Raw genomic sequence first — 70,260 nt, forward strand, 5'->3', positions numbered from 1 at the left:
ATGTTAATGGAGTAATTACAGATGCTGTTTAATAAACTTGGCTGTGGCCTTTCTCCACACAAAACAAAGTGTTTATGTTTTATTTTACTAAGAACGGTTCCTTATGTTTAAATGTTCATGCCTACTGATCCCATGTATTATAAGGGATAATGTACCCCCTACTGTAAATGATAAGGATATTAGAAGTCACTGAGGGGTTGTTCTGTGACCATATAAAGGCACAAGGCTGAGTTATACAGGGAACTCTGAGTATCACTCATGTATTATAAGGGATAATGTACCCCCTGCTGTAAATGATAAGGATATTAGAAGTCACTGAGGGGTTGTTCTGTGACCATATAAAGGCACAAGGCTGCAGGCTGAGTTATACAGGGAACTCTGAGTATCACTCATGTATTATAAGGATAATGTACCCCCTACTGTAAATGATAAGGATATTAGAAGTCACTGAGGGGTTGTTCTGTGACCATATAAAGGCACAAGGCTGCAGGCTGAGTTATACAGGGAACTCTGAGTATCACTCATGTATTATAAGGGATAATGTACCCCCTACTGTAAATGATAAGGATATTAGAAGTCACTGAGGGGGTTCCAGGTTGTGCCTTTCTGCTACCCCCGTCTGAGAGTCAATATATGCTGTAGCACAGGGGGAGATTCAGAGGTGCATTTGGGTCAGAAGAGGAGACAGGAACGGCAGAAACAAAAAAACATGATGGGGGGGAGGAACATTTTTAAAGAAAAAGACAGAGAAGTGAAAGTTTCTCTGGGGAAGTGGGGGGGGGGTGAGACAAGATCTGAATTAGAGGAGATAGAAGACACAGGGGGGTGAAGGCTCATTTGGGACATCTCCAGACAAGTGGATAACAGGGTGCAGGGAGTTGGACACACAGATATTGCAGTACCACAGGGGGCAGAAAAGATCATGAATTTCTATTCAATACTGAGTTTTTATTGCTGATGTGATCATGTGACCTGACAGTTTGAGCACCAATCAGACTAACTGACCCATCACCCCTGTAACAGCCAATCAGAAGTCTGAAATGAGATTAGATCTTCCCATACACACGCACATCTGGTGGATCACCTGCAAATGAACAGCCAATCAGGCGCTAGTTCAGATGGATAATGCTCCTCCCACAAAGAGACCAATATGGAGAACAAGGGGGGTTCACTTGTGATACCTGTGCTCCAGGTAAATAGATATTGAGAGAGCGGCAGGTGAGGGAGGAGCACAGCCTTTTCAATGGAGGGGGGAGGTCTCTCACAGCCAATAAACCCCTCCCCTGACCAATTTGGCAGCCAATCCAGGATCCAGTTGTGCCGAGCTCAATGCAGCGTCTGATTTCAGGGGGGCCGCACACAAGGGGGTCCCTTCCATTTCACATTTAGTGGAACATAATTACTAATGTCTAATACTATTACATAATAATAATAACGATGATTTCCCTGCGGGGCCCGGGGCCCTTTCATTCACTACAAAAAGTGATGAGTTGCGGAATCTATTGGCAGGAGGGCCCCCAACAAACCCTGTGTCCAAGCTGCACCCCACGTATAAAAACCACTGGAAGATCCCGGCAGCCCCCCAAATGCAGCCGCAGAGAAGGAAGTGGGGGGCCGATGATGGCAGTGGGGGGTCAGAATGGCTCTGTGCCAGGAGACAACTTGTTCTTCTTGCGTCTGATTTTGGCAGAAGGAGTGGGGAGAGACTGCAGTCGATACGGGCGCAGGGGGGGCACATCTGTCCCACGAGGGGGGGAAACGGAGGTTGCGCTGGCACAGGAGACGGGCGCTGATGACACGAGGGGGGCATTACCCACAGGGGAGGAATTGTGCAGAGCTGCTGGGGGAACAACACACAGTGAGATTCATGGCTCCAGTGCAGGGGGGCTCCAACATTCCCATAAATCACCCCCCCCCATACATGATATTTACTAAATCTCTCTCTCTACTCCCTTCCCTGTATCAATATCAGTCTGTCTGTGTATCTATATCAGTCTGTCTGTCTGTCTGTGTATCTATATCAGTCTGTCTGTCTGTGTATCTATATCAGTCTGTCTGTCTGTGTATCAATATCAGTCTGTCTGTCTGTGTATCAATATCAGTCTGTGTCTGTGTATCTGTCTGTGTATCTATATCCATCTATATCAGTCTGTCTGTCTATCTACAGTATATCAGTCTGTCTGTGTATCTGTCTGTGTATCTATATCCATCTATAATCGGTCTGTCTATCTGTGTATCTATATCAGTCTGTCTATCTGTCTGTCTGTGTATCTATATCCATCCATGTGCCCTTGTTATTTCCCTGGGGTACAGGGCTCTGAGTGTAAGTGATTGGACGAGTCCCTTCTCAGATTGGTACAAACACACATACGGGTGACTGGGGTGCCCACACTTATAAAGACCAAAAAACAGTGGCGACTGATTGGAGACTGATAGTTACAAGTAACCACTTTTCACCACAAAGTAAATCAGTTCAGAAAGTGGTAACACAGAAAATGTCTTGTAAGTTAAAACTTAACTTTTACTATTGCTAAAAATATATATAAATATCCCTAGTAAATACAGCGTTAAGTACAGACCTGGTTACACCTTGGGCAGCATCTGATGACATACACTGTGAGCTTTTGTCCATTACGTGAAATGATCAATAGTAGACAAGGTGCATATATAAATATAAAGGTACTAGACAAGGTGCATATATAAATATAAAGGTACTAGACAAGGAGCATATATAAATATAAAGGTACTAGACAAGGGTCAAGATATTACTATGGTCCCCGGTCGCATATGATCATGATGTGTAACCTTCAGAACAGAGACACCGGCGAGAAGCAACGGGAACGCTTGCAACGTTGCTCTGACAACCGTGATGTTATTTGACCAATCCAGAAGTCACGCCCGAAACATCGCAAGAACTCGAGTTCTCAAATTAGCTACTTAAACTCAAAGATGAAACACGCTCGTTACTTATGCCCCTGACGAAGCCGAGTTCATCGGCGAAACGCGTAGGGCGGGCATAGGTGGACGATGGAGTGCCTAGCTCCCACACAGTCCCAACGTAGATAGGCAGGTTAAGCACGGGGGAAACTGCTTGGAAGGGAGCGAGCGGATTTTGTCTCCTGGTATTTGGAGGGTTAAATTGGCAATGAACAAGTAATGTCTCTCAGAGACCCCACCAATCCACCTGTTGTAAAACCATTTTTTAATGATATGTTATTTTTAAGGACAATTTCCAGCACTACCGACATGGTTGGTTAGTGGGTGTGTGTCCCAATGAGTGTGTTTTATTGGTTAACAATAGTAAAAGTTACGTTTTAACTTACAAGGCATTTTCTGTGTTACCGCTTTCTGAACTGGTTTGATTTGTGGTGAAAAGTGGTCACTTGTAACTATTAGGGATGCACCAAATCCACTATTTTGGATTCGGCCGAACCCCCGAATTCTTCACGAAAGATTTGGCCAAATACCGAACCAAATCCGAATCCTAATTAGCATATGCAAATTAGGGGTTGGAAGGAAAAACATTTTTTACTTCCTTGTTTTGTGACAAAAAGTCACGCGATTTCCCTCTCCGCCCCTAATTTGCATATGTAAATTAGGATTCGGATTCAGTTCCGCCGGACAGAAGGATTTGGCCGAATCCGAATCCTGCTGAAAAATGCCGAATCCCGAACCGAATCCTGGATTCGGTGCATCCCTAGTAACTATCAGTGTCCAATCAGTCGCCACTGTTTTTTGGTCTTTATTAGTGTTTTACATACAAGCTTGCAGTATAGTCAATATCAATTATTTTGTTTAGGTGCCCACACTTACCCAGACTCCTCATGGGGTCGGCACTCAGGATCTGACTGGCGCGTTTGGACCTGAAGTAGTTGCTGGCGATGTTCTCGCTGTCGCTTCGGCTGAGCATTAACCTGTAACGATCTTCTTCCTGTGAGAAGCAAATAAAAGCTCAACACCAAACGCTGTGGAACTAGAACTCCCATCAGCCTCTGTCAGACTGTTTAGGTCTCTGCAGCACATAATTACTTTCCCGGGGGGGAGGTTGAGTGACCCCTGGATTTTCAGAATTTCCTTGAGGCTTCCAGCGCCAACACAAACATAACAAGAGACCCCCCACCTTTATGATGAGAGGCAGAAGAGCTCACATACCATCTGGTGGTCCTCAGTCTCTGGCGCTGTCGCTCGCTTTGATTTAACCTGTGGGAGCCCAGGAGCTAAGGAGTCCGGAAGAGAAGAAAGTTTTGCTTCATTAGGGATGTGGGGCGAGATCTGATTGGCTGCTGATACACATACAGTCATGCAGGTAACAGCCAATGAGTGCTCAGTACAGGACTCACCTGAGGGCAGACTGGTTTTCTGCAAGACAAGTTCGGGCAGTTTCCACCTGTAAGAGTCCTCGTCCCACTGCGCCTCCCTCCGGATCCGGTCCAGGTTTCCATAGTTACAGTCTCTCCGTATGAGCGGCTGCACTTGATCAAGGATCTGATGCTGCAGAAGTAGTTCCATCTCCTGGCGGCGGATGGTGGCCAGATAATCGTTTCTCTCGCGCTCAAACTCAGACAGGAGGTCCTCGATTTCCGTCTCGGAGGCGCGAAGCTAAGGGGCGTGGAATGGAAAGGCTTATGTTACAGGGCTAGTGGCAGTAGGGTAAAGTAACCAATCAGCTGAGCTTTTGTTATAAAGACAAATAATCACACTATGAGCTGCTGCCAGGCAAGGAATGGGGTTGTTAGGAGAATATGGGGGGGTCCCATTGACCATTATATGGCTCTTACCTTCTTCTGGAACTTGTCAAGGAGCCGACTCTTGGCTTGCAGCTCATCCTGGATGGACTCGTAGACTCGCAGCAGGACCCGCTCATTGGCGTCTTCGTTCTGCAGTGCGTCCAGCAGCTCCTTCTTGCGTTCGTCTGCGTATTTCTTCCTGCGCTTGCGCTTCTCCTTCAGGTCCTTGTTCTCCGCTTGTTCCCCCCCCACCACCTGCTGCTCCAGCATCTGCAGCCTGAAACATTGGGGGCATCACATGTCAGGGGGCGCTGGGCACACACACTGGCACAATGGGAAGCTTTATTGCTGGTACATACTGGTACCACAAACACTTGCCCCTTATTCATATGGGCCAGGGGTGATAAATTACTGATGATATTGCCCAGAGCAACCAATCAGCAATTAGATTTCAACAGTTCAACAAAAGCAAAGATCTGATTGGTTGTTATGAGCAACATCACCGGTAGTGTTCCAGTAGATGAACAGCTTGTGGGCATTCTCATGTACAAACCAGTAGCTGCCACGACTTGCAAAGAACTATAGAGCCTTGTACCTACTCCCTGCCTATGTATTCTCTACCTGTACCTACTCCCTGCCTCTGTATTCTCTACCTGTACCTACTCGCTGCCTATGTATTCTCTACCTGTAACTACTCCCTGCCTCTGTATTCTCTACCTGTACCTACTCCCTGCCTCTGTATTCTCTACCTGTACCTACTCCCTGCCTATGTATTCTCTACCTGTACCTACTCCTGCCTATGTATTCTCTACCTGTACCTACTCCCTGCCTATGTATTCTCTACCTGTAACTACTCCCTGCCTCTGTATTCTCTACCTGTACCTACTCGCTGCCTCTGTATTCTCTACCTGTACCTACTCCCTGCCTATGTATTCTCTACCTGTACCTACTCCCTGCCTATGTATTCTCTACCTGTAACTACTCCCTGCCTCTGTATTCTCTACCTGTACCTACTCGCTGCCTATGTATTCTCTACCTGTACCTACTCCCTGCCTATGTATTCTCTACCTGTACCTACTCCCTGCCTATGTATTCTCTACCTGTAACTACTCCCTGCCTCTGTATTCTCTACCTGTACCTACTCGCTGCCTCTGTATTCTCTACCTGTACCTACTCGCTGCCTCTGTATTCTCTACCTGTACCTACTCCTGCCTATGTATTCTCTACCTGTACCTACTCCCTGCCTATGTATTCTCTACCTGTACCTACTCGCTGCCTCTGTATTCTCTACCTGTACCTACTCGCTGCCTCTGTATTCTCTACCTGTACCTACTCCCTGCCTCTGTATTCTCTACCTGTACCTACTCCCTGCCTATATTTCTCTACCTGTACCTACTCGCTGCCTATGTATTCTCTACCTGTACCTACTCCCTGCCTATCTATTCTCTACCTGTACCTACTCCCTGCCTCTGTATTCTCTACCTGTACCTACTCCCTGCCTATATTTCTCTACCTGTACCTACTCCCTGCCTATGTATTCTCTACCTGTACCTACTCCCTGCCTATGTATTCTCTACCTGTACCTACTCCCTGCCTCTGTATTCTCTACCTGTACCTACTCCCTGCCTATGTATTCTCAACCTGTACCTACTCGCTGCCTATCTATTCTCTACCTGTACCTACTCCCTGCCTATGTATTCTCTACCTGTAACTACTCCCTGCCTCTGTATTCTCTACCTGTACCTACTCGCTGCCTCTGTATTCTCTACCTGTACCTACTCGCTGCCTCTGTATTCTCTACCTGTACCTACTCCCTGCCTCTGTATTCTCTACCTGTACCTACTCCCTGCCTCTGTATTCTCTACCTGTACCTACTCCCTGCCTATGTATTCTCTACCTGTACCTACTCGCTGCCTATCTATTCTCTACCTGTACCTACTCCCTGCCTATGTATTCTCTACCTGTACCTACTCGCTGCCTCTGTATTCTCTACCTGTACCTACTCGCTGCCTCTGTATTCTCTACCTGTACCTACTCGCTGCCTCTCTATTCTCTACCTGTACCTACTCCCTGCCTATATTTCTCTACCTGTACCTACTCCCTGCCTATGTATTCTCTACCTGTACCTACTCCCTGCCTCTGTATTCTCTACCTGTACCTACTCCCTGCCTATGTATTCTCTACCTGTACCTACTCGCTGCCTCTGTATTCTCTACCTGTACCTACTCCCTGCCTATATTTCTCTACCTGTACCTACTCGCTGCCTCTGTATTCTCTACCTGTACCTACTCCCTGCCTATATTTCTCTACCTGTACCTACTCGCTGCCTCTGTATTCTCTACCTGTACCTACTCCCTGCCTATGTATTCTCTACCTGTACCTACTCCCTGCCTATGTATTCTCTACCTGTACCTACTCGCTGCCTTTGTATTCTCTACCTGTACCTACTCCCTGCCTATGTATTATGTACAGGGTTCCATTGCCGAAGACGCTTGCGCTAGGGATTGCACATGGGCCCTAAGGGGCACCCCTTGGCAGTTGGTAATGACCCCCCGCTGTTGGACTATATAGCACAGTGGGAGGAGGGTACAGACATATAACACACAGCAACTTGTTGCTTACCTGGCGAGTACATTCTGAGGAGTGACATTTCGGGGGGGCTCCTCAGCAGGAAGGGTGGGTGCAAGATGCGTCTCTGCAGTGTCTCTGCTAATGTTATTGAGGTGCTGCTTTGAGGGCTCGATCTATAGTGAAAGTGGAACAGACAATACGGGGAGTGTGTGGAGCTCAGAGATTTCAATTCTCCTCTACATCCTAATGACAAAGTGTCAGATTCTTCTGAATAGATATGGTGGTTAATGAACAATATAGTTACATATAGAAACCAGCCACGCAGCTCTGATTCTCTGTACTTCCTGCTCCAGGGCTGCTCTCCTCCACATGGTCACATGGAGTAAATAAATTAGCGAAGGTGAAAGGCAAATATAAAGAGCTTTTATTTCTTCCTCTCAATATACCTGGTCCGACTGTGAATCCCCCGGAGCCTCATTGTCTGGAACTTCTGTTTCTGATGTTAAAGACAAAAATATTTTCCTTTCAGTGACACGCTGACCAATAACAAATACAGGGCTCATTACAACAAGGGTCCTTCAAGTCCTTCCCTCCCCTACAAGCACTATGTGAGCCAAATCCCAGCCCTTGTGGCCCATACACAGAGCACTCGGGCCTGTAGCATTGGCAGGTATATGACCTGAATTGGGCACAAGTTAGTCCTGTATTTAATGAGTCCATATACAGACCCACTCCTTGCAGATAGTGCCCTGGCTGGTACCATACATGCAGCACAATCTCCTGCATTATATCCGGCCTGTAGGCTGAATCCCACTCAGCACTAAATCACTCACTGGAGATCTATGGAGATAGGGTACGCATGCGCCCCCCTGGTGGGGTACATAAGGCATTGCAGGTGAAATCACCACCCATGTTTTGCCCACTAGTAAATCCGTATGGCAGAAGAAGTAATGACAACAGTGGGCTTCCCAGATGGGACTTGGGCTGAAGCGGATCAGGGCTGAACCATTGCTGTAGAACTATAGAGCAGGGAAGGAAGCAGTAGTGGGGGAGTAGGACACATTTGCACCAGTGCAGGTCAGAGCAACGCCATATTCTGCCCCATCCATAGACCATTAATACCTGATCTCTTCCTCAGATCCTGCTCCATGCTCGCCAGCTGCACATCATACGTGTTCCTCAGGTCACTGATGTCCTTCTCCAGCCGAACCCGTGACTTCTGCTCCGCCTCGTAATCCGCAAGAAGCTGAGCAAATTTCTCCTCGTATTCCTGAACAGGGGGGATCACAAACATGGATTAGAGGGGGAGCAGAATTGGAAGATTGGGTACCAGAGAGGTAGTTACTAAAGCAGCAGCGCCCACAGTACATTGCATGCATGCAGGTGGCTACAGGGAACCTTGCCCTGCCTAGTCCAGTATGCAGCTCCCAGTAGCCACCTGTATGCATGCAAAGCACTGTGGGTGCAGGGAGCCTAGTCCATTATGCAGTGGCCAGCAGGGGGTAAAGCTCAGTGCAGCACAGGTAGCCCATGAGGAGAGTGCGGGTGATACTGACCACTCCTGTGACCGACACGTGGATTTCATGTAAGGGCCCAGCACACACAGCACAAGCACTGGGTGACAATATCCCTGGTTCAGCCCACGTCCAACGTTACAACTGCCCAATAAGGAACAACATTGCTGTGAGAACTTTATTGGAATGGGGGGGACCCAGTGTGACAAACAGACCGTTGTGAGTTGCAGCCAACAATACTTTATGTAGAATGGCTGAACGTTAACTGGGGGGAGAGACTGCCCACCCACACTGGGTACAATTACCTGCCGGATGAGACGCTTCTCCACCTCCATGTCACTTTCAGAACCGCCCACCTGTGCCTTGAGTGCTGCAAACATATCCAGTCCTGAGAGATAAGAGACAGATCCAAGTAAATCACAGGCTCAGCAAGTGGGAACAGTCATTTTTAGAACAGAGCTCTGATTCTCTGTACTTCCTGCTCCTGGGCTGTTCTCTTTCCCATGGTCAGACAGGAACCTCCCCCTGGGTAAGTGAATCCAATCTCCCCCAGTACTTACCCAGGTACAGAGCTCTGATTCTCTGTACTTCCTGCTCCTGGGCTGTTCTCTTTCCCATGGTCAGACAGGAACCTCCCCCTGGGTAAGTGAATCCAATCTCCCCCAGTACTTACCCAGGTACAGAGCTCTGATTCTCTGTACTTCCTGCTCCTGGGCTGTTCTCTTTCCCATGGTCAGACAGGAACCTCCCCCTGGGTAAGTGAATCCAATCTCCCCCAGTACTTACCCAGGTACAGAGCTCTGATTCTCTGTACTTCCTGCTAATGGGCTGCTCTCTTTCCCATGGTCAGACTGGGGGCTTTTCCCTGATAGAAAGGGCTGATTGGGGTTGTGCAGTTGCACTGGAGATAGTGGAGTATTTGGAGCAGGAGCGAGTTCCCTGTTAAAGTGCAGCACATAAGGAACACAAGCAGTTCCCTGTTGGTAGGTTGTTGGTAGGTACCTGGCATCTCTCTGACCCCATTCTCCAGTAACAAGGTCTTGAGCTTCTTGATCTCGTCCTGGTACTCTCTCAGCAGGGCATCCTTGGGGTCCTCATTGATCCGTGGCTTGTTCCTGATGTTCTTGGCACGGTTGGCATAGCGCAGGGTGCTGAGGCTCTCGTCGTAGTTATTGTCGGCAGGGGAGAGACAGGCCACCATGAGGGTCTTGGTATTGCCCCCCAGGGAGTCCTGCAGCAGGCGGGTCAGTTTGGAGTCCCTGTAGGGAATGTGCTTGGATTTTCCGTCCACTAGAGCCGAGATGACGTTGCCCAGGGCGGAGAGGGAGAGGTTAATTTTAGTTGCCTCCTTAAGTCGCTCCCCCGTGGCCCCCGTTTTAGCCTGTCTCTCACTGCCAGCCAGATCCACCAGATTCAACTTCCCTGCCCTCAGGTGATCCTCCCCACTGTCATCTGCACAGACACAGGGTCACATGTCACCTCACTGACACCACAGACCCCCCATTAGATCCCCCCAATAGATCCCCCACCCATCAGCCCATTAATAGCCCTGTTGGCCCCCCATTGTACCAGTGGAGCAGATTTCAATGGTGATGGTGAAGATGGAGTGTGAGCGAGAGGAGTCGCTGTTCATGAGGGTGCTCCCCACTGAGCGGTTCCCCCAGCCGATCTCCATGATCTTCTCACATTCCGTCACGCTGTGCACCGTGTGTAGCGACAGGTCCCGCACGTACACCCCCCGCTCTGGGTGCTCCTTCAGCTGCAACGGGACAAACACAGTGGGTGGGTGTGAGGCCTAGTGGCTTATGGGTGGGGGGCACCCTGTATCCTGGGGCACAATGGGGAGGGTGGGCAGCTGTAGCCTCGGGGGAAGGAGGGACAATTCAGTATATTTAGTGTGTGTATAACAGGGGGGCTCAGTATATGGATGAGAACGTTGGGCATGACCGTGCAGTCACACACATATATATATACATATACAGTCAGTGATTATTACTGGGGTCACTGATTCTGCCTGCACACCCCATGTAATATTACACATGCCCCGCCTCTTCCCCCCCAGCGTCTTTGTATTATTATTACAGCCCAAACCCCACAATCCCATTGGCTGTGAGCAGAGGCAGGAGGTGACAATTGGGAGTCCTGTGTTTGTTACTATAGCAACTGACAGGCATCCCCTGCAACTCACTCCCTGTAACCCTGGAAACCCCCTCACACAATGAATAAGTAGGAGGGGCATCTCCCACCCGCCCCTTCCCTCGGGCAATGCTGTTAAATGCTCCCAGCCAGGGGCCCCGCGGGGCCAGGGATATACAGGGGTCCATACCATTGCTGGGAACATAAAATCAGCCACAGTACAGGCAGGTATTGGGGGCTCTACCCCATCTAAAGTATTAACTCTGAGCTGAAAATCACCTGCACCCCCAGCAGCTTCACACGGGGACTCCTATATAAACTCCCAGAACCTTCATCTCACCCCACAGTAAGAAGGGGAGGAGCCAGTTGGCTGCTGTGGGCTGGACTTTATTTCTCTCAGCCAATAGCAGATTAAAGGGGTTAATATGAATAATATACAAAGAGATATTCATATTTTAATTTTTTTTTTATTTGTGTTTTTTGACTTATTTAGCTTTTTATTCAGCAGCTCTCCTGTTTGTCATTTCAGTCTCTGGTTGCTAGGGTCCAAATTTCCCTAGCAACCATGCACTGATTTGAATAAGAGACTGGAATATGAATAGGAGAGGCCTGAATAGAAAGATGAGGAATGAAAAGTAACAATAACAATACATTTGTAGCCTTACAGAGTATTTTAGATGGGGTCAGTGACCCCCTTATTTCAATTGAAGGGCAAGTACACCTGTCATTAGGGAAGGATTGTATTAGCCAATTTGCAGCAACCAACAGCAATCACTCCCACCTGCAGCTCTACTGCCTAAGGCTACAGAGAATTCTGGGAGTTGTAGTTAAACATCCCCAATCACTCCGGTACCTCAAGCTTTTGTTTTGGGTCGACCCCCAGCAAATCCCTGATCTCCTCGTTGTAGATCTCCAGGTAGGAGGCTCTGACCAGGAACTTCGTCTTCTCAGCGCACTGGAACCAGAGAGAGACGTCAGATTTGCCCCGGGATTCCCTGCACCCCAATCCCACAGGAACATACGGACCCCCATATCAGCTCACCTGAATACTCTCAAATATGTGCTCAAATGCCCGGGGGATGATGCCCCTCTGGGAAGGCGGATCTGGGACTCCCTGCATGCTGAATGACTTGCCACTGCCCGTCTGTCCATAAGCAAAGATGGTTCCATTGTAGCCCTCAGTCACCCCCTGAAACACAAACACATGTGAGAGAACCCCAACATTCCACTCATTCACTGCCCCTCCCCCCACGATCAAACCCAGGGACACACCCCTTTCACTTACCCAAAATTCCACTATTCTACCCATGGGAAAGAGAACAGCCCAGGAGCAGGAAGTACAGAGAATCAGAGCTCTGTACCTGGGTAAGTACTGGGGGAGATTGGATTCACTTACCCAGGGGGAGGTTCCTGTCTGACCATGGGAAAGAGAACAGCCCAGGAGCAGGAAGTACAGAGAATCAGAGCTCTGTACCTGGGTAAGTACTGGGGGAGATTCACTTACCCAGCGGGAGGTTCCTGTCTGACCATGGGAAAGAGAACAGCCCAGGAGCAGGAAGTACAGAGAATCAGAGCTCTGTACCTGGGTAAGTACTGGGGGAGATTGGATTCACTTACCCAGGGGGAGGTTCCTGTCTGACCATGGGAAAGAGAACAGCCCAGGAGCAGGAAGTACAGAGAATCAGAGCTCTGTACCTGGGTAAGTACTGGGGGAGATTGGATTCACTTACCCAGGGGAGGTTCCTGTCTGACCATGGGAAAGAGAACAGCCCAGGAGCAGGAAGTACAGAGAATCAGAGCTCTGTACCTGGGTAAGTACTGGGGGAGATTGGATTCACTTACCCAGGGGAGGTTCCTGTCTGACCATGGGAAAGAGAACAGCCCAGGAGCAGGAAGTACAGAGAATCAGAGCTCTGTACCTGGGTAAGTACTGGGGGAGATTGTATTCACTTACCATGGGGGAGGTTCCTGTCTGACCATGGGAAAGAGAACAGCCCAGGATCAGGAAGTACAGAGAATCAGAGCTCTGTATCTGGGTAAGTACTGGGGGAGATTGGATTCACTTACCCAGGGGGAGGTTCCTGTCTGACCATGGGAAAGAGAACAGCCCAGGAGCAGGAAGTACAGAGAATCAGAGCTCTGTACCTGGGTAAGTACTGGGGGAGATTGGATTCACTTACCCAGGGAGAAGTTCCTGTCTGACCATGGGAAAGAGAGCAGCCCAGGAGCAGGAAGTACAGAGAATCAGAGCTCTGTACCTGGGTAAGTACTGGGGGAGATTGGATTCACTTACCCAGGGGGAGGTTCCTGTCTGACCATGGGAAAGAGAACAGCCCAGGAGCAGGAAGTACAGAGAATCAGAGCTCTGTACCTGGGTAAGTACTGGGGGAGATTGGATTCACTTTCCCAGGGGGAGGTTCCTGTCTGACCATGGGAAAGAGAACAGCCCAGGAGCAGGAAGTACAGAGAATCAGAGCTCTGTACCTGGGTAAGTACTGGGGGAGATTGGATTCACTTACCCAGGGGGAGGTTCCTGTCTGACCATGGGAAAGAGAACAGCCCAGGAGCAGGAAGTACACAGAATCAGAGCTCTGTACATGGGTAAGTACTGGGGGAGATTGGATTCACTTACCCAGGGGGGGGTTCCTGTCTGACCATGGGAAAGAGAACAGCCCAAGAGCAGGCAGTACAGAGAATCAGAGCTCTGTACCTGGGTAAGTACTGGGGGAGATTGGATTCACTTACCCAGGGGGAGGTTCCTGTCTGACCATGGGAAAGAGAACAGCCCAGGAGCAGGAAGTACAGAGAATTAGAGCTCTGTACATGGGTAAGTACTGGGGAGATTGGATTCACTTACCCAGGGGGGGTTCCTGTCTGACCATGGGAAAGAGAACAGCCCAAGAGCAGGCAGTACAGAGAATCAGAGCTCTGTACCTGGGTAAGTACTGGGGGAGATTGGATTCACTTACCCAGGGGGAGGTTCCTGTCTGACCATGGGAAAGAGAACAGCCCAGGAGCAGGAAGTACAGAGAATCAGAGCTCTGTACCTGGGTAAGTACTGGGGGAGATTGGATTCACTTACCCAGGGGGAGGTTCCTGTCTGACCATGGGAAAGAGAACAGCCCAGGAGCAGGAAGTACAGAGAATCAGAGCTCTGTACATGGGTAAGTACTGGGGGAGATTGGATTCACTTACCCAGGGGGAGGTTCCTGTCTGACCATGGGAAAGAGAACAGCCCAGGAGCAGGAAGTACAGAGAATCAGAGCTCTGTACATGGGTAAGTACTGGGGGAGATTGGATTCACTTACCCAGGGGGGGGTTCCTGTCTGACCATGGGAAAGAGAACAGCCCAAGAGCAGGCAGTACAGAGAATCAGAGCTCTGTACCTGGGTAAGTACTGGGGGAGATTGGATTCACTTACCCAGGGGGAGGTTCCTGTCTGACCATGGGAAAGAGAACAGCCCAGGAGCAGGAAGTACAGAGAATCAGAGCTCTGTACATGGGTAAGTACTGGGGGAGATTGGATTCACTTACCCAGGGGGAGGTTCCTGTCTGACCATGGGAAAGAGAACAGCCCAGGAGCAGGAAGTACAGAGAATCAGAGCTCTGTACCTGGGTAAGTACTGGGGGAGATTGGATTCACTTACCCAGGGGGAGGTTCCTGTCTGACCATGGGAAAGAGAACAGCCCAGGAGCAGGAAGTACAGAGAATCAGAGCTCTGTACCTGGGTAAGTACTGGGGGAGATTGGATTCACTTACCCAGGGGGAGGTTCCTGTCTGACCATGGGAAAGAGAACAGCCCAGGAGCAGGAAGTAGATAAGAGAGCAGTAGCTAAGGGGAGGAGACAATGTAGGACACACAGAGGCTACAGGACTCACCTCCACTAAGGGATAGGCGATCTGATTGTAGATGATCTCAGTACAATGCTCAGTATAATAAGCTCCATCGAAGGTGAATTGTTTGGGGGTCTGCTCGCCCCCCTGAGGTTTGCTGATAAAACACTGGCCCCGGGTACTGTCCATAGAGATGACAGACTGACACTTGAGCTGCAGCTCCCGGGGATTCATTGGGCGACATCTCACCAGAACCTTCACACACTCACTGGCCATCACTGAACTGAGAGTCACAGGGACATTGTGTGTCTAATGCGCATGTGCAGCTCCGGCCTCAGTCTCTGTATTAATATCAGTGTCAGTATATTAGTATTAATGTCAGTATATTAGTATTAATGTCAGAGTCTCTGCTGGAAGTAACGGCACCGGCTATTTCTGTCTCTCCCCTCAGGTCTCTCACTCCCCCGGATGTATCTGTGTCTCTCTCCCCCGCACAGCGTGCCCTGTTACCTAGCAACCGCCACCGACGCAGCGCGATGACGTCACCAGAACAAGGGACCGTCGCCAAAAACCAGCCACGATCAGCGCAGAAAGTGCCGGTCCCTTACTCATTGTTACTGGGTGTCTCTTACAATCCACCTGACTCCCTCCCCCCACCAGGGGCGCACAGTTTCCCCTCCTCCGCAGGTAACACTATCCCAGGCCACACACAGGCGCTACTTCCCCGCGGGACAGGGATTGTATCAGTCAGCCCGTTACTAAGAGCGCGCCCCATAGCAACAGCTACAGGAAGGAGGAGCCAGAGGCGGCAGGGGAGGAGCTTATACCCACACGTGTCTGTTCAGGAAACCTTAACCCACAGAATGTTCTTATTGTGATTCTATTACCCCTGTGTCCTCTCTCTCTCTCTCTCTCTGGCTCCAACACTGGGAATATTGGGAGGAGTCTGATCCCCCACCCCCACTTGTCTCCCCAATTTCAGGCCCAAGCGCTGCTGAACTGCACATCACTGCTGAGTATCACCTACATAATGATTTCACTAAAGTGTAAGCCTTTGGGCCCAGTTGTATTTAGTGCAACGTCAGCACAAGTTCATACAAAAGCCACAAACACACACAAGTCTGAAATGAGGAGGGAAATACATTTTTGGAATTGAGAAGAAATGAGACATTTGCTCAGTGTCCTATTGCCCCACCCTGGGGTGACATTATACCCCCCCTCACTGTATCTGCCCCACACATACCCCACCCCCCCCCCGGCAAACTGCCCTATGATCCAGGGGTCTCACCCCAATCTTATACTCTGCAGCCTGACACCTCCACTGGGTAATTAGGGTACAGTTTATGAATAATGGGGGGTACTGTGTATTAATATTGGGGGGGTACAGTGTATGAATACCAGGGGGGTGCAGTGTATGAATATTGGGGGGGTGCAGTGTATGAAGGTCACTGTATAGTGAGGAATTGAGAGGCTAAAGCAGAGGGCCAGGCTGATATTTGGGGCTGGAGGGGCCCTTTTGTATCTGCAGATAAAATGTGAGTTTAGGGGACACAAAGAGGAATAAGGGGAGTTGGTTGGATATATAGTAACAACTACTGGAATTACTGCTCTAATCTGTGAAAGACCCCGATATCAGCAGCATTACTGTGCCCCCCAGCACCATACAAACATCACCTTTTTACTGACAGGGAGTTTTGAGTGATGCCACAATGCGGGTGCTGCACTGACTGACATACAGGAAATATCTGCCCCGAGTACGGTCACCATGGTAACACCCACAGTGCCCAACCTAGAAGTTGTTTCTCCCCCATAAGTGATATCACAATGCCACTGCCTAAATGAACTGCAACACAGGGAGTATCTGCCCCGAGTGATGTCACAATAGTCACCCCTATACTGACTGAGCCACCCCACAAGGTGCTACACAATCAGTCACTTCTATAGAACATTAAGTCCCAACATGAGTTTGTGGGTTTTCCTCAGGTCACGGGGGGCTGTTCTGTTCACAGAATCCTTGTGGGGAACCCCGGGAGACATCTGAGGGGTGCTGGGGGCTGCAGCTGGGCTCCTGGAGTTCATAGCAAGGGTTAACCCGGCCGTGGGCTAGCGGATAGAAGAGGCTACTGTCGGCTCCTGACTGATGCTCCACCAGCGCTGCCAGACCCCCAAATTCCTCCGGGAGGTGCTGAGAGAAATAAAGGCAAAGTAACTTCAGTCTCACTGCCAATTCCCCTCCCCAACCCCCCCCCCCTGGAGCTCCTTTATTTGTATCCCCCCCCCCCCCCCGTCACTGTCCAAAATAATCAGTGAGATCAGTCACTGGGGGACATACTCACTCCTGGCAATGCCCCCCATTTAGTGAAGTGACCCCTATAGCCCCAGCTGGGCCCCATCCCCATTACTGAACCCCCCCATAATGAACACGGGGCTCCACACTATAAAAACTCTTTCTAAACCCAAACAAGTCCCCACAGGGGGAGCCAGTGCCACTTACATATGCCCCTGTATAACCCTATATCCCCCTATATACACCCATATGTCCCTATATACCGCCATGTGTCCCTATATGCCCCTATACTAACTGACTGCCAGTCCATCAACATCGGGTGCTGGGCCCCCAAACCATACGGACCCCATACCCACGGCTCTAGAGACCCCCCCCCCGTTTTAGTAAATGTGCCCTATGGTGATTATGGGGGGCTGTACAGATCCACTGGGCCCAACACAGACAATTGGGACCCACCCAAGAGGAGAACCCCCTTCATTCAGAGAATCACCTACATCCAAGCGGTAAGTGCCCTTCTGCCCCCGGCACACTCTGTAAGGAATGAGCCCACACTGAGTCTTTGTGAAGAGGGTCCAGCGGCCGATACTGTCGGGGTCTGCGCGGAGCAAATACGCCCCCAGTCTGTCTTGTTGCAGGAGTGACATGGCTGCCTCCCTGGAGAAAGAACAGACACATGAATGTAGGTAAGTGTGTATATAAGTGTGTGTAGGTAGGTAGGTGGGTATATGTGTGTGTAGGTAGGTAGGTGGGTATATGTGTGTGTAGGTAGGTAGGTGGGTATATAAGTGTGTGTGTGTAGGTAGGTGGGTATATAAGTGTGTGTAGGTAGGTAGGTGGGTATATGTGTGTGTAGGTAGGTAGGTGGGTATATAAGTGTGTGTAGGTAGGTATGTATATAAGTGTGTGTAGGTAGGTGTGTATATAAGTGTGTGTAGGTAGGTAGGTGGGTATATGTGTGTGTAGGTAGGTAGGTGGGTATATAAGTGTGTGTAGGTAGGTATGTATATAAGTGTGTGTAGGTAGGTAGGTGGGTATATAAGTGTGTGTAGGTAGGTATGTATATAAGTGTGTGTAGGTAGGTAGGTGGGTATATAAGTGTGTGTAGGTAGAAGTGTATAAGTGTGTGTAGGTGGGTATATAAGTGTGTGTAGGTATGTAGGTGGGTATATAAGTGTGTATAGGTATGTATGTATATAAGTGTGTGTAGGTAGGTGGGTATATACTGTAAGTGTGTGTAGGTAGGTGGGTATATAAGCGTGTGTAGGCAGGTGGGTATATAAGTGTGTGTAGGTAGGTAGGTGTGTATATAAGTGTGTAGGTAGGTAGGTGTGTATATAAGTGTGTAGGTAGGTAGGTGGATATATAAGTGTGTGTAGGTAGGTAGGTGGGTATATAAGTGTGTGTAGGTAGGTGTGTATATAAGTGTGTAGGTAGGTAGGTGGGTAGAGTATACAGGGTTCAGAGGACACAACATACTGACAATAAAGTAACAATATAAAGTGGGGGGAAAAGATGGTGCAATGCAGGAGGGAGTTCCCTGGCACACAGAGCTTACAATTAAAGGGCTGGTCTGGCTCTGGCGCATCAATATCAGCTCTCTGGGGAGTTGGGGTACAGTCAGTACAGAAGAGACAGATATGGGGGTTCCCTACCAGTTCATTCCCCAACAGAACCAGACGCCCTCCTGCAGCCTCTCAATCTTCTCAGAAAGTTCTGGCAAATTCCATCTCTGTGGGTCTGAAAAAAACAGAGACACAACATTACAGCTCCTGATATATACCCAGCTCCTGATATATACCCAGCTCCTAATATATATACCCAGCTCCTAATATATATACCCAGCTCCTAATATATACCCAGCTCCTAATATATATACCCAGCTCCTAATATATACCCAGCTCCTAATATATACCCAGCTCCTGATATATACCCAGCTCCTGATATATACCCAGCTCCTAATATATATACCCAGCTCCTAATATATATACCCAGCTCCTAATATATACCCAGCTCCTAATATATATACCCAGCTCCTAATATATACCCAGCTCCTGATATATACCCAGCTCCTAATATATATACCCAGCTCCTAATATATACCCAGCTCCTGATATATATACCCAGCTCCTAATATATACCCAGCTCCTGATATATACCCAGCTCCTGATATATACCCAGCTCCTGATATATACCCAGCTCCTAATATATACCCAGCTCCTAATATATATACCCAGCTCCTAATATATACCCAGCTCCTGATATATACCCAGCTCCTGATATATACCCAGCTCCTAATATATACCCAGCTCCTGATATATACCCAGCTCCTAATATATATACCCAGCTCCTAATATATACCCAGCTCCTAATATATATACCCAGCTCCTAATATATATACCCAGCTCCCGATATGTACCCAGCTCCTGCTACCGATATATACCCAGCTCCCGATATATATTCAGCTCCCGATATATATTCAGCTCCCGATATATACCCAGCTCCCTATATATATCCAGCTCCCGATATATACCCAGCTCCTGCTCCCGATATATATTCAGCTCCTGATATGTACCCAGCTCCTGATATATACCCAGCTCCTGATATATACCCAGCTCCTGATATATACCCAGGTCCCGATACATACCCAGCTCCCGATATATACCCAGCTCCTGATATGTCGCCAGCTCCCGATATATACCCAGCTCCCAATATATACCCAGCTCCCGATATGTACCCAGCTCCTGCTCCCGATATATACCCAGCTCCTGATATGTAGCCAGCTCCTGATATATACCCAGCTCCCGATATGTAGCCAGCTCCCGATATATACGCAGCTCCTAATATATACCCAGCTCCCGATATGTACCCAGCTCCTCCTCCCGATATATACCCAGCTCCTGATATGTAGCCAGCTCCTGATATATACCCAGCTCCTAATATATACCCAGCTCCTGATATATACCCAGCTCCTAATATATACCCAGCTCCTGATATATACCCAGCTCCTAATATATATACCCAGCTCCTAATATATACCCAGCTCCTAATATATATACCCAGCTCCCAATATATACCCAGCTCCTAATATATACCCCGCTCCCAATATATACCCAGCTCCTAATATATACCCAGTTCCCGATACAGTATGTACCCAGCTCCAGCTCCCGATATATATTCAGCACCCGATATATATTCAGCTCCCGATATATATTCAGCTCCCGATATATACCCAGCTCACGATATACTCAGCTTCTGATATGTACGCAGCTCAAGATATGTACCCAGCTTCCAAAATATTCATAGCTCTCGAAATGTACCCAGCTCCTAATATATATTCCCAGCTCCTGGACTGCTCTCTTTCCCATGGTCAGGAAGGAATCTCCCCAGGTAAGTCCATTCCCACCACCTGCTGATACATTTGCCCTCACCTTGTTGCTCTCTGCAGGTCTCTAACACAGATGTCAGCAGCATGTGAGATCCAGGGCTGCGATACGCTCCAGAGCGCAGGACTTTGCTGCGAATGGCTTTCTTCCGTACCAAGGTAGGAGAACAACTGGAATTTCCCAGGGAGGCACTTCTGGTCACTTCTGATCTGGGGGGCAAATCTGTCTGTGGCAGAGAAATACCCCAAAATGTTAACTGTAGGTTACTGCAAGTGCATCACTTACCTAGGGGAGGTTTCTGTCTGACCATGGGAAAGAGAACAGCCCAGGAGCAGGAAGTCCAGAGAATCAGAGCTCTGTACCTGGGTAAGTACTGGGGGAGATTGGATTCACTTACCCAGGGGGAGGTTCCTGTCTGACCATGGGAAAGAGAACAGCCCAGGAGCAGGAAGTACAGAGAATCAGAGCTCTGTACCTGGGTAAGTACTGGGGAAGATTGGATTCACTTACCCAGGGGGAGGTTCCTGTCTGACCATGGGAAAGAGAACAGCCCAGGAGCAGGAAGTACAGAGAATCAGAGCTCTGTACCTGGGTAAGTACTGGGGGAGATTGGATTCACTTACCCAGGGGGAGGTTCCTGACTGACCATGGGAAAGAGAACAGCCCAGGAGCAGGAAGTACAGAGAATCAGAGCTCTGTACCTGGGTAAGTACTGGGGGAGATTGGATTCACTTACCCAGGGGGAGGTTCCTGTCTGACCATGGGAAAGAGAACAGCCCAGGAGCAGGAAGTACAGAGAATCAGAGCTCTGTACCTGGGTAAGTACTGGGGGAGATTGGATTCACTTACCCAGGGGGAGGTTCCTGTCTGACCATGGGAAAGAGAACAGCCCAGGAGCAGGAAGTACAGAGAATCAGAGCTCTGTACCTGGGTAAGTACTGGGGGAGATTGGATTCACTTACCCAGGGGGAGGTTCCTGTCTGACCATGGGAAAGAGAACAGCCCAGGAGCAGGAAGTACAGAGAATCAGAGCTCTGTACCTGGGTAAGTACTGGGGGAGATTGGATTCACTTACCCAGGGGGAGGTTCCTGTCTGACCATGGGAAAGAGAACAGCCCAGGAGCAGGAAGTGCAGAGAATCAGAGCTCTGTACCTGGTAAGTACTGGGGGAGATTGGATTCACTTACCCAGGGGGAGGTTCCTGTCTGACCATGGGAAAGAGAACAGCCCAGGAGCAGGAAGTACAGAGAATCAGAGCTCTGTACCTGGGTAAGTACTGGGGGAGATTGGATTCACTTACCCAGGGGGAGGTTCCTGTCTGACCATGGGAAAGAGAACAGCCCAGGAGCAGGAAGTACAGAGAATCAGAGCTCTGTACCTGGGTAAGTACTGGGGGAGATCTAATTTACTGCATAATGACAGATAATGCCCAATGCTGTGGGATGGTCTTTACTTGCCATTCTGGGTATGGGAGAGATAATATATTTTAATACTCACATATACAGGGGACACTGCCTCCTCCTCTTGGGACAGGGGGACCCGCCTAAATGATATCAGCGCATTGACATTTGGGGAGACCTCTCCAGGGTCCAATGGCTCCCGTACCACCGCAGCTCCAGAACTTTTCCTTTGCTCCTTCTCAGGATTCACTAAGATCTTGGGATCCCGGAGCTCCGGGTGCTGAGCCAAATACTGGAGCTGGAAGGAGCGGCACAACAGGAGGTTCAGCACCTGCGCCTGAGGAACCGGGGCGAGAATTAAGTTACAGAGCTGATGAGTCAGTTGCACATTTGGGGGGCTCATCACACAGGAATAGGGGCACACACTTCACTCGCCCCCCTCACATGAGCAGACAGGGAGTAGCCCAATGCTGAGACTTATTCAGCTTCATACCTCACTTGCCTGGCTACCCACAAACAGATGGCAGAATAGTTGGGCCTGTGGGCAATGTGGGTTATGGGACACGAAAGCAAACTGGGAGTCCTCGGGCCGGCAAGTGCTGTACTGTATCCTCCTCAGAGCATGAGCCATAAGCAGCGTCTGGAATAGGGAGGAAGAGACTAAACAACTTACCCCTACCTACCTACCTACTTACTTACCTACCCCCAGGGTCAGACTGGGCTGGCGGGAATCCGGGAATAAACCTGTTTGGCCCCAGCCCTCATGGAACCCCTCAGTAACTTCTAATATCCTTATCATTTACAGTAGGGGGTACATTATCCCTTATAATACATGAGTGATACTCAGAGTTCCCTGTATAACTCAGCCTGCAGCCTTGTGCCTTTATATGGTCACAGAACAACCCCTCAGTGACTTCTAATATCCTTATCATTTACAGTAGGGGGTACATTATCCCTTATAATACATGAGTGATACTCAGAGTTCCCTGTATAACTCAGCCTGCAGCCTTGTGCCTTTATATGGTCACAGAACAACCCCTCAGTGACTTCTAATATCCTTATCATTTACAGTAGGGGGTACATTATCCCTTATAATACATGAGTGATACTCAGAGTTATTATTAACATGTATTTTTGGATAATTACCTCTCCCTCTGCATCGTACATCTTCACCCCCAGGAGGCAGAATCTCAGGATAACGGGTCTCCTTCTGGGACAGTCCTGTGAGACACAGAAATAGAATGGGACCCCCATGTCTGTAGAAAGACCCCACATCTGATCCCATGTCTCGAGTACAAAGGGAAATTCGTGCCGAGTCAGTACATTGGGTCCATCAGAACTAAGAGTGGCTGCAGCTCTGGAGGGGCCCTTGGAAGGAGCAATTTGGACTCACCTTCAGGAAACTCATTTGCTCTTCAATGATCCAAAGTCTCCGGCGCCAGTTGGACTCCCTGACGGCAAATGACCCGACATACTAACGGGGGGAACAATATTAACAATATTAAGTGGAGGAAATGGTGAGTTGAGCAGCGAATATTTACCCTCCCCAAATAATTATCCCCATAGCGCCCCCCTAGTGGCCAACACTGAGGCTCGGGCCAATCAGCACAGGAGCTGCCATACAGATTGTGCCCGTGACATTTCATTGGGGAACATTTGCCCAGGGAAGAAGCCAGACAATATCCCCTGTGTCACTGGCCCAAATCAACTGAATTTCAGGGCAATAAATCAGTCTGTCCCCTCCCTGTGTGACACTCATTATATTGTATATTATATTGTTCCCTCCTCCTGCCCCTCTGTGCTGGGTAATAACAACTCGCCCATAGGGAGGAGTCGCTGTTTGTGAGTCTAAATATAAATCAGTGACAACTCCGTGTTCCCTCTGGGCCAATATTTCATGTGCACCTGAGACTCACTCTCCCTGTTTGAGAGGAACCAGAAATCCCTCTTGTACCTTTCCCCCAACTGCCCTTATATTCCTCATACATACCCCCCCCCCAGTACTTACCCAGGTACAGAGCTCTGATTCTCTGTACTTCCTGCTCCTGGGCTGTTCTCTTTCCCATGGTCAGACAGGAACCTCCCCCTGGGTAAGTGAATCCAATCTCCCCCAGTACTTACCCAGGTACAGAGCTCTGATTCTCTGTACTTCCTGCTCCTGGGCTGTTCTCTTTCCCATGGTCAGACAGGAACCTCCCCCTGGGTAAGTGAATCCAATCTCCCCCAGTACTTACCCAGGTACAGAGCTCTGATTCTCTGTACTTCCTGCTCCTGGGCTGCTCTCTTTCCCATGGTCAGACAGGAACCTCTCCCTTGGTAAGTGAATCCAATCTCCCCCAGTACTTACCCAGGTACAGAGCTCTGATTCTCTGTACTTCCTGCTCCTGGGCTGTTCTCTTTCCCATGGTCAGACAGGAACCTCCCCCTGGGTAAATGAATCCAATCTCCCCCAGTACTTACCCAGGTACAGAGCTCTGATTCTCTGTACTTCCTGCTCCTGGGCTGTTCTCTTTCCCATGGTCAGACAGGAACCTCCCCCTGGGTAAGTGAATCCAATCTCCCCCAGTACTTACCCAGGTACAGAGCTCTGATTCTCTGTACTTCCTGCTCTTGGGCTGTTCTCTTTCCCATGGTCAGATAGGAACCTCCCCCTGGGTAAGTGAAGCCTGGGCATCAGATATAACTTACCTCAGTAAATTTGGTTATGAGTCGCTCTTCTGGGCAGGAACTCTTCATCTCCTTTTTCATAATAAAACAGAGAATTTGCCCTAAAAATGTGAAATATCTATTTAAAGGGCCAGTAAGATCAAAAAGTGAGAGTATTTTCATTTACATTTTCTGATGCAGAATTGATAGACAAACTGTTTCTGGGCAACACAAGTTTATTTCACATGAGAGACAGACAGACATGATACAGTCTCATAGAGACACAAATGGCATTGGGCCCCTGTTTATATAGAGGCAAGTTGGGCCAGAGTTAGGGCAGCAGCTTTAAGTGGGCGGGGCCCTGTGGTGATTAAAGGGTAATATAAAGTTGTGAATGAAATAAAAGTGCTGACATATATTTTCTGTAAATTCCAGTGCCAGAGCTGGGGGGGGGGCATGAGAATGAGAATATTGTATTGAGCAGAGTGTATATGTGTAAGAAGGAAACCCATTGTATTGAGTAGAGTGTATATGTGTAAGAAGTAAAGCCATTGTATTGTGCAGAGTTTATATGTGTAAGAAGTAAAGCCATTGTATTGAGTAGAGTGAATATGTGTAAGAAGTAAACCCATTGTATTGTGCAGAGTGTATATGTGTAAGAAGTAAAGCCATTGTATTGAGTAGAGTGTATATGTGTAAGAAGTAAAGCCATTGTATTGAGTAGAGTGAATATGTGTAAGAAGTAAAGCCATTGTATTGAGTAGAGTGTATATGTGTAAGAAGTAAACCCATTGTATTGAGTAGAGTGAATATGTGTAAGAAGTAAAGCCATTGTATTGAGTAGAGTGAATATGAGTAAGAAGTAAAGCCATTGTATTGAGTAGAGTGAATATGTGTAAGAAGTAAAGCCATTGTATTGAGTAGAGTGTATATGTGTAAGAAGTAAACCCATTGTATTGTGCAGAGTTTATATGTGTAAGAAGTAAACCCATTGTATTGTGCAGAGTGAATATGTGTAAGAAGTAAACCCATTGTATTGTGCAGAGTTTATATGTGTAAGAAGTAAACCCATTGTATTGTGCAGAGTGAATATGTGTAAGAAGTAAAGCCATTGTATTGAGTAGAGTGAATATGTGTAAGAAGTAAACCCATTGTATTGTGCAGAGCGTATATGTGTAAGAAGTAAAGCAATTGTATTGTGCAGAGTTTATATGTGTAAGAAGTAAAGCCATTGTATTGAGTAGAGTGAATATGTGTAAGAAGTAAAGCCATTGTATTGAGTAGAGTGAATATGAGTAAGAAGTAAAGCCATTGTATTGAGTAGAGTGAATATGTGTAAGAAGTAAAGCCATTGTATTGAGTAGAGTGAATATGAGTAAGAAGTAAAGCCATTGTATTGAGTAGAGTGAATATGTGTAAGAAGTAAACCCATTGTATTGAGTAGAGTGAATATGTGTAAGAAGTAAAGCCATTGTATTGAGTAGAGTGAATATGAGTAAGAAGTAAAGCCATTGTATTGAGTAGAGTGAATATGTGTAAGAAGTAAAGCCATTGTATTGAGCAGAGTGTATATGTGTAAGAAGTAAACCCATTGTATTGAGTAGAGTGAATATGTGTAAGAAGTAAAGCCATTGTATTGAGTAGAGTGAATATGAGTAAGAAGTAAAGCCATTGTATTGAGTAGAGTGAATATGTGTAAGAAGTAAAGCCATTGTATTGAGTAGAGTGTATATGTGTAAGAAGTAAACCCATTGTATTGTGCAGAGTTTATATGTGTAAGAAGTAAACCCATTGTATTGTGCAGAGTGAATATGTGTAAGAAGTAAACCCATTGTATTGTGCAGAGTTTATATGTGTAAGAAGTAAACCCATTGTATTGTGCAGAGTGAATATGTGTAAGAAGTAAAGCCATTGTATTGAGTAGAGTGAATATGTGTAAGAAGTAAACCCATTGTATTGTGCAGAGCGTATATGTGTAAGAAGTAAAGCAATTGTATTGTGCAGAGTTTATATGTGTAAGAAGTAAAGCCATTGTATTGAGTAGAGTGAATATGTGTAAGAAGTAAAGCCATTGTATTGAGTAGAGTGAATATGTGTAAGAAGTAAAGCCATTGTATTGAGTAGAGTGAATATGTGTAAGAAGAAAAGCCATTGTATTGAGTAGAGTTTATATGTGTAAGAAGTAAAGCCATTGTATTGTGCAGAGTGTATATGTGTAAGAAGTAAAGCCATTGTATTGAGTAGAGTGAATATGTGTAAGAAGTAAAGCCATTGTATTGAGTAGAGTGAATATGTGTAAGAAGTAAAGCCATTGTATTGAGTAGAGTGTATATGTGTAAGAAGTAAACCCAATGTATTGAGCAGAGTATATATGTGTAAGAAGTAAACCCATTGTATTGTGCAGAGTGTATATGTGTAAGAAGTAAAGCCATTGTATTGTGCAGAGTTTATATGTGTAAGAAGTAAAGCCATTGTATTGAGCAGAGTGTATATGTGTAAGAAGTAAAGCCATTGTATTGTGCAGAGTTTATATGTGTAAGAAGTAAAGCCATTGTATTGAGTAGAATGTATATGTGTAAGAAGTAAAGCCATTGTATTGAGCAGAGTGTATATGTGTAAGAAGTAAACCCATTGTATTGAGCAGAGTGTATATGTGTAAGAAGTAAAGCCATTGTATTGTGCAGAGTTTATATGTGTAAGAAGTAAAGCCATTGTATTGAGTAGAGTGAATATGTGTAAGAAGTAAAGCCATTGTATTGTGCAGAGTTTATATGTGTAAGAAGTAAAGCCATTGTATTGAGTAGAGTGAATATGTGTAAGAAGTAAAGCCATTGTATTGTGCAGAGTGTATATGTGTAAGAAGTAAAGCCATTGTATTGAGTAGAGTGAATATGTGTAAGAAGTAAAGCCATTGTATTGAGTAGAGTGTATATGTGTAAGAAGTAAACCCATTGTATTGAGCAGAGTATATATGTGTAAGAAGTAAACCCATTGTATTGTGCAGAGTGTATATGTGTAAGAAGTAAAGCCATTGTATTGTGCAGAGTTTATATGTGTAAGAAGTAAAGCCATTGTATTGAGCAGAGTGTATATGTGTAAGAAGTAAAGCCATTGTATTGAGCAGAGTGTATATGTGTAAGAAGTAAAGCCATTGTATTGAGTAGAGTGAATATGTGTAAGAAGTAAAGCCATTGTATTGTGCAGAGTTTATATGTGTAAGAAGTAAAGCCATTGTATTGAGTAGAGTGTATATGTGTAAGAAGTAAAGCCATTGTATTGAGCAGAGTGTATATGTGTAAGAAGTAAAGCCATTGTATTGAGTAGAGTGAATATGTGTAAGAAGTAAAGCCATTGTATTGAGTAGAGTGAATATGTGTAAGAAGTAAAGCCATTGTATTGAGTAGAGTGAATATGTGTAAGAAGTAAAGCCATTGTATTGAGTAGAGTGTATATGTGTAAGAAGTAAACCCATTGTATTGAGCAGAGTATATATGTGTAAGAAGTAAACCCATTGTATTGTGCAGAGTGTATATGTGTAAGAAGTAAAGCCATTGTATGTGGCAGAGTTTATATGTGTAAGAAGTAAGCCATTGTATTGAGCAGAGTGTATATGTGTAAGAAGTAAAGCAATTGTATTGTGCAGAGTTTATATGTGTAAGAAGTAAAGCCATTGTATTGTGCAGAGTGTATATGTGTAAGAAGTAAAGCCATTGTATTGTGCAGAGTTTATATGTGTAAGAAGTAAAGCCATTGTATTGTGCAGAGTTTATATGTGTAAGAAGTAAAGCCATTGTATTGTGCAGAGTGTATATGTGTAAGAGTAAAGCCATTGTATTGTGCAGAGTTTATATGTGTAAGAAGTAAGCATTGTATTGAGCAGAGTGTATATGTGTAAGAAGTAAAGCCATTGTATTGAGTAGAGTGAATATGTGTAAGAAGTAAAGCCATTGTATTGTGCAGAGTTTATATGTGTAAGAAGTAAAGCCATTGTATTGAGCAGAGTGAATATGTGTAAGAAGTAAAGCCATTGTATTGAGTAGAGTGAATATGTGTAAGAAGTAAAGCCATTGTATTGAGTAGAGTGAATATGTGTAAGAAGTAAAGCCATTGTATTGAGTAGAGTGAATATGGTAAGAAGTAAAGCCATTGTATTGAGTTAGAGTGAATATGCGTAAGAAGTAAAGCCATTGTAATTGATTAGAGTGAATATGTGTAAGAAGTAAAGCCATTGTATTGAGTAGAGTGAATATGCTTGTAAGAAGTTAAAGCCATTGTATTGTGCAGAGTATATATGTGTAAGAAGTAAAGCCATTGTATTGTGCAAGTTATAATGTGGTAAGAAGTAAGCCATTGTATTGAGTAGAGTGAATATGTGTAAGAAGTAAAGCCATTGTATTGTGCAGAGTGTATATGTGTAAGAAGTAAAGCATTGTATTGAGTAGAGTGAATATGTGTAAGAAGTAAAGCCATTGTATTGAGTAGAGTGTATATGTGTAAGAAGTAAAGCCATTGTATTGTGCAGAGTTTATATGTGTAAGAAGTAAAGCCATTGTATTGAGCAGAGTTTATATGTGTAAGAAGTAAAGCCATTGTATTGAGTAGAGGGAATATGTGTAAGAAGTAAAGCCATTGTATTGAGTAGAGGGAATATGTGTAAGAAGTAAACCATTGTATTGAGCAGAGTATATATGTGTAAGAAGTAAAGCCATTGTATTGGAGTAGAGGGAATATGTGTAAGAAGTAAAGCCATTGTATTGTGCAGAGTGTATATGTGTAAGAAGTAAAGCCATTGTATTGAGTAGAGGGAATATGTTAAAGTAAACCCATTGTATTGAGTAGAGTTTATATGTGTAAGAAGTAAAGCCATTGTATTGAGTAGAGTTTATATGTGTAAGAAGTAAAGCCATTGTATTGTGCAGAGTGTATATGTGTAAGAAGTAAAGCCATTGTATTGAGTAGAGTGAATATGTGTAAGAAGTAAAGCCATTGTATTGTGCAGAGTGTATATGTGTAAGAAGTAAAGCCATTGTATTGTGCAGAGTGTATATGTGTAAGAAGTAAAGCCATTGTATTGTGCAGAGTTTATATGTGTAAGAAGTAAAGCCATTGTATTGTGCAGAGTTTATATGTGTAAGAAGTAAAGCCATTGTATTGAGTAGAGTGAATATGTGTAAGAAGTAAAGCCATTGTATTGTGCAGAGTGTATATGTGTAAGAAGTAAAGCCATTGTATTGAGTAGAGTGAATATGTGTAAGAAGTAAAGCCATTGTATTGAGTAGAGTGTATATGTGTAAGAAGTAAAGCCATTGTATTGTGCAGAGTTTATATGTGTAAGAAGTAAAGCCATTGTATTGAGCAGAGTTTATATGTGTAAGAAGTAAAGCCATTGTATTGAGTAGAGGGAATATGTGTAAGAAGTAAAGCCATTGTATTGAGTAGAGGGAATATGTGTAAGAAGTAAACCATTGTATTGAGCAGAGTATATATGTGTAAGAAGTAAAGCCATTGTATTGAGTAGAGGGAATATGTGTAAGAAGTAAAGCCATTGTATTGTGCAGAGTGTATATGTGTAAGAAGTAAAGCCATTGTATTGAGTAGAGGGAATATGTGTAAGAAGTAAACCCATTGTATTGAGTAGAGTTTATATGTGTAAGAAGTAAAGCCATTGTATTGAGTAGAGTTTATATGTGTAAGAAGTAAAGCCATTGTATTGTGCAGAGTGTATATGTGTAAGAAGTAAAGCCATTGTATTGAGTAGAGTGAATATGTGTAAGAAGTAAAGCCATTGTATTGTGCAGAGTGTATATGTGTAAGAAGTAAAGCCATTGTATTGTGCAGAGTGTATATGTGTAAGAAGTAAAGCCATTGTATTGTGCAGAGTTTATATGTGTAAGAAGTAAAGCCATTGTATTGTGCAGAGTTTATATGTGTAAGAAGTAAAGCCATTGTATTGAGTAGAGTGAATATGTGTAAGAAGTAAAGCCATTGTATTGTGCAGAGTGTATATGTGTAAGAAGTAAAGCCATTGTATTGAGTAGAGTGAATATGTGTAAGAAGTAAAGCCATTGTATTGAGTAGAGTGTATATGTGTAAGAAGTAAAGCCATTGTATTGTGCAGAGTTTATATGTGTAAGAAGTAAAGCCATTGTATTGAGCAGAGTTTATATGTGTAAGAAGTAAAGCCATTGTATTGAGTAGAGGGAATATGTGTAAGAAGTAAAGCCATTGTATTGAGTAGAGGGAATATGTGTAAGAAGTAAACCATTGTATTGAGCAGAGTATATATGTGTAAGAAGTAAAGCCATTGTATTGAGTAGAGGGAATATGTGTAAGAAGTAAAGCCATTGTATTGTGCAGAGTGTATATGTGTAAGAAGTAAAGCCATTGTATTGAGTAGAGGGAATATGTGTAAGAAGTAAACCCATTGTATTGAGTAGAGTTTATATGTGTAAGAAGTAAAGCCATTGTATTGAGTAGAGTTTATATGTGTAAGAAGTAAAGCCATTGTATTGTGCAGAGTGTATATGTGTAAGAAGTAAAGCCATTGTATTGAGTAGAGTGAATATGTGTAAGAAGTAAAGCCATTGTATTGAGTAGAGTGTATATGTGTAAGAAGTAAAGCCATTGTATTGTGCAGAGTGTATATGTGTAAGAAGTAAAGCCATTGTATTGTGCAGAGTGTATATGTGTAAGAAGTAAAGCCATTGTATTGAGTAGAGTGAATATGAGTAAGAAGTAAAGCCATTGTATTGTGCAGAGTGTATATGTGTAAGAAGTAAAGCCATTGTATTGAGTAGAGTGAATATGAGTAAGAAGTAAAGCCATTGTATTGTGCAGAGTGTATATGTGTAAGAAGTAAAGCCATTGTATTGTGCAGAGTGTATATGTGTAAGAAGTAAAGCCATTGTATTGAGTAGAGGGAATATGTGTAAGAAGTAAAGCCATTGTATTGAGTAGAGTGAATATGTGTAAGAAGTAAAGCCATTGTATTGAGTAGAGTTTATATGTGTAAGAAGTAAAGCCATTGTATTGAGTAGAGGGAATATACTGTGTAGGTGCAGGTAGAGTTGTAGGGTGTGAGTGAGTCACAGGTAAGTAAATAAGTAGAATGACAATAAAGGGGACCCCTTGTTATAAAGAATAAAGTCTCGAGAGCAGCAGAAACTGTAATTAGAATATTCAGTTAGAAATAGGGAAGTGAAATGAAAGTTTTTGCCCCCGGGGGTTATTACACAGGAGACGGGGAGGGGGGTCGCTGACCCCAAACTGCCCCAAAGCTGCACATGACCGAGACCCGGGGCCGAATATACCGAAGTCGCTGCTCCCCTGTCCCCCAAAATCTGTACCTTGTGCCGCCACTACCGGAACCTGCGGGATCTGCGGTCTCCTGCCCCGCCCACGGGACCCGCCCCTCCTGTCTCCTCCTCCTGCCCCGCCCACTGACTCACCTGAGCTGCCCCGCCCCTCTTACCTGCCTCTACAAAGCGTTTTAATTCATCTCCCCCCAGGCAGAAAAGAAGCAGCAAATGAGAAATAGAATTGATTTAATGTTTCTTTTGATTAATCTTCAGCCTTTTATGCACTGCGGGTTGTGACTTGTGACTTAATGTAGGAAAGTCTAAATATTCCTTATATGAGGGAGGGGATTAGGGAGGGGTTTGTCAGGGGTGTGGCCCTCCTGCTCCACATTCATCTCAGGGGCCCAAGGGGGAGAGAACAAGTTCAGACAAATCTCTGGGCCCCACATTCCTCCCTCACATCAGACTCTTCCATTACTTGGGGGGGGGATTGTTGTGTTTGGGGGTCACACAGGACATGCGGCTCCACCCACTTCTGTACCGAAATAGTCTCACCCCAAATATGTCTCTGTCCTACTTGTGAGCTCAGCCCCCACCCACGACATCAAGGGCCCTCCAGCCACAGCCCCTAAACCCTGGGACCCCCATATGTCAGAGATTAATATTACCCAGAAGTCGCTGTTCTTTGCCACATTGACTGCCCCCCACTTTTACATCCCCCCAATGAGGGGCCCTGGGGATGAAGTTGCTGAACGTCATATTTTAAATTTTTCCCAGAATTCCTGTTGTTTCAGTGGCCCCTGAGAGAAGGTACAAGTGGCCTTTAGTGTAAGTCTATGTGCAACCAGTGTGGCAACTTCACGGTTAATTGTATGAGGGGGGGGAGTGTTGATTGTGGGGGTCCTGTGTGAGAGCGAAGCAGTGGGACAGACACACAATATTGTTTAGGTCTCAGACTACTGGGGGGGGGGGTTTGAGGAATCTATTAACCCCTGCCTCCCTGGATTCTCCTGCTGACCTGGGGCAATACATGTGGCCTCACCTCGGACTCCTGAATTAACTCTTTCCTCTTTCCAGGTAACACATTACTGGCAGTGGCTGAAACAGCAGCAGAACCGGGGGGAGGCAGCAAAGAGTTAATGCAAAGGGCCCACTAAGATCACTGGGGGGAAAGCCGTGGCCCCTGTCAGGCTGATGTTATTTGCACTGCACCCCGTCGGCCTGTCTGATTGGCTGGAATTATTCGGTACGACCACAACCCCCACCCCCCCTTTCCCGAGTGGCATTTGCCACAGGGCCACAAACTCACAAGGAATTTCACTGACGTTTCCACTAAACTGGTGTTTTACAGCTTTGCAGTTGGGCGAGGCTCCACCTTGTGGATGAGGGAGAAATAATAACAGAAAGGTGGAGTTTTGCACCACTACTTACCCCCCAACCTGTAACCAACCCCCCCCCACGGCGCTGCCCCTGTAACCCGAGGACTCCCAGTCCCACTGTCACTATATGGGCCACTTGTGTAGTCGGATGTAGAACCAGCAGTGCAGATGATCTGCCCCCATAGCAATGAGTAATAGTGAATAATCCCGCCCTCAATAACCCCCAAGTGTCACTACTGTGAGTATCAATGGGATAAAGCAGAGTCAGACTCTATGGGGAGCAGAGCCGACATCAGGGGGTACAACTGGGCTTGGACCTCACGGGGGGCTTGTTCTGCTGCACTTTTTAATTAGCCAGGCCCCCCTTTACCAGTGAGGAAGTGATGCTAAAAGAGCCAAAGTCCCGAAGCCACGGAAAGACCCGAAGCCTCAGAAAGACCCGAAACCACAGAAAGAGCCGAAGCCACGGAAAAGGCCAAAGCCACAGAAAGACCCGAAACCACAGAAAGACCCGAAACCACAGAAAGACCGAAGCCACAGAAAGAGCCAAAGCCATGGAAAGAGCTGAAGCCACAGAAAGAGTCGAAGCCACAGAAAGACCCGAAACCACAGAAAGACCAAAGCCACAGAAAGAGCCAAAGCCACGGAAAGAGCCAAAGCCATAGAAAGAGCCGAAGCCACAGAAAGACCCGAAACCACAGAAAGACCGAAGCCACAGAAAGAGCCAAAGCCATGGAAAGAGCTGAAGCCACAGAAAGACCCAAAGCCACAGAAAGACCCAAAGCAACGGAAAGAGTCAAAGCCACAGAAAGAACCGAAGCCACGGAAAGACCCGAAGCCACAGAAAGAGTTGAAGCCACAGAAAGACCCAAAGCCACGGAAACAGCCGAAGCCACAGAAAGACCCAAAGCCACAGAAAGAGTCTAAGCCACGTAAAGAGCTGAAGCCACAGAAAGACCCGAAGCCACAGAAAGAGCCAAAGCCACACTTCTATCTGCCTTGCAAGGAGCAGACATGGAGGAGCTTCAGTGTTTTTGCTTCTCATTTCCCCCCTCCACATGGTGCCCCCCATATTTGTGCTCTTGTGGGGAAAGAGGAAATAGAACTTCCAGGAGTAAAGAAATAAATGGACTTGGTGCTGGTCCTGCCACAAATAAACTGGAAGTTCAGAGAGTTCCCAGTGTAACTGTCACTAAAGCTTTTTGTTGTTCTTGTCAGACTCAGTTACTGTCGGATTGGGCTGAGACTTAATGTAAATACTCAGGGGCTGCAGTTGTTCCTGTGGGAAGGGATGAGGGTGCAGTAGCCAGTGAGGGACACTAGGGGGCAATTTGCATCAGTCACATTATTATTATTATCATTATTATTATTATGGGATTCCTGTGGCCTTTGCTGATGTGTCGGTTCTGCCCCAGTAATAAAAGAGACGTCCCCTGTGTGTCCCCCAGTGATGCTGCAAATGTCCTTGTGCTTTACTTGCCCTTTAATCCTCATTCTCTTTCTAATAAAGAGCTGGGGGGAGGGTATATGGGGGCACAGAGGGGCAATTAGGGGAGGGGCAGGTTTATAGCCCCAGAGTCTGTATTTCTTACTGACAATGTCCCCCAGTCACAGCGAGGATGGAGCAGAGAGCGCCTATTGGCTGTTGCTAGGCAACCTGATAATCATGAGGAAACGAGGCTGCTGGGGAGAGAGAGCTCAGGCAACACAGGGAACAAAAGGAGCTGAATGTGATTCTATGAAGGAGTCGCTGCAGCAGGTAAGTGACATTTTCTCTGGATCTGGGGGGGTCTGGCAGGAATATTGGTCCAGTCTGGGGGGGCAGAGATGGAAAAGACCCAGGTGGGGGTTTATTTACTAAGGGAACCTTGTTTATTGGAGCCACTGATTTCCCACAATGCTGCGGGGTTTCCCAGCATGCACCGCCCCCAGACTCTGCTATAGGATTATGGGGGTATGTGGGGGCTCCAGGGGTCCCTCAGTCTGTGGGTAAGAGACACGTTTATTTCTATTGCCTCAGTATCAGAAACAATTGCAATTGGTCTATATATATTTATTTCTCTCCCCAGACAGGACTTTGTATCCATAGGGTCAGCGACCCCACATACTGTATTATTATTATTGTTCTTTTCCCTGTGACATTTCCACCCCTGTCTGGTTGCTAAGAGAAATGGGGTCCTAGCAACCAGCAAACCCTCAGCAACTGGGGCCACCCCCGTACTGGGAATATGGACATTTATTAAGCTGGGGGGGGGCAGTGATTTTAGAACCCAGGGTGGGGGTCTTGAAAGCAACATTTTTGAAGGCTGCGGTATCTGTGCCCCTTACTAGGGACCTGCCGCACACTAACACTTAATTTGGACCCTCCTCAGCCATTCACTAACACTGGGCCTGGAGATTTCAGATGCCGCCCAGTTATACAGTAACCAATCCCAGAGCAGTGGCATGTTAACCCCCAGAATGCCAAGCTGCATTGCTGAACCCAGGCAAGGGTTAAATCCTTCCAGAGCACAGGGCCTGAGTAGGAGGGGCCAATGTGTATGTGACCAATCAGCCGGGACAATGACATTTCCCTAATTACTGTGCCTGCTGGACGTGTGCCGGCCCTGGGGCCCCATTGTGCTGCATCAATCCCATCAGGAACCATTAATTAAGCGCAGGAGCTCGTTAATGAATTCATGATCCTTTATTATCGCCAGCCTGAGTCGTGAGAGGGGGGCACATTCATACAGTAAGGATTTGCTCCTCTCATTAACTAACGACTCATTTCCTCCTCCTCCCAGCAGAGACAAGCCCCGCCCAGTGTGGCCCTGGGGCCCATAATGTGAGATGCCTGAGCAGCAACATGTTCTATTGGAGCATCAGAGTGGCCACAAGTCCAGGTGAGTCCTGGGGAACCAGTTTGTCTGTATGTGGGGGCCCCCCAGTCACTTGCATTCAGCACCAGGGAGAGCAGCCAATCACCTGTCCCGTTTCCTGAGCTGAGCCCCTTTTATATGCGCAGCCCCCCTGTCCCTGGGCACAACAGACAGTACAGGGGCCCTGGGAGGTGCAAGGAATCTGGAACCCACCCACCCTGTCCAATCCATGAGCTTCCTGGATCAACTACAATTCCCAGAATGCTCAGTCAGTTTAGTAAGTGGGAGGATACAGAGCAGTGACAGGCAGAATACACCATGAATACTAAAAGTCCCTCCTGCTGTTTCCCTGTTTAATAACACTGGCACCGACAGACTCACAGCAGCTCAGTCTTGCTTTGCGGCAGAGATTCCTATTAATTCACTCACTAGCAAATTGTGGGATCAGTTACCCTTTATCAAGAAGGACAAATAGAGTTACAGCACCACTGGCTGGCGCAGCCTGTGATTGGTTTAACTAGGCAAGTGGGGGGCGATGGAGGCGGGACATCTGTGATTATGAGGTGACAGGGGCCCCTGAGCTGTGGCCCTGAGAGCTTCATCCATGAGCAGTGCAGGGAGTTGTTATTTAGCCTGGGGGTTGCTGATGAGAGATTTGATTGGATGTGGTGCAGGGGGATCTTCCCATCTCATCCATTGTTCTGTAATATAAAGGGCGGAGCTTCCTCGGCTGCACTTTGGGCATTGGCTCTGGGGCCCAATTAGGCAGAAAAGGGCAATAAAAACATTGCGGGATATTGGGCAACAAATTATTGTTATTGTGGATCCAACGTGTGCCCCCCGGCTGCCATTCAGCTGACACTCGCACTACCTCCAGCTGCAGGTTGTTGAGAGGATTCTGGGAGATGTAGTTCAGCAACAACTTTCCTGCCTTATGTGTAATTTTCCCATTGGGGCTGTGACTAGCAGAGACCTATGGGGGAGGCTCAGGGCAGGATCATGGGGGGCACTGTATGACCAACACCTCTTGGCTCCCCAATATTAGAGATTATTTGGGGAGTTTCTATTGTTACTAATGAGAAATATGTGTGTGTGGGGGGGGGGGGTCCTGGGGGTCCCGGGCCAAATACTGCCCCCCCTTATACCTGTGACTCTTTCTCTTCAGGTGCCGCCAACATGTGACCCGGTTTCCTCCTGTGACTTCTCTGTGACCAATCAGAATGGAGACTGAGCAACAAGCCCCTCCCCCACCAACCCCCAGCAGCACCTCCAGCTCCAGCAGCCGCCCTCCTGCTCCCCCGTTACCTGCCCCAGAGAGGCAAACTGTGCAGGTAAAGTCAGTATTTATTATATGGGCTCATTGTACTGACTGCTCCACCTGAGTCTACTTTATTTCTACTCTTCTTACCCTTCCCTTACCCTGTTCCACCCGCACTCTTACCCTGTTCCACCCGCACTCTTACCCTGTTCCACCCGCACTCTTACCCTGTTCCACCCGCACTCTTACCTTGTTCCACCCGCACTCTTACCTTGCTCCACCCGCACTCTTACCTTGTTCCACCCGCACTCTTACCTTGTTCCACCCGCACTCTTACCTTGCTCCACCCGCACTCTTACCTTGTTCCACCCGCACTCTTACCTTGTTCCACCCGCACTCTTACCTTGTTCCACCCGCACTCTTACCCTGTTCCACCCGCACTCTTACCCTGCTCCACCACCAGTTTGTTCCCAGTAGAAGTGGCAGATAAAGTCAGTTCTTGCCAGTGTCGGACTGGGATCTAAGGGGACCCACTTTCCAAACTATTATTCCTCCTCCCCTCACTCACCTCTTTATTCTCCCAGTCTTTTATCTCTACTTATTATACTTTATTCTTCCATTTTTAAGCCTCTTTTTTGCCATAAAGAAATAGGGAATGACCATGAAATGGGACAAATGTTTAGAAGCCAGAGGGGCCACTGACACCTGAGCCCACTGGGAGTTTTCCTGGTATCCCAATGGGCCAGTCCGACACTGGTTCTTGCCCCAGTTATTGACTGAAGATTTAGACGGGGGCTCTGCCTGTTGTGAATTTGCCCCCCATGGGGCAGCTCAGTGGCAATTGAACAAGACTTGGATTTAGGGGGGAAGTGGTCAGAGTTATTATTTAGTCTGTAGGGGGTGGGGGCAGAGTTGAAGGGGCAGAGATGTCACTGCTGGACCCCCCTCCCTGCCCTCATGTCACTGACAACTCCCTGCCCCCTCTCCAGCCACATCCCACTAACAGTGACTGGGAGTCCCCGGGAGTCACTCGCTGAGCTCAGGACCCCCACACTCTCCTCACTCTGTACATTCAGATTTAGGGCTCCCCCAGGAGCAGAGTTTGGGGTTTGGCCCCTGGAATCCATTCTCACTTGTCCTGATCTGGGGCCCCAAGTGAAGGTAAGTACCAAAATAATTGCCCCGGGGCCACAATTTCTGTATCTGTCTTTGTGTCGGCCCCTGGGGAGACTCTATGGGGGGATTTGTTGGGGTCCGGCGGGTTGGTTCCCTGTGTAATTCACGAGTGAGAACCAGCAGTGATGGGTCAGTTAGTGCATTTCATACACAGCCAGGGTGGGGGTCACACTCTTGCCCCCCCCGTGTCATTCTCACAGGCCTCACTTGCAGGGGGATTTGGGGGGGTCTGACAGTTCAGCACTATCACTTCTCATTCTGGATTACGGGGCAAATAAACTGGGGGTACAGTAGGATTTGGGGGGCACAGCTAATAATGAGGGAAATGGTTGGAATTCTCCCAGAGAGACAGGACCCCCCCCCCATTATCCCACAGGCCCCGGGTCACTGGCTGTGCATTGGGGAGTGTCAGGATCTGTCAGTGGGAGCCCCCCAGTGATGGATAAGGGGTGGGGGAGGGGCACATTCTGTAGGACGGGGGCCTCTATTCATTGTCCTTTCAGTGGTGGAAGCAAATTAACCTTTTCCTCCCCTGAACCCCTGACCTATCCCTGCAATCTCATGCCTTAACCCCTTGTGTGCCGGGATGTTTCCTCTACTGACCGCCCCTCCCCCTCCCCCAGGTTATCCAGCAGCCCCTGCACCGACAGCCCAGCACAGCAGCCCAGTACCTCCAGCAGATGTATGCGGCCCAACAGCAGCACCTCATGCTCCACACTGCAGCCCTCCAGCAGCAGCAGCACCTGAGCAGCGCCCAGATACAGAGCCTGGCAGCAGTGCAGCAGGTGAGGGGCATTCTGGGAAATACATGCATCTGGCTTCAGTGAGTATCCAGCAGTGCCACAGAGCTTGCACTCACATCTGCAACTGACCCACACAGCTTGCACTCACATCTGCAACTGACCCACACAGCTTGCACTTAATCTGCAACTGACCCACAGAGCTTGCACTTACATCTGCAACTAACCCACAGAGCTTGCACTCACATCTGCAACTGACCCACAATTTGCATGCTGGGGAGTTACACATACTGGCAACTGTCAGTACTATTTGGACGAACCAAAGACCCCCAGCTCCTTTATACTGGATATCGGCTGCTGGGGGGCCATGCTCCATCATGAGTTTTGGTTAATTGGGCAGGAGGCAGAGTCAAGTGTCAGTCCTGGTCTCAGAGTTCAGAGAGGAAGTGACCTGTAACCTGGTATGACCCCCACTTCCTGATCCCCCAGGCCTGTCTCTACTACTGCCCCCAGCTCTGTATATGTTTTCACTTAGTTACATGACCCTGCCCTAATATTCCTGAAAGTTGGGTTCCTTTCCCCTCTGTGCCATGTTTTTCCCACGGTGATTAGAGGGTGACACTTAACCCCTTACTTATCAGGACACTATGAGCACAACTCTCTGCTGACGTCCCATATACACAGAGCATAGAAATAAAAGCAATTGCTGTGCTGGCAGTTAGGTGCCTGACAGTGAGTGCTGTAGAATGGAACGTGTGTGTGACAGTTAGGTGTCTGACAGTGAGTGCTGTAGAATGGAACGTGTGTGTGACAGTTAGGTGTCTGACAGTGAGTGCTGTAGAATGGAACGTGTGTGACAGTTAGGTGCCTGACAGTGAGTGCTGTAGAATGTAATGTGTGTGACAGTTAGGTGTCTGACAGTGAGTGCTGTAGAATGTAATGTGTGTGTGACAGTTAGGTGCCTGACAGTGAGTGCTGTAGAATGTAATGTGTGTGACAGTTAGGTGTCTGACAGTGAGTGCTGTAGAATGTAATGTGTGTGTGACAGTTAGGTGCCTGACAGTGAGTGCTGTAGAATATAATGTGTGTGACAGGCAGGTGAGTGACACAATCTAGTGTTTATGAGGAGTCTGTGCTAGTAGCCACTAATAAACAGAATGGCAAGTGCCTATGGCTAGTGGTAAGATGGCTACATGTAGTGCTTATTTCCCTGCACAAACTGTCATCTATCTGCCTTGCAAGGAGCAGACATGGAGGAGCTTCAGTGTTTTTGCTTCTCATTTCCCCCCTCCACATGGTGCCCCCCCCATATTTGTGCTCTTGTGGGGAAAGAGGGAGAGGAAACGTCTCTATGAGCCACAAAGTAAAGTAAAATAATCACGTGCATCGAGGCCACTGGGAAGTGGATAGAAGTGACAATAGTTCAGTACAAATAAGTGAGGAAAGTGCAATGTTTAGATGTTATTTTCCATGGATATTAGACGTCACCTTGGACTTGTGTGACCTTTATAAAAGCCTGTGACACTGTGTCTTTATATGTCATGTCCTTATATACTGTATATATATATTCATATACACTCATATAATATTCCCTGTATGTCTTCCATTATATACATCAATGATATCCAGCTTGTTGTACTACAATTCCCAGCATCCCCTGAAAGCCTCATCCCGTCTCAATTCAGCAGCAGTTCTTTGCTTTAGGAGAAGTAGTTATTCAGTGTAATGATTTGATACAGATATATTGTGTATTGTCACTTTATGGGACACATTTATACTCATTCAATCCCCCAATCTGCTCTGTGTGCAACTTTATATATTTATATTTTATACTTATATTTTGTATTTATATTCTATATATTTATATTTTGTATTTATATTTTACATTTTATATTTATATTTATAATTTATATTTTATACTTATATTTTGTATTTATATTCTATATATTTATATTTTACATTTTATATTTATATTTATAATTTATATTTTATATTTTATATTTATATTTTACATTTTATATTCATATTTATAATTTATATTTTATATTAAATTTCATATTTATATTTTATATTTTATATTTTACATTTTATATTTATATTTTTATATTTATATTTATATTTTACATTTATATTCTGCCCCAGTGCAACTCCCACAATCCCACACAGCAGCCACTTACCTGACGAGGGTCCTACTCAGAGCAGGGAGGGGTGTTGCTATAAGGGAATAATGGGGGATGTACCCCGTGTGTTACAGGTGGGTGTGGCTACCAGCAGGCCAAGAAGCGCCCCAGCAGTGACTGCCCCCCAGCAGAGCTCCTCCCACTCCCCCGCGGTAAGTTACTCCCCTCCATACTGACAACAGCAGGGGGTCACACTCAGTATCCTTAGCAATAAATATTGGGGCATCTCTCTCCCAGGCACCATGATCCCAAACTATCCCAAATGGGGCAACTGCAGAGCTTGCACTCACATACCAACAAACCTCACCTGCTCACAGGAAACTCACCCACAGAGCTTGCAATCAATCCTGATATTATCATTAGCTCCATGATCTGCAGCCCCTCTCCCTATACTGATTGTTATTGCCCCGCACTATAGATGCCCTACTGCCCAAACCCTGTGCCCCCGACTCATTCCACGTGTCTCTCTGACAGATAAACCTGACAAACTCCCCGCAGAGCATCAGCCGCCCACAGACTTCCACCCCTGGTCCAGGTATCACCCAACAGGCCGTTCTTCTGGGCAACGCCCCCTCACCTGCACTGACTGCCAGCCAGGCCCAGATGTATCTCCGAGCCCAGATGGTACGTAACCAACCAATCACCTGTGCACCATGTGATCCAAACCAATAAGTGAGGGCATTACATGGTTAATCAATATGGGATGAAACCTGATCCATTTGCTTTGGAACCTCCATCTGGGTAGAGATCCACTCTGTCCCCAGTACTTACCCAGGGGGAGGTTCCTGTCTGACCATGGGAAAGAGAACAGCCCAGGAACAGGAAGTACAGAGAATCAGAGCTCTGTACCTGGGTAAGTACTGGGGGAGATTGGATTCACTTACCCAGGGGGAGGTTCCTCTCTGACCATGGGAAAGAGAACAGCCCAGGAGCAGGAAGTACAGAGAATCAGAGCTCTGTACCTGGGTAAGTACTGGGAGATTGGATTCACTTACCCAGGGGGAGGTTCCTGTCTGACCATGGGAAAGAGAACAGCCCAGGAGCAGGAAGTACAGAGAATCAGCGCTTGGTACCTGGGTAAGTACTGGGGGAGATTGGATTCACTTACCCAGGGGGAGGTTCCTGTCTGACCATGGGAAAGAGAACAGCCCAGGAGCAGGAAGTACAGAGAATCAGAGCTCTGTACCTGGGTAAGTACTGGGGGAGATTGGATTCACTTACCCAGGGGGAGGTTCCTGTCTGACCATGGGAAAGAGAACAGCCCAGGAGCAGGAAGTACAGAGAATCAGAGCTCTGTACCTGGGTAAGTACTGGGGGAGATTGGATTCACTTACCCAGGGGGAGGTTCCTCTCTGACCATGGGAAAGAGAGCAGCCCAGGAGCAGGAAGTACAGAGAATCAGAGCTCTGTACCTGGGTAAGTACTGGGGAGATTGGATTCACTTACCCAGGGGGAGGTTCCTGTCTGACCATGGGAAAGAGAACAGCCCAGGAGCAGGAAGTACAGAGAATCAGAGCTCTGTACCTGGGTAAGTACTGGGGGAGATTCACTTACCCAGGGGGAGGTTCCTGTCTGACCATGGGAGAGAGAACAGCCCAGGAGCAGGAAGTACAGAGAATCAGAGCTCTGTACCTGGGTAAGTACTGGGGGAGATTGGATTCACTTACCCAGGGGGAGGTTCCTGTCTGACCATGGGAAAGAGAGCAGCCCAGGAGCAGGAAGTACAGAGAATCAGAGCTCTGTACCTGGGTAAGTACTGGGGGAGATTGGATTCACTTACCCAGGGGGAGGTTCCTGTCTGACCATGGGAAAGAGAACAGCCCAGGAGCAGGAAGTACAGAGAATCAGAGCTCTGTACCTGGGTAAGTACTGGGGGGAGATTGGATTCACTTACCCAGGGGGAGGTTCCTGTCTGACCATGGGAAAGAGAACAGCCCAGGAGCAGGAAGTACAGAGAATCAGAGCTCTGTACCTGGGTAAGTACTGGGGGAGATTGGATTCACTTACCCAGGGGGAGGTTCCTGTCTGACCATGGGAAAGAGAACAGTCCAGGAGCAGGAAGTACAGAAAATCTGAGTAAATAAAATAAAATGAGTTAGTACATAACGTGCAGCACAGCAAATACTAATTATTATAGTTGGGGGTGCAGAGAATTAGGGGTGTTTGTCTCCTTGCGATAAGATCACTGTGGGGCCCAGGGGCCCAATCTTTGCCAGAGATATTAGGAAGACAAGGCTTCACAGGATTAGAAGTATAGCCACAGGAGCTAACACTCTAAAACTCTTTCTTTCTTCCGGCAGCTCATTTTCACTCCCACAGCCACAGTGACCAGTGTCCAGTCTGAGGTTAGTTCCGGGGCCCCATCTCCTGCCAGCAGCACTCAGGTAAGGGGGGCTACTGGGTACACAATATAGTGGGGGGCAGATGTTGAGGCTCCCATATTTAGGTATTAGCAAAGCCACTTTAATGTCATCAGGACAAGTAAGGGGTTAATTTCAAGATAAAAATCCTTTTCTTTTTGTTTTGTATTCAAATTTGGAGGGGCCCCGGGATGCAGAGTTAGAGATGGGGGAGCAATTAGAATTCTAATAGCAAATACCTGACTGGTTGCTATGGACTGGTTGCTATGTACTGGTTGCCATGGACTGGTTGCTATGGACTGCTCCCGGGGCAAATATCTCTCCCTGTAGGTGGGGGTTGTGGTGCATTGGTGGGATTATTTAAAGACACAGGGCAGTGGGTGGGGGCACATTATAGCTGTGGGTGGGGGATCCCTATCGTTTGTTGGGGGGCAGTTCCAGTTCATTCTACCCCTTTGTCTTACAGGTTCCCAGTCTGGGGGTGAGACCACAACTCAGTGGCCCCCAGTCCCAGTTGCCCAGTGTGGCTATAAAGTCGGCCAGCAGTGCTCTCCCCCCAGTAGCCAACTCCTCCCAAAGCAAAGCCACCGGCCCCCTGCTTCTTCCCCACCCAGAGCCCCCCGAGAGCCAGAAGAAAAGCGAGAGCCGAGGGGCAAGTTCATGCCGGACGGGGGTCACAGCACATTCCATTATTGCCCCAGGTAACTGACTGTAATGGGGCAGAACTGGGGGGGGGTTAGTGTGGACTGGGGGTGTCGTCTAAAAACTCATTGGTGAATGGTGAATGTTCATGTGATAGAATTGCCCTTCCCTTAGGGCTCGTTAGTTAGAGCCGATACTGCAGGGCATGATGGGAAACAGGAGTGGGGCCCCATTAGGGGTAGGAGAGGATGATTGGGGCAGAGAATAGTTATAGTGGTGCCCGGGGGGCGCCAGAGAATGGGGGGCAGGAATCATGGCATTGATTAGGGGGTGCTATTGACCTCCCCCAAACCTGGAGCTTCAACTCCTTTTTGTCTTTGTAACATCCAAGGAAGGGAATGTAGATGCCCAGTATGTGCCCAGTATGTGCCCAGTATGTGCCCAGTAACCCTCATGCCGTCTCTCTGTGCAGTTTATACCCACCCGCTGATCCAGCAGCAGAAGATCCAGCAGCACCAGTTTGTGATCCAGCCCCGAGCTGCCCTCGCCCACATCAACTGCCCCCTGCAGCCCTTTACCCATCAGCCCCAGCTGTCCCAGAGCCTCAGCACTCCCCCCGTCACATCTCAGGCACAACTGGAACCCCCTTCTACTTGTGGGGAGTCCAATGGCAGACAGAGGCCCAGCCCTGCCCTCCAGCCCCCCTCAACTCCTGGGGCCCCAGTGAGGATCAGCCCAGAGGGGCAGGAACAGAGACTGATCCCACACACGGCCGTCATCCTGCAGCTCCACAGCCCCCCCGCAATGGTGAGTACCCCCAAATATAACCTTCCCCTGCCCCCCCTCATACAGATTAACTCCTCCCAGGAATGGGCAGTACCCCAGTGGGGCAGATAAGTCTCATGTCTGTGGCTGCCCAGAAATCTAGTGTTTCATTTGTCTCCCCCAGACACCGGCCCCCCAGGACGTCTCCCACAAACGCACCTCCACCCCACCAGGAAACAGCCCCCGACTTTTGTACTCTCCAAATGCCCCCCTGACACAAGAGACGGCACCTGGGGGGGCATCTGACCTCCAGCAATGCCAACGTGATGGTGAGTAACTCACGGCTACTTCTATGACTGGAGAGTGAGTGTGAGTGGCCATGAATGTGTGAGTGAGGACAGAAAGGTGAGTGTTTGTGAAGTATTTGACTTCTCTAGGAGCAACTTTATAGAGAGATAAGTTCCCCTTTTCCAACAAGCTCTCACCCATTGTCAGGGGGCGTATTGGCTCCCAGCGGGACTAGTCAGGACCAAGGAGGAAGCTTAAGGGGTTCAAGTCCAAGTTCGCGGTACAAATAGGATCAGGCAAAATCGTAAACAAAGTCCAGGCAAGAAGTCCAAAAGGCAAACAGAAAGTAGCAAAGTCGAGGTTCAGGCAGCGTCAGGAATCAGTAAAATAGGAATTAACAAACATCCAGGAATGTTCCAATAAATCCTACAATCGGGCATCGAACCAACGTCCTTTTATTTTGAATTTCATGTCAGCGTCAACCCAAATGCAGAATGGGTGCCGCCATCTTGGATAGGACGCCAGTGGAGATGGGAGCGCCAATGGGTGCTCCTGACAGTACCCCCTCCCCCAGGGGGGGCCACTGGACCACCACCTCGAGGTTTCTTCGGAAACTGTTTGAAGACTCACCAGTCGAGGAGCAGAACATCAGGACTTGTTTTATCCAAGAGTTTTCTTCTAGACCGAAGCCCTTCCATTGGATAAGGAACTGTAGGGACCCTCTGGAGATTCTTGAGTCTACGAACTTTTCTACTTCATATTCCTGTTGGCCATCCACGGAGACAGAAGCAGGGGGAGATTGTTCTGAAGAGAAGCGATTAAGGATTGTCGGTTTCACGAGGGACACGTGGAGCACATTAGGGATTTGCATCTCAGGGGGAAGCTGAAGTCTAACAGCCACAGGATTAACAATCTCCACAATGGATTATGGACCAACACATTTTGGACCCAACTTGGGGGAAGGAATTTTGAGACTAATGTTCCTCATAGAAAGCCATACCTTGTCTCCCACTTTATATAAAGGAGAAGATTTTCGTCTTTGATCAGCATAATTCTTATGGGACAAGGAACGTTTCTCCAAATTGGCTTTAGTAGTCGACCAAATGGGCGACATGTTGGCTGCAAGATCATCGGCTTCTGGAACATCAGACAAGATCGTCCTGACAGAGGGATTCATGACTTCTCAGGAATTGCTCCAGCGCTTGGTTTACTCTATCAGCTGCCCCATTGGATTGAGGATGATAGGCAGAGGAGAACTGAAGAGCGATACCCAGGTTTTTACACAAAGAGCGCCAGAACTTGGACACAAACTGGGAACCTCTGTCACATACAATCTCCACTGGAAAGCCATGGAGTCAGAAGATATATTGAATAAACAACTGAGAGAGTTCAATGGCAGAGGGAAGCTTGCGGAGAGGAATAAAGTGCTCCATCTTGCTGAAGTGGTCAATAACCAAATCACGGTATTCCCCTTGGAAGGTGGTAATTCAACAATAAAGTCCACAGCCAAATGAGTCCAAGGACGAGAAGGAATGGGCAGGGATTGTAAAAGCCCACTAGGGCGAGAGTTGATGAGAAGTCTTTCACATCCTTCCATAGGGAAGGCCACCAGAGGAGTCGACTGACAAGCTCAAAAGTCTTCTGAGTCTTGCTTGGAACAATGGCTTCGCTGAAGGGTGGGTATGCGGAATTCAGGTGGCACGTAAACTATACCAATGGGGGTGTGAGCCGGAGCAGAGGACTGGACTGATAGGATCTGGCTGGCCAGTTGGGGAAATTGGGAAGCAATGATCTTCGTGGGAGGAACAATTGGCTTGTAATCTTCACTGATGCGCCCTTCAGAGAGAAGCTTCGGGATAGGGCATCCGCCTTACGGTTTCTGGTGCCTGGGTGATGCGTAAGGGCAAAATTGAATCGAGTGAAGAAGAGAGCCCAACGAGCCTGACGGGGATTCAATCTCTTGAGCAATACGGGAGGAGAACCCCTTGATAAATTGACGCTAATAGTTAGTGAAACCGACAAATCTTTGGATGGCCTTGTTACTTGTGGGGAGAGGCCAGTCTTGGATTGCTGAAACTTTGGAAGGGTCGCTCTCGAACCCCTCACGAGAAATAATGTACCCCAGGAACGGAATCTTGGGCACCTCAAAGACACACTTCTCCAACTTGGCAAAAAGGGAGTTTTCTTTCAGACGAGAGAGCACCTCTTTCACCCGGGTTCAGTGAGTTTCCAAGTCTTTGGAGAAGATTAGAATGTTATCCAAATACACCACTATGGATTGTCCCAGCTGATCTCTGAAGACGTCGTTCACAAATTCTTGGAAGAAGACGGGAGCATTGCAGAGGCCGAAGGGCATTACCAGGTACTCATAGTGCCCATCTCTGGTGTTGAATGGCGTCTTCCATTCGTCCCTGTGAGGGCTACCCACCCTGGTGGTCTAGTGGGCCGGTGGGGAAACCCACCACGCCAGTCTTCTCCTTCCAATGCGCTGGTTTCCTATTGCGCGTGTGGCGCTCCTCTGCTAGTTTTATAGGCGCAGTCGCACTGGCGTAATGACACCAGTGCGCAATTGGGCAAAAATTCAAACACTATAAAAGGGATTTTTTGTGTGTAATTCTTTGCCCGTTATAGGTTTTCTCCTAGTGAGTTCCTGGTGCTTCTGTGCTATTTGGCTTCTGTTTCCTGATATCTGATTACCTGTTGTGACCTCTGCCTGTTTTGAGACTATCCTGACTTCTGGAATCCTGACCCTGCCTGGTATCCGACTCTTCTGTATCCGTATCCCTTCTGATTCATCTCCTGGTTTCACCCTTGCCTGTCTGACTCCGCATTTACACTGCCTGCCTCGACCTTGCCTGATTGACTACGGCTTGTACTGTGACTTTCTGCCCAAAGACTTGGCTTTAACATTGTCCAGAACCCTTCGCTTGACACCTCTCTTAATAAGACCGGCAGCATCTGATTAGCCGAGGCTCCTCTCTGTAAGGCAGCTGTTAAAGGCGGAAGCAAGAGCCGAGATCAGGGTGCTTAGCATTGGTTCTGGATTTAGGGTGCCGACCACGACAGTCCCCCTCTCGGATGCGGATTAGGTTGTAAACTCCTTGGAGATCAAACTTAGTGAAAATCTTCGCCCCTCTGAGTTGGTCGAATAGCTCCGAGATGAGAGGCAGCAGATATCGGTTCTTCACCCTGATCTTATTGAGGCCCCTGTAGTCAATACAGGGACGCAACCCGCCATCCTTCTTTTCCACGAAGGAGAATCCCGCCCCAGCAGGAGAAGAGGAAGGTCTGATGAATCCATGCTGGAGGTTATCTCGGATATACTCCTTCATTGTGGAAGTCTCGGCAGGAGACAAGGGGTAGGTAGGTCCTCTGGGAGGCATGGTACTGGGGAGAAGTTCAACGGGAGAGTCGTGAGAGTGATGAGGAGGGAGAGTCTCAGTAGACTTGTTGCAGAAGACGTCAGCGAAATCCCTGTAGACAGTCGGCAAAGACTGAAGTTCAGTTGAGGAGATGGTTACACGGTGGAGGGGAGCAGTAGGTAAACAATGTTCTTGGCAATAAGGACTCCAACGAGAGATCTGACTGGAAGCCCAATCAATGGAGAGGTTGTGTAGATGAAGCCAAGGGAATCCCAAGATGACAGGAACGGAGGGGCAGGAAATAATCAGGACAATAAAAAACCTGCACAGGTAACTCCCCTGTTGTCATGGAGATTATCTCAGAATTAAGCCGCCTGTCGTCAATTGCTGTAACCCACAGGGGAGTAGTGAAGATATAGAGGAACATCCATTTACTTGGCCAAATCTAGGAAGGCAGAGCCGACGATAGTCTTAGAGGGGAGACGAATCTGTAACGGCAGAAGAAACCTGTGAGAGTTCTCTTGGGGTTTAGGAGTAATGCCCCCCACACATCCCAGGTTTACCTTGAAGAAGAGAACTCTTTGGCTTCACAGGAGAGACACAGACCTGCCAAACGTCTCTGAAGTTTCTCCTGCTCAGAGACACGTGGCCCTTCAGACCTGCCGGGTTCTACTGGAGGAGTCACAGGAGGCTGCTGGGAGGGGTCTGTGGAAATGTGGGGCCAAGTTAACTGGAGTCTCTGGCTGAGCTCGGGATCAGGAAAAATCATAAACAAAGTCCAGGCAAGAAGTCCAAAAGGCAAACAGAAAGTAGCAAAGTCGAGGTTCAGGAATGGTCAGGAATCAGTAAAATAGGAATTAACAAACACCCAGGAATGTTCCAATAAATCCTACAATTGGGCATCAAACCGGTGTCCTTGGCCTCCTTTTAGTTTCAATTTTGCATCGGGCGACGATATCACTCCGGCATTGGGTGCTCCTGACACCCTTATACCTACACTCACACTCACACTCACCATATACCTACACTCACACTCACACTCACCATATACCTACACTCACACTCACACTCACCCATATACCTACACTCACACTCACCCATATACCTACACTCACACTCACCCATATACCTAAACTCACACTCACCCATATACCTAAACTCACACTCACCCATATACCTACACTCACACTCACCCATATACCTACACTCACACTCACCATATACCTACACTCATACTCACACTCACCCATATACCTACACTCATACTCACACTCACAGATATAACTACACTCACACTCACTCATTCGTACAAGGGTGCAATACAAAGAGACCCTCCCATTAAAGGGAAAGGTCCCACAGGCAGAAAACACAAAGGGGCTTCAGACCCACCTCACTACTAGGGACCCATCCTCTGAGTTGGAGAAAATCTTCCCATGGGTTTTAATGGAAGACGGAGCCTGATGGGTGCACAGTCCCAGCTCACATAGGGACAGACAGAGGGACAGACAGAGGGACAGACAGAGGGACAGACAGACAGAGGGACAGACAGAGGGACAGACAGACAGAGGGACAGACAGAGGGACAGACAGAGGGACAGACAGACAGAGGGACAGACAGACAGAGGGACAGACAGAGGGACAGACAGACAGAGGGACAGACAGAGGGACAGACAGACAGAGGGACAGACAGACAGAGGGACAGACAGACAGAGGGACAGACAGAGGGACAGACAGACAGAGGGACAGACAGAGGGAGAGGAGCAGCTGCTGTTGAGAGTGGAGTGTAGAGAAGCCCCTCCCTGTGCCTGGGGCTGGTGGGTTGGAGCAGAGGGGCAGGAGGCCAATGAGTGTGAGCTCTGGGACAATACAAAGGGCTGAGCCGCTCATTCATTGTTTGGCAGCTGAGCCGGGGGGGGGGGATGTGTGGGACAATGTTCTCTCCCTAGTTCAGTGGGGGGCTCACCGGCGTCACTCACTCTCTCTCTGGATTCCCAACAACAAAGGACCCCGGGCTCATCCCTCCCTCACTCTGGGCCTGTGAGACTAGAACTGGGGCCCCTGGAGAAGGAACCGCCCCCACTGGCCCCTCACCAGCCCCCCAGCTACAGGTGGAAGCAACTCTCACCCCTGTGTGTAACTGGTACCAGAACTGACAGAAGAACCGGCCCCCCAGCTACAGGTGCCCTGCAATGCTCCAGCTCTATGACAAGTTTCCCCTGGAGGAGTCGCTGACCCTGTCTCTGGATCGGAGGCCTTAGCTCACAGGTGGGTTCTTCTCATTGGGGGGTTTGCAGTAGAACTGGTGCTTGTGGCCTGAACCCAACAAATACTCCCCCTGCTCCTTCCCATCATGCACCTGTTCTTGTGCCCGGCGGGGCCCCTGCTCAGATATTGATGTGGAGACAAAAGGCCCGGGAGACTGACGTGTCGTTGCCCCATTTCTGTGCCAGAGCCCCCCAGTGTGACGTAAAGGGAATATCGACCCAAAAACAACATTTTAACCAATTAAAAGAAAAACTAATTGTGAGTAATAAACATTCATTAAAGTGACGTCTTTTTGTACATTAGAACTTTTACCTCCATTCAACTTCCTGGAGTTGAACCCCAAGATTTTCCTTTTTATTCACCTGTACCCCCAGTAACCCCCCTGTGCTCACACTCACCCCTTATCTCTAAATCCCCTCATTTGTCTGGGGCAGTACACTATTAAATGAACTGTTAGTGTGATGTAGAGAGGGATATTCTGAGACAATTTGTAATTGGTTTTTATTTTTAATTATTTGTGGTTTTTGACTTATTTAGCTTTTTATTCAGCAGCTCTCCAGTTTGTAATTTCAGCTATCTGGTTGCTAGGGTCCAAATTCCCCTAGCAACCATGTACTAATTTGAATAAGAGACCGGAATATGAATAGGAGAGGCCTGAATAGAAAGATGAGGAATAAAAAGCAGCAATAACAATACATTTGTAGCCTTACAGAGCATTTGTTTTTTAGATGGGGTCAGTGACCCCCATTTGAAAAAGGCAAATAATTAAAAAACAATAATGTGATACGCCCCTTTAAACCAGAATAATGTCAAAGTGAATGATACACGTTACAATCCAGTGCAGAGATGATACATAATAACTAAAGTAAAATATGATTGGCTCACAATCTCACTCTCTGCATCATACGAACAGTTAATTTAAAGCTGAACATCTCCTTAATATAAACACCAATAGAAAAGAAAGAAATCCACATTCATTACAATGTTTCTGAGCTGTATATATATATATATATGTGTGTATATATGTGTGTGTATATGTATTGCAATTAAATGGGGGTGTCTGTCCCTTTCTATTCTCTGCACTGGTGGTTGTGACTGTTGAAAGAATGTAAGATAGACTCACAGTCCTGTCAGGGACCATTGGAAGTGGCAGTTAAGTGAATGTCAGTAGCGATGACATTTGTCATAAATTCACATTGGGAAGTTGCTCAGAATCAGGTTTCTCTCTATGAAGCACATTTTATTTTGCAGTTGACTTGCCCTTTGAACACTTGTTTCCCCCCCCTGTAACCCCCCCTCAGCACACAGGCAATCCAACTTGTGGCCCCAGCTGATCCCCAGGGGCCCTATTCAGTTGTACATGGTATTTAACTCTATGACTTTAGCTGCCACTTTCCCTGGGGGAGGGGGAGGTGCCGGTGGCAGTTGCTGGTTACAGTGACAGTTAGTGGCCCCCCAGGCCAGAGAAACAAACAACACAGGGTTAAATGGGATTGTGGCCCCTGGGCTCATTGTAACTTGAGGGGGGAGGGGATGACTTGGGGGGGAGGGGATGACTAGGGAAGTGATTTTCTTCTGCACCATCAGCAGCCGTTCAACAATGAGATCTGATTGGTCAGAGCTGCAGCTTCGTGGCCCCCGGGCCCCAACAACATGAATATTAGTTACTACACTGGATCCTCACCAACTGCTTTTTGCACCAATGCAATGGTCTCCGCCTCTTGCAGGAAACTGCATGGTTGTCTTGTCACATGACCCACCTATTCCCCACGCTGCATGGCTGCTTAGCAAGATAAGTGCATGCGGCATGGCAGCACAGACTCTATTGCAGTCGGCAGCAGGCGCCTAAATTAGTCAGTGAGGAGCCGCCCGGAGAGTGGATTTAATATCAGTGTCCAGTTTGGAAGGAGTGAGGGGCAATTGCAGAGCAGAGGGAAGAGGCTTCATTCACTGGGTGGGATTGGGGGGATTATCCTGCCCCTCTCAGGTTTGTAATGGGGGAGTGGGATCAAATCTTCACTCTCTGTGTATTTCCTAATCCCGGGGCCCCAATGTAACTCTCTGTGTATTTCCTGATCTCGGGGGCCCCAATGTAACTCTCTGTGTGTATTTCCTGATCCCGGGGCCCCAATGTAACTCTCTGTGTGTATTTCATAATCTCGGGGCCCCAATGTAACTCTCTGTGTATTTCCTAATCCCGGGGCCCCAATGTAACTCTCTGTGTGTATTTCCTAATCCCGGGGCCCCAATGTAACTCTCTGTGTATTTCCTAATCCCGGGGCCCCAATGTAACTCTCTGTGTGTATTTCATAATCTCGGGGCCCCAATGTAACTCTCTGTGTGTATTTCCTGATCCCGGGGCCCCAATGTAACTCTCTGTGTGTATTTCCTGATCTCGGGGCCCCAATGTAACTCTCTGTATTTCATAATCTCGTGGGCCCCAATGTAACTCTCTGTGTGTATTTCCTGATCTCGGGGCCCCAATGTCACTCTCTGTTTGTATTTCATAATCTCGGGGGCCCCAATGTAACTCTCTGTGTGTATTTCCTGATCCCGGGGCCCCAATGTAACTCTGTGTGTGTATTTCATAATCTCGGGGGCCCCAATGTAACTCTCTGTGTGTATTTCCTGATCTCGGGGCCCCAATGTAACTCTCTGTGTGTATTTCCTGATTCTGGGGCCACATTGTCACATGGCTTCTCTCCCCTCCCATTAAGACCCCAGGCCGCGGGGGCTGCCGGACCCCAGTGTTCCCCCTGCGTTGGACATGACCTCAGGGAACGGCTCCTCCCCGGTGCCCACAGCGGCCACTGGCAACAGGACCCAGAATGGTGAGAACAAACCCCCCCAAGCTGTGGTCAAACCCCAAATCCTCACCCACTTCATCGAAGGATTCGTAATCCAGGAGGGAGCACAACCCTTCCCGGTATGTTTCATTCTGCACTCATGGGAACAGGGGGAGGGGCCAGTAAGAGGGATTCTGGGAATGGGAGGGATTCTGGGAAAAGGGGGAGGGGCCAGTGAAAGAAGGGTTCTGGGGAAAGGGTGTAGTTAACAAGGGATTGTAGGAGCAAGGGGTGGAGTCAATGAAAGGAATTTTGGGAAAGTAGGAGGAGTTTCTCAGAATGGCTGTTCTTGGGAGCAGTATTATTATGGGTACAAACCATTTTGGTAATGGTGGGGGGCAATGGGGACAGTATTTCGGGGGGTTCTGAGACTTTGGGGGGATGTTGGTACTTTCCTTGTCATTGACATGAATTTTGCTTTTGCAGTCCCACAGGAGCAGAGCGGTCCTAGAGGTGGGTCTGGGTATCTTTATTTAGATTTGTCTGCTGTTACCCCTCCCCTGGGCGTGGCTTTCTGGCTCCTATGCCAGTGGTGTGGGGCACAGGGTAGAAATAGCTGGAGGCTGCTGATTGCACTTGGCAGTGTCCCCTGCATGCGCACATTGGGGGTACGTAGGCTTTGGGGGTGCCTGAGCTCACATGATTCTGCAACCAAATTTTTTACCCCCACACCTAATTACCAACTCTGTAAGGTGAATGTCCCCCCCAACTCTATAATGCTCACATTGGCTGGAATAATTATACAGGTGCAGAACACCCTTTTGTTTGGTTAGTTCATCTCCTTGGGGACTTTAGGAGACAAACCCTAGTGATTGAAGTCCACCCTTAGCACTTGTGCCTGAATCTTAACTTACCCCTGGGTCACTTACTGCAACAACCCTCCAAAATGGTTTTCACCTGAACAAACCCCATTTGATCCCCTGGGCTCCCACTCCCCATGTTTAGTTCTACCACCTGAACCCCACTCTTGCTCTACATTCAGTGGCTGGTCACTATCTGAAGGAATCAGAACCTGACCCAACGTACAGTGGTTATGATTTGGCTTTGAAATTATTACTCCAATAATATGTCTGTATCTACAAGCTCAACCACAAAGCCTCACAAGAAGACCACCATAAATTCCGAGCCTGGGATTTCTTATTTATGAGAAACCGGAATCCCTGGCTTTGGTTCCTCAGATCCCTATGGATAATGTCACAGTGGACATCTCCCTTGGGTTTCTCCTCAGTGAGAAACTGGAATGCCTGGCTTTGGTTCTTCAGAACCCTATGGATAATGTCACAGTTAGTATCTCCCTTTGAGAAACTGGAATCCCTGGCTTTGGTTCCTCAGATCCCTATGGATAATGTCAAAGTGGGTATCTCCCCATAGTTTCTTCTCAGTGCGAAACTGGAATCCCTGGCTTTGGTTCCTCAGATCCCTACTGGAATCCCTGGCTTTGGTTCCTCAGATCCCTATGGATAATGTCACAATGGTCATCTCCCTTTGGTTTCTCCTTGTGAGAAACTGGAATCCCTGGCTTTGGTTCCTCATATTCCTATGGATAATGTCAAAGTGGGTATCTCCCCTGGGTTTCTCCTTGTGAGAAACTGGAATCCATGGCTTTGGTTTATTAGATCCCTATGGATAATGTCAGTGGATATCTACCTGGGGTTTGTTGAGTTCCTGACACTGGATCCTTAGATCCCAATGGCAATTGTAAAGAATCTTCTTTTCAGCACTGACCTGCATGTAAAGAGTGCATGGCATGGGCCCAGTTGTGCATATCTCTGATCCGGCAGAACCAGTTCTTTAGTGCATGACAAAAAAGAGGTGATACTTAGTTCCCTTAACAGTCTTGGTTCCCCTCTGTTCTCCGGAGACAGTAGGTTGCAGCATGCATAATTGCTGCTGTATGTTGGGTGCATGCATGACTATCTGTATGTGTTATGTGTGTGGGGGGGGGGGGCTTCTCTATCCCTGACTGTACCTTCTCTTCTCCAACAGGTGGGTCACTCCTCACTGCTCACAGGTGCCCAGGAGAAGTATCAGCAGAGCCTCCTGGCAGAGAAGGTTCCTCAGCAGGACAACAATACCACAACCACCACTACTGACTCCGAGATGGAGGAGACACTTGTACCAGGTGTCAAAAACTCGCCTTCATACATTTGCCCATATATTGGGATTCCTAAACATTTTTATCAGTGGGCCAGTGTATTAGAAGACCCAATTTAGGATCTAGAATCCCCGTGTTACAGCAAATCCCCCATCATACCTGACCCAGTTCCCATTAGGGACTACTTCCAGGGTAAATACCCAAATATGGTCTCTTTACTTACTCATCTGGACTGCTTACTGTCACATGATGGGTCTGTCTCAGTTGACAGTTGGGATGAGGGTGTTTACATTTTATTGGTCACTAGAGGGAACACTTGGTGCAACAATGTTGCATCCACTGGCCCGCTGAGATCAAGGCAACAGGAAGAGTCCAGAACTAACTCAACCTAATAACTGACCATGGGAAAGAAACAGCCCAAGAAGAGATAGTACAGCAAATCTGAATATGAACATGTGGGAGAATGGATTTATTAATCTAGAGAGAGAGGTTCCTGTCTGACCACAGGAAAGAGATCAGCGCAGGAGTAGGAAGCACAAGGAATCATTTTACTAATTCTGGGGGAAGTTCCTGCCTGACCATGGGAAAGAGAGCAGCTCAGAATGTATTTGGAATGTGGGGTTCTTGCCCTGTACAATTCATATGAAGTACAAGTCCCTGCCATTATTTTCCAGGCTTTCCTGAATCTAAAGGAGACGGGGATCCCCCTAAACTGAAGTGTGAGCTTTGTGGTCGAGTGGACTTTGAGTACAAATTCAAACGCTCCAAGCGGTTCTGTTCTATGGCTTGTGCCAAAAGGTAAGATAATGAATTCTAATTATTCACTGGCTCGACCCGAAACATGTAGTGTTTCGGGTTTCATTCCTACATGAGAAATTGTGCTGAACCTTCCCAAGGCATTATCAGTTGTGGCTGTGGTGCTGTACAACTGGTGCTGACGGGTTGAGGTTCTGCAGTAACTAATAGTGATCAGGCCCAATACTGGTTCTCTTCTGAGAGCCCAGAGCACTGCAGAATTAGAGCTTCTTTCTCTCGTACTCACAGGTACAATGTGGGCTGCACCAAGAGAGTGGGCCTCTTCCATCCAGACCGCAGCAAACTACAGAAACCCACAGTGGCCAAACATGCCCGCAGGAGATCACGCAAGACTCCCCTACAGACGGTTGGTGCAGACCCCAAGAAACAGGTACCAGTTCCCTCCCCCCAACAGTATCGTGCATTAGTCCTGGTTTAGTTACTATATAATAGGTAGATGTATGTTAATTAGTGTGGGACTGAGCAGTAACCTGTCCCCCCCCCACGCTCTTGTAACTCCCAGCAGGCTGCCCCTGTCACCCCAATGAACCCCGGGCCTATCCCCAGCCCCTCTGCACTGAAGCTCAGTAACAGCCAAGAAGACTCGAGCCGCTGCTCAGACAATTCCAGTTACGAGGAGCCCCTGTCCCCCATGTCGGCCAGTTCTTCCCTGTCCCGGGCCAGGCAGGAACACAATGTGGAACCCCCCAACCTTCACAGCCGGGACCCCATTGCTATGAGCCAGGACTTCTTGCCCAGTGACCCCACCAAATGGAACGTAGAGGACGTGTACGACTTTGTCCGCTCCCTCCCAGGTATGTGGCAACGACCCAGTCCTCTTTGGCTGGGCTCCATACTCCATGTATATTACCCACAATGCATTGCACACCCCCCAGAATTCCACCATCTTTATATGTGCCGAGCAATGTGGGTATCGGTACCAGGGAAAGGCTTGCTGGTCTCCCGAGCTACTGGCAGAGTCCAGTATAGAGCTGGCCCAACACTAGCGACTTCTGCTAGTCCCATATATTATGGCCCAGGGTTGCCCTAAGCCTCTCTCTTGTTGCCCCCAGGGTGCCAGGAGATCTCAGAAGAGTTTCGTGCCCAGGAAATAGACGGTCAGGCCCTGCTCCTGCTGAAAGAGGATCATCTCATGAGCGCAATGAACATTAAACTGGGCCCGGCGCTGAAGCTCTATGCTCGGATCAGCATGCTGAAGGACTCCTAGCGGTCGGACTCCCAGTGGGACCGGCAACCCTTCCTGGTGAGGATCAGGCCCAGGTTGCTTCATCAATAGACAGACGTTGGCAGAATCTGAAACCCACACATGAAATAGTTGGGGAAATGGACTCATCTTCTCCTGGTACCATTAGATCCTCCTGGGCTGCAGTGAGCCAATCGGAATTCTGGGATTTGCTCCACGAACCAAACCTTGAACTTTGGTTTTTTTTGTATTTACAATGAAAATTCCTTTATTTTAAGAAAAGCTCCTATCACTTTTCTATCTGTTTCTGATCTTTGGACCTGGCGCCACTTACACCAAAACTTCAGGGTTTTTGTTTTTTTAATCAGTTTGCAGAAATAAATGGAATGAAACTACTTGCAGGTTATTGGTACCACTGGGCTCATTCTTCCATCTGTCCAGCAAGTTCTATCTAACCGATCCACAGGAATAGTTTGTGATATAGATCAGACACATGCTTATGGTCCAGGTGCTGGTTCTGATAAAGTTTCATTAGAGCAGATCCTGACATGTCAGCACTACAGAACTGGTTCTGATCCAGTGGTACCAAACAAGCTTAGGCTGCATTTCTGGGGTGCATAGAAGCTCAGAAAGGTTCTGATAGGAACAGACATGTCAGGTGCTGGTTATATGTTGAGCCGGACAAATGTTTAGGAGCCGGTTCTGTTTAAGTCAATGAGACAGACTCAGGTGCTGGCTCTTATAACGTTACACCGGACAGGAGTTCTGGAGCTGATTCTGATAACACTGTCCAACAGATATTCTGATAAGGTTTTACTAGTGGGGCCCTCCTACAAGTACAGCATGGCGGGTTCTGAGCAGAATTAGGGGTTCACTTGTCAGATACAGTGATGGGTCCAGTTGATCCATATAAGTGCCAGCCTGGTCCAATCTGAATACAGCATTATATTCATGAGGGGCAATTGATAAAGACAACGCCCATTCCATCTGCACTTACCCTCCCCAGAACCTTCTCAGTGACTGGATGTGACCATAGAGAGGTCTCTAGAATGGACCAGTGGTGGGCACAGAACTCACACATCGCTGTTGTTGCCAGTACCATGATCTATGGGCCCTTTGCTCATCATCATAAAGCTTGAAGGATTCTGGGAATTTATTATATTGTTTAAACCCCATTTAAACCAGAATTTTGGCTCAGAATGTGTCCTGCTCAAGCGCCCACTGTATCTGCTCTCAGCTCAATGGATCTCTCTGAACCTTATTTATTAATGCAGGGGGGGGGGACAGAAATCCAAGATGGCAGCTTCCATGGAAAGAGAAGTCTTTTGAGCAGTGTGGGTAAGGGACACATTTGCATCGACACAGACAATAAAAATATTATATCCGTGTAATATTTGTAGCACCTTCCCTCCAGCTGATGTGCCCTGAGCATGGGACTTTCCTGCAAGATGGCAGCCTCTATATTACACATACTATATGGTTGTTCAACAGGGCCAAAATGTTTCCCTGCTGCACAATCTCTATTTGCCACAGAGACAGATCAGTTGGACTCACCCGACTGCCTCGTGACCCGATCTGTGGCCAAATGTCTCCGTTTCTGACAATCAGGCCCCTGCACTGCGGCTCACACTAATGACACACGTGTGGCCAGTCTTGTATGAGAAAGGGCACCATGAATGTGTCTGTGCCCACATGGGGCAGAATGAGTGCCATGTGAGACAGGCAGGTCCATTACTTCTCAATGCTCACAGGGCAGATCAGGGTTTTCAAACAAACATGGGCCTAGAAGTGCCCAGTTAGTAAAAATCACCATAGAATAGCAGCGCTGATGTGCCCCTCTCCCAACTGGCCCCATGTCATGATCCAAACACTGATGAGTCCAGTTTGGCCCACCATATGGGTGCCCAGCAGGCAGACATCTCTATATACATCTCTATATACATCTACAGTTAGGCCCATAAATATTTAAGACCTTTTTTTCTAATTTTGGTTCTGTACATGACCACAATGAAGTTTAAATGAAACAACTCAGATGCAGTTGAACTGCAGACTTTCAGCTTTAATTCAGTGGGTTGAACAAAAAGATTATATAAAAATGTGAGGAACTAAAGCCTTTATTTAACACAATCACTTCATTTCAGGGGCTCACAAGTAATTGTACAAATGAAATGTTCATGTCTAATAGTTGGTAGAAAAGCCTTTGCTGCAATGACAGGCTGAAGTGTTGGACTCATGGACATCAGCAGATTGTGGGTTTGCTCCTGTTTAATGCTCTGCCAGGTCTTTACTGCAGCCGCTTCTTTCACTTGCTCTTTGTTTGTGGCCTTTCTGTCCCACGTTTAGTCTTCAACAAGTGAAATGCAGCTCAATTGGCTTCACATCAGCTCAATATTCCACTTCTTTGCTTTAATAAACTCCTGGGTTGCTTTGGCTCTATGTTTTGGCTCATTATGAGACGCCTCCCAATCAATGTGAGTGCATTTAGCTGGATTTGAGCAGACAGTGTCTCTGAAGAGCTCACAATTCATTCTTGTGCTTCTGTGTCACATGATGGATAAACACTAGTGTCCCAGTGCCACTGGCAGCCATGCACCCCAAGTCATCACACTGCCCCCCAAATGTTTTATACACAACTGTGCTATGCTTTGGATCGTCAGCTCTTCCACACCTTCTTCACACTTTTTACTCTTGCCATCATTCTGCTAGAGCTTCATCTTGGTTTCATCTGTCCAAAGAAACCAAGATCAATCAGCAAGTGTTCTCAACGAGCTGTCATTGGTGCTAGTACTATTGTGAATACTCGTGGTGCCTTGCAGAGCCTGAAGGAAAGAGCCACAAATTGGAAGTGCTGATCTCCGACAGCAAACTGGAGGAAGGTTTGGGAACTTGGGTGCATGGAGATATGAAGGTATGCGTCTTGGAGATCGATTGATGTCATGAAGCATCCAGGTTCTATAAATGCTATTGCTGACCTGATCAACTCCATCTTGAATTTTTGGTTGTAAATACACAGGTTTCGTTTTTTATATATTTTGAACTGGTCAAAGTGTCCCCTCTTTTTTGGCACCAGAATGAGGTTGGAATAGAACCCTTTGAATTTCTACGTCCTGGCACTGGAAGGATGACTTGTGCCTACTGTAGGGATGCTATTGTTTGCTGCGAGTTGTTTGTGCAGGGGTACAACTGATGGGACAAACTGTCTCAGTGGCAGTGTGGTAAAGTGTTTTCTGTAGGCATTCTGAATGATTTGGAGAACCCACCTGTCCGTAATGTGTGCTTCCCAGTAGGAAAGAATTCTGGACATGTCCCCCTCCCTTGGATGCTGGGATCTGTAGGGAACCGTCAGACTGAGGTCAGTTTTGTGGTGGCAGGTTTGCCTGCCTGGTTTCTGCAACTGTTGTCTGTGGGAGGAAGGTTCTCTTACCTCCTGTAACATCTGTGATCATTTGCTTGAGATCTGGTCCAAAAAAAGGGTTCTCCTGTGTAGAGTAGTCCCAAGAGTTTATTTTTTGAGGTTGCATCCCCCGACCCATTTGGCTAATACTACTGAATTGTCTGTCGATCTTGCAGCTAGACGGAAGACTTCCAATGCTGAATCCGCTAGGAAGGAGATAGCAGTGTTAAGTCTGTTTATGTCTCTTGGGCGGCTTGTGGACCATTTCCAGTGCCCAGTGTTTTGCTGTTCGGGCAAAGCCTGCTGCTGCCGCCACTGGTCGTATGACGATGTTTGTGTGTATACTCTTTTTAGGGAGGACTCTAAAACTTCCGATCCATGGGATCTCTGAATGCTGCTTCCTCGATCGTAAGGGCAGTTTGTTTGGAAAGTTTAGAAATGTCTGAGTCTACTCTAGGAGGTTTATCCCATACCTTGCGCTGTTTTCTAGAACTGGTTGTCATAAAATCGTTTGGATAGGGTAAATTCGCCAATCCGGCTGTAACTGTTCTGTGTCAATGCTCTTGGTGATTGAGTTGAACATGGGAAAGGAATGTATTTTCTTTTGATGAACTCCTAACACCTTGTCCACTTTTGAGACCGCAATTAATTTGTCATTTATCTCTAGTGTCTCCATCATCTGAGATATCTGATTTGGTGAAAGTGGGTTGTTCAGTGTCAGAGTCACGGTGTGTGCCTGAATTGGCTTCCTCAGATACTCACCTTTCAGAATCATGAAATTTGCATCCATATTAGAAAAATGTCAGGTGGAGGCTCTTGAGCCTTACGCTTTTTGGGCAGTTGTTGAGGGTTTGAAGGCTGGAATATGGTTTTTATCCACTCTAAAAAAAAATCCCCTACCTGCAGAGGGAGTTGTGGTGTATACATACACTAGGGCCCCCTGAGATCGGGTTTTCTCGTGTATTTCTACAATGGCAGAGTTGGGATCCCCTGTGATATCATGAGGGGATAGATTTGGGGGCTCAGTAGGTTTACAGTCAGAGCAGTATGTGGATTCACACTTTCTCAAGGAAGGTTTACACTTTCTGCATTTAACCACTTTCTCAGGTTTCTTTGCCGACTTCTTTACAGATTTGGCAGTTTGAATACCGTCCCTCAAATCCCTTAGAGAGTCAGATCTCTCCATAGCTGAGGAGCGGTAATCTAATTGCCAGTCACAGTGTCCTCTGTACTGCTGCTGTACTCACAGTATCACTGACCAGTAGTGTGTGAGCGTCTGAGCAGTCTCGTTCTGCTCTTCCCGGGTGCCACGCTCTTCCCTGTGTGGAGACGCAATCAGAGAGTAAGAAAATGGCGGTGCGTGATGATATCATTACAATGTGCGCAGACGCATCCTGCTGTTTGTGCCAAAATTCCAGCGTTGCCCAATACCAAGATGGTGGTTTGCTAACTGATCCGCCTGTAGACTAGTGTCCGGGTCTCTGCCCTTCCGGGAGTGATCTAAATGTCAGCCAGTCTCTCAGTCTTTTTGGCAGCACAACATGCCCAGACTTTTGCACTAGATCAGACTTGTAGGTGGCTCAGCATACCTATTAGCAAATTGAAGTGCAATGTTAACCAATCACTCCACCTGGAGCACTCCAAAAATATCTCAAACGCCTGGGTGCAGGTTATATAATAAACATCCGAATAGCAAAGAAACCGCACTCAAGGTCTTTAAAGATGAAAAAAATCGAATCATATTTATTTCGACGTTTCGGCTCCTAACTCAAGCCTCACTTCCTGAGGATGGCTTGAGTAAGGAGCTGAAATTTGATTATTTCACCTTAAAAGACCTGGAGAGCGGTTTCTTTGCTATTTGGATATATATATATATACACACACAGTATATAGGTAGCTCTGCATACTTATCTGTAGGGAGGTCTGTGAGTGGCATCCACCTGCTGGGCATATCAGTAGCTCTGCATACCAGGCCCATATACCCCAGTCTTGGGACAATTACTGTCAGGGGCGCAGGATTCCGCTACTCACTTACTGCAATGTGCCGGCAAGGAGAGAGTAACCTAAAACATTGGGAGACAGCTCTGTATGCTCCATAATCTCTGTAGTAAGCTGTAATAAAAAACAAAATAAGAAAATGGAAGATAGAAGTGATTTCTGTCCTTCACCTCCAAGGCAGAACAAAAGAACTGGGAAACTGAGGTGGAGTCTATATATCCTGAGGGAGGAGCCAAGAGATGAACCTACACATAACCCATACGTCTGCACTGACAGGAGGGCCCACTAGAGAAATAACAAGGTGCAAGCTCCTCGGTCGATCCCTGCCGGCCAATCCTACAGCTCATGGGCACACACTGTCCAATGATCAGCAAGCCTGACACAACCAATCAGCAGCCGGGAGTGTGGCCTCTTCTCGTGTATCAGGGAAGAAAGGACAATGGAAATGAGAGAAATGAATGCGGTGGGGGCAGCCATATACAAATATTGCATTTACAGCTTTATTTTCACAACAGATACAAATAGCAACTTTTAGACTTTCCCCCCAAATTTCCTTATTTTGATTTTTTATACATAATGCAAACTGCTATATCAGCCCAGAGCTGCTGCCAATGTCCTTTGTTCCCCTCCCATCATGAGACAGTGGCTGCTAAATACACTATGTGGCTTCTCACGTAAAAAAGGCTTATTTACATTGTATCCACATGCCAAGGGGCACAGTCTCTGCATCACCCCCACAATAACACGTCAGAAGCGGGGACAGGGGCAGTAGGGGAGAGTAGGGGGGCAGCCCAACATCAGAAATAAACACTATCAGGAAGGAAGAGAGGGGAAAAAACTAGAAGAGTTAAGGCTTAAAAAGTTTATAAAAATAAGTGTTAGAGTTCGGTGCCCACAGACAGTTATTTGATTTTTCGAGTTCAATTCAGTGGTGGGTGGGATGGGGGGGTTCTGTACAGGGACAGGGGTGACTGTGCTGAATGTGTGGGTGCTAGACACCTAGGAGTGAGTGTGGGGTTACAGTTGATGAGAAATAAGTGGCACAATAACAGATCACAGGGGTAACAAATGGTCAATCCTGGGCATTAGTGCCAGCGGCAGGGGACACCAAAAACAAATAAAGAATAGCATTAGTGGCCCAGTAATATAAATGCACAAGATAAGAACACAGTGATGCAGTAGTGGAAAGGGCAATTCAATGGTGTTTTGCTTCTGGGCTACGGCTGCTAATGTGACCACTCCAGAGACCTGTCCAAGTGCTTGGGGGGCCGTAGGCTACTCACAGCTGCATTTACAACCTAAGGTGCACTTCCCCTTTAACAACCTCCCTGGCTGCCATGTGTTGGGCAGCAGAGATGCGGGGGTTAATACGAATTCATGAGGGTAAGTAGCAACAACTGATTGTCAATCATATGGCAGAGCCCCTGCCTGTGCCACACTGTAGCCCCCGCTATACATATATATATATAATGAATAAATGCCACGGGAGGGGTATTAGTAAGTGGGGCAAGTGAGAGAATAAAATCAATCCAACATGAGAGCGTCAATAAGAGCAGACTAGAGATAAATGAACAATAAGTGCCCCCCCATGCTGACACTCTAATGGCACAGGGGGGGGGGTCACAAACATACAATTGGCACAATGAGACAGAGTTCAATGGGGGGGGGGGGGGATTTGTCTTCTTTGCAGCCAATCAGATGCTGAGGAGTAATCAGGGCTCCTTTATTAACCCCTGCAGCACTAGGCGCTTGTATGAATGATGCAGAATCTGTACATGAGCCCAGGGGGGGAGACACCAGCAAACAATCCCCTGGGGACTGGCCTATTGACTGTAACATGCCAATCATCATCATCATCCCGGGCCCTATAATATGCTGGGGACTAATCTCTGTATAAGCAACACTTCTATCTATTCTGCCTCCTCCAATGAGCAATAAAAGGGACAGCACCCTCACCCAGTTACCCCAGCTGTCCAATAGACTTTCTCTCTCACACTCTCCTACTTAAATTGCCCACCCACAGGCAGCAGTGCTGTCAAAGTGCCAGATAAAGGCAAAACTGGTCCTAGTGAGGCTATTGCTTTAATCCAGAGGGCACCGTATTCTCCCCCTGTTAGTGATACACTACCAATAGTATTTGTTCTGCAGCTACAAATGAGCTTCAGTGTATATTTAGAATTCCTGCCATAAAGTAACACTGGACTGCTGTTTCTATGAGAGGAGACAGCAATGTGAGTACCAGGAATGATGCTCCTCCATGCAAACCGCACATGTGAGATTTCAGCAATAAACGAAAATCCTCAACATTTCTGGACGATAGTGTCCCTTTAAGTGACTTTTAAATGACATGCTGCTCCCTCTTATGTGCCCAATTAGAAGGAATGGAACAGTCTGCATAGAAGTTCCCATGATGCACGCTGATTTGCCTATATACTTTGTATATAATGTACTATAATACAATATTATGGGTAATGATAAATCATGAAATACAGGCCAGCCACATGTCTGTATAACTGTCAATTTAAGAGACACTATGATGACCCCTTGAAATGTAAGGCTGCATCTACAGCTGCATTATGGGTAACCCTTATCAATATCTATATATCTATATATATATATATATATATATATATATATATATATATATATAAATACACAAAAGCCATGAATATCTTGTAAATTTATATCCTTATAAACGGTGACTAGTGATGTCATCAGTTATAAACAGTGACTAGTGATGTCATTTTTGTCACATGACTCACTAAAACCTGTGTATTATAATAAAATACACCTTGTTGGAAAATATGATATTAGAAGTCACCTCGGAGTTCCATGACCTGTATTATATGATCATGGAACTCCTTGGTGACTTATAATATCCTTATATTTTACAATAGGGGGTGCTTTATTCACTATATAATATACATATGAATATCCTTATAAAAGGTGCTTAGTGATGTCATCAGTTATAATCAGAGCTTAGTGATGTCATTCTTGTCACTGAAGCTTGTGTATTATAATAATGTACTGTACTCCCTGTTGTAATATACAAGGATATTAGAAGCCGCCTTGAAATTCCATGACCTGTACAAACGCACTCGACCTTTATATGCTGATGAAAACAAAACGGGTGACTATCCTTATGTTATACAACAGGGGGTACACAAGTCCATGCAGAATGGAGCTTCTGTGTTAGTTCTACAGATTAACAGGCCGGGAAGCTGAAAGCACTGAGGAGAACACACAGATTCCATGCGGCAGGGGCAGGAATTCACCCGTTTAGCTGCAGCCCACCCAGAACACATCCCCTTTAATTGTGACCTAGAATAGAGGCACTGGCAGTTGATTGGCTTACAGCAGCCCCTCTGCTATTTGCCAGTCCAGGACTGCCCCCTCCCTGCACAAACACCCCAGAGATTCAAATGAAAGTCAGCACATTTCATCCGTAAAAATAGTTTGGAAAAAGCACCATGAAGGGCCCCAAGAAAGTCCTGGCAGGGAGTGGGAATGGTACAAATAATGTATCAAAATCTTTGTTTCAAAAATAGTGTAGCTCTACTTCCAGATACCTGGATTTGGGTGCAATGCAGCAATGGCAGAATATGCGGAGTCTCTGGCAGTGAGACAGAAACTCTATGCTTGCTGCTGCCTAACCATGACGCTGCACTCAATAGGCCAGGGAAAGAGAACCCCCTGCCCTCATGACTGGGCCCCAGTTCAACCAGGAGCATCTTCTTTGTCTAAAGTCTGATTGACATATACATATCCTGCAGGTAGTGCCTTATTAATACATTTGGCTACCCAGCAGCAGACAGAGAAGTGGCTGCCCATGTGAACGTGTCAAACCCCCAACCATATCTGTGTGCAAATATCGACTGTCGCTTTAAGTGCTAATTGTGGTTACAAGACAGTACGACGTGGGGGTTAAATGAAGAACCTCCCCCGCTGTCCAATCTCTCAATCATTTGGTCACGTTTCTTTCTAGCAGTGCTTCCACCAGTGAGAACTCGTTAATACTAATGAAGATAGACACTAATTGGTGGGTCAGTATCAATTGAGCTGAGGAAGAATGAGACCGAGGGTGTGAAACATGAAGTCCATTCCTCCACTCAGCTTATGTCCGTCCTTCTTTGAATCTCCCTGCTTAGCAGCACCAAGTTCTTGGCCAATAAATAGGATTTTTTTTTAATTGTTTTCTGGTATGTAAAAAAAAAATGGAGGATAAAAAATGTCAGGGGAAAAATAAACCGATATAAAAGGTGAAAGATTCAAAAGTGCTCGGCTGGGGATTTGGCGTCACCTAAATGGATTGGCCAAAGAGTCAGACACAGACTGAAGTCACTGAAAAGCCAGCCAATCAGAAGTTTCTGTACGCAAAGTGACATCCAATCGAAAGCTTGCATGTTCCACAAAATGAAATGCTTGTAATCCCAAAGGCAGAGAGACCCTCAGAAGAATATCAGAGTTCTGCCGCAATGCAGAGAGATGTAACACAGGATTGATCATACAATAGTGAACCAATCTGGTTTGTGTGCAGCACTGTCCTGTGCCCAAGAAATCATTATATTGATTGGATGCATATTTCTTACGGCCCCTTAGCTGGACCCAGCAATGGTTTACATGAAACTGGCGGTCCAGGTGTCCCGAAGCCGCCCCCCTTTGCCTGGTTGACTGTTCCTGAAAATATGGAGTATGAAGGAGGCTTGAAGAGGAAGCGAATGGCTGCAGCGACCTTACTTTGTGTAAAGGTTTTTTTAAATGAGTGAGATTCTGACTGGAATCCCCGGAGACTCGTTCCTCTGTGGGGAATGGTGGTTAACCAGGTGCTCCACTACTGTATGCTTGGACATGTGCTTCATCAGGTACGTCTCCTGCGAGAGGAAAGAGACACAGGAACAGAGGGAAGTCATGATTATCAACTGCCTCACACATCCATACACAGCACAACATAAATCCTATAGGTGCTTCCCCAGAAGCACCCATATACTGCCCAGCACCCTACTGAGCCAACTACAATTCTACTACAAACCATCCTGTGTATATGTGGCTAAAGCTTTAACTTATCAACTTCACATATCATGTGGGAGAGAGCCTCCCGACTGGGCCACCTGCTAAATGGGGAGGATCCCGACAGGCCGCCTGGTAAAAGAGGAGGATCCCGACGGGCCGTCTGGTAAAAGGGGAGGATCCCGACAGGCCGCCTGCTAAATGTGGAGGATCCCGATGGGCCGCCTGCTAAAAAGTGAGGATGGGGTGGATGCCAACCGTCTGCTTGCTAAAAGGGTAGTGACCCGAATGAATGCCTGTTAAAGGGGTTGTTCACTTTCCAAACACTATTCAATTACTTTTAATTTTTTTTTTAAATCTAAGTTTAAAGGGGACCTGTCACCCTAAGAAACAATTCCAAATTATTTTTATCATGTTACTTAGCACCATGTGTCCTTAACCTTAATAAAGGTCACTATACATCTGTAGAAGAGGCTGAAACCAAGCACAGAGACAGGACAAATGCCAAAAACGCATAAGAAAAAGTTTACATAAGAAGGAGCTGCCATACTCACAGAGGTGTAAGCCCTCCCACACATGCTGCAGCAGTAGGCCTTGGCATGCTTGATCGCATGGGCAGAGAGGTGGATCTGCAGGGAGGCGGAGTCAGAGTAGGCCCGGTAGCAGTTGGGACATTTGTAGGGTTTATCCTTGTTGTGCTGTCGCTGGTGAGACTGAGCAGAGAGAACATAAAACAGTTTACAGATCAATAACCAATCACAGAGCTGATCCCAGTTTTTCCTCTGAAACATATTAAAAAGGCAGAACGAGAAAATAATCACATGCAGAAGAGAGTACTCGTGGTGGTACAGTTATCCCTCTATATTTGTATGAATACACATGGGTTTCCTCGTGTGATGAGACTGACCTGCAGGTTGGAGAGTTGGGTGAAAGCTTTCTCACAGCCAGGCTGCGGGCACTTGTATGGTCGGTCACCAGTGTGGATCCTAAAACATAAAGCACAGACACAATACATTTGTCTTCATTATGATTGGCTCAAATGTATTTGCTCACATTCTGCCTCCCCGTATAATGATCTTCAGTTGTAAGGCACAGAGAGAACACACTGGGGCAGGAGGGCTCGTTATACAGAACTCCATTTTATTCCTTTCAATTAACTGCTGATTGGAGGAACAGGAAGGACAAAAATGATCTGTTTCAATAAAAGGTTGTTTGAATTGCAATGTGCTCTTTTCCACGGTCATACATAGAGCTCTGGTTTTCAGTATTTTCTGCTCCTGGACTTTTTTTTTTTTTTACCAGGCCGAATACGATTGGATTTATTTACCCACCAGGAGGTTTATCATTGTCTGTAGGAAAGAGAACAGCCCAGAAAAGGAAGTACTGGGGGAGATTGGATTCACTTACCCAGGGGGAGGTTCCTGTCTGACCATGGGAAAGAGAACAGCCCAGGAGCAGGAAGTACAGAGAATCAGAGCTCTGTACCTGGGTAAGTACTGGGGGAGATTGGATTCACTTACCCAGGGGGAGGTTCCTGTCTGACCATGGGAAAGAGAACAGCCCAGGAGCAGGAAGTACACAGAATCAGAGCTCTGTACCTGGGTAAGTACTGGGGGAGATTGGATTCACTTACCCAGGGGGAGGTTCCTGTCTGACCATGGGAAAGAGAACAGCCCAGGAGCAGGAAGTACAGAGAATCAGAGCTCTGTATCTGGGTAAGTACTGGGGGAGATTGGATTCACTTACCCAGGGGGAGGTTCCTGACCATGGGAAAGAGAACAGCCCAGGAGCAGGAAGTACACAGAATCAGAGCTCTGTACCTGGGTAAGTACTGGGGGAGATTGGATTCACT

At 47.1% G+C, this 70,260-nt stretch overlaps 4 protein-coding genes across 19 annotated transcripts in view; 1 reads left to right on the top strand and 3 right to left on the bottom strand.

The window, feature by feature from the left end:
* Nucleotides 1–927: 927 nt before the first annotated feature.
* kif17.L (kinesin family member 17 L homeolog) lies at nt 928–15,239 on the bottom strand. Of its 2 annotated transcripts, none has more exons than XM_018241865.2 (14): nt 14,829–15,239; nt 11,991–12,137; nt 11,802–11,903; nt 10,382–10,571; nt 9,815–10,264; nt 9,118–9,200; nt 8,421–8,568; nt 7,745–7,794; nt 7,350–7,471; nt 4,779–5,004; nt 4,341–4,599; nt 4,153–4,217; nt 3,814–3,931; nt 928–1,840 (listed from the first exon to the last, which is right to left on the bottom strand). In XM_018241865.2, the coding sequence occupies exons 1-14, from the start codon at nt 15,057–15,059 to the stop codon at nt 1,635–1,637; spliced, it is 2,397 nt and encodes a 798-aa protein (XP_018097354.1). In that variant the 5' UTR covers nt 15,060–15,239; the 3' UTR covers nt 928–1,634. The 2 variants fall into 2 exon arrangements, with proteins under 2 accessions (XP_018097354.1, XP_018097355.1); XM_018241866.2 differs by having other exon boundaries at nt 928–1,837; nt 14,829–15,237.
* Nucleotides 15,240–16,079: 840 nt separating this feature from the next.
* On the bottom strand, nt 16,080–31,947 carry LOC108705071 (SH2 domain-containing protein 5). Of its 2 annotated transcripts, none has more exons than XM_041569921.1 (10): nt 31,846–31,947; nt 24,542–24,621; nt 23,247–23,327; nt 23,000–23,074; nt 22,347–22,493; nt 21,951–22,190; nt 20,499–20,679; nt 18,723–18,807; nt 17,565–17,724; nt 16,080–16,968 (listed from the first exon to the last, which is right to left on the bottom strand). In XM_041569921.1, the coding sequence occupies exons 2-10, from the start codon at nt 24,599–24,601 to the stop codon at nt 16,768–16,770; spliced, it is 1,230 nt and encodes a 409-aa protein (XP_041425855.1). In that variant the 5' UTR covers nt 24,602–24,621; nt 31,846–31,947; the 3' UTR covers nt 16,080–16,767. The 2 variants fall into 2 exon arrangements, with proteins under 2 accessions (XP_041425855.1, XP_041425856.1); XM_041569922.1 differs by having other exon boundaries at nt 17,561–17,724.
* Nucleotides 31,948–34,791: 2,844 nt separating this feature from the next.
* phc2.L (polyhomeotic homolog 2 L homeolog) lies at nt 34,792–58,411 on the top strand. 10 transcript variants are annotated; one of them, XM_041568578.1, is made up of 17 exons: nt 34,795–34,935; nt 35,960–36,058; nt 37,200–37,365; nt 39,092–39,253; nt 41,463–41,540; nt 41,863–42,012; nt 43,689–43,772; nt 44,215–44,449; nt 44,863–45,197; nt 45,340–45,484; nt 53,787–53,995; nt 54,342–54,368; nt 55,902–56,037; nt 56,685–56,808; nt 57,055–57,196; nt 57,329–57,620; nt 57,879–58,404. In XM_041568578.1, exons 3-17 carry the CDS (start codon nt 37,255–37,257, stop codon nt 58,031–58,033), a joined length of 2,385 nt encoding a protein of 794 aa, XP_041424512.1. In that variant the 5' UTR covers nt 34,795–34,935; nt 35,960–36,058; nt 37,200–37,254; the 3' UTR covers nt 58,034–58,404.
* A 7,889-nt stretch (nt 58,412–66,300) lies between these two features.
* Nucleotides 66,301–70,260, bottom strand: part of znf362.L (zinc finger protein 362 L homeolog) — a 21,918-nt gene continuing 17,958 nt past the window's right edge. For all 5 annotated transcript variants that reach the window (XM_018241860.2, XM_018241857.2, XM_018241858.2 and 2 more), the window contains 3 exons: nt 69,316–69,394; nt 68,963–69,121; nt 66,301–68,272 (listed from right to left, as the gene is read on the bottom strand). In XM_018241860.2, coding sequence (XP_018097349.1) covers nt 68,156–68,272; nt 68,963–69,121; nt 69,316–69,394 — 355 coding nt within the window. In that variant the 3' untranslated portion in view covers nt 66,301–68,155. The remainder of the gene's footprint in view (nt 68,273–68,962; nt 69,122–69,315; nt 69,395–70,260) is intronic.

The sequence above is a fragment of the Xenopus laevis genome, chromosome 7L (genome assembly GCF_017654675.1).
Source record: "Xenopus laevis strain J_2021 chromosome 7L, Xenopus_laevis_v10.1, whole genome shotgun sequence".
NCBI lineage: Eukaryota > Metazoa > Chordata > Amphibia > Anura > Pipidae > Xenopus > Xenopus laevis.

Bases quoted from the DNA above. Each gene is read 5' to 3' on its own strand.
- kif17.L (XM_018241865.2), bottom strand. From the start codon at position 15,059: ATGGCCAGTGAGTGTGTGAAGGTTCTGGTGAGATGTCGCCCAATGAAT. The intron at 12,138-14,828 runs GTGAGTCCTGTA...TTTGTGTTTCAG, and splicing joins TCGCCTATCCCTTAGTGGAG to GGGGTGACTGAGGGCTACAA. The intron at 7,472-7,744 runs GTATATTGAGAG...CTTTCACTATAG, and splicing joins GGGATTCACAGTCGGACCAG to ATCGAGCCCTCAAAGCAGCA.
- LOC108705071 (XM_041569921.1), bottom strand. From the start codon at position 24,601: ATGAAAAAGGAGATGAAGAGTTCCTGCCCAGAAGAGCGACTCATAACC. The intron at 23,328-24,541 runs GTAAGTTATATC...TCCCCCCGTTAG, and splicing joins TCATAACCAAATTTACTGAG to TATGTCGGGTCATTTGCCGT. The intron at 23,075-23,246 runs GTGAGTCCAAAT...TGTGTCTCACAG, and splicing joins AGCAAATGAGTTTCCTGAAG to GACTGTCCCAGAAGGAGACC.
- phc2.L (XM_041568572.1), top strand. From the start codon at position 38,250: ATGTCACTGACAACTCCCTGCCCCCTCTCCAGCCACATCCCACTAACA. The intron at 39,254-41,462 runs GTGAGGGGCATT...CGTGTGTTACAG, and splicing joins GCCTGGCAGCAGTGCAGCAG to GTGGGTGTGGCTACCAGCAG. The intron at 56,038-56,684 runs GTGTCAAAAACT...ATTATTTTCCAG, and splicing joins GGAGGAGACACTTGTACCAG to GCTTTCCTGAATCTAAAGGA.